The sequence below is a fragment of the Onychostruthus taczanowskii genome, unplaced genomic scaffold (genome assembly GCF_017590055.1).
Source record: "Onychostruthus taczanowskii isolate IOZ18803 unplaced genomic scaffold, ASM1759005v1 scaffold8, whole genome shotgun sequence".
Classification (NCBI taxonomy): Eukaryota; Metazoa; Chordata; class Aves; order Passeriformes; family Passeridae; genus Onychostruthus; species Onychostruthus taczanowskii.
The window spans coordinates 6206009-6278097 of NW_024505892.1; the positions used below are offsets into that span (position 1 = coordinate 6206009).

General features: G+C 41.7%; 1 protein-coding gene across 1 annotated transcript; it reads left to right on the forward strand.

Annotated features, from left to right (window-relative positions):
* Positions 1-1389: 1389 nt before the first annotated feature.
* On the forward strand, positions 1390-60002 carry RSPO3 (R-spondin 3). The gene is made up of 5 exons (XM_041423824.1): positions 1390-1930; positions 32926-33117; positions 34642-34788; positions 37089-37286; positions 58957-60002. Exons 1-5 carry the CDS (start codon positions 1834-1836, stop codon positions 59148-59150), a joined length of 828 nt encoding a protein of 275 aa, XP_041279758.1. The 5' UTR covers positions 1390-1833; the 3' UTR covers positions 59151-60002.
* The last annotated feature ends 12087 nt before the right edge of the window (positions 60003-72089 follow it).

Consider the following 72089-nt stretch of genomic DNA (forward strand, 5'->3'; position numbering starts at 1 on the left):
GTCAGGGTAGCCCCTAGTTTTGTCTGCGAAATGATTTTTATTTTATGCCTCTCTGGCAATCCCACCCCATCCGGCTCAAGTATCCTGGATTAGAAAGACTTTCCCCAGAGTCCTTTTCAAAGGGAGCCTCCCACAGACCTTTAAATCCCCCACATTTTATGGTGCCGATATTTAACAGCTCTGAGAGGGACAGCGGGGGGAGAGAGTGGGGAAAACAGTTACAAATAAGAGTGGCCGCTCCTCACACCATTGAGGTTCTTGATGAGATCAGCGCCGCTTTACACGGCTCACTCTCTCATCCCAGCGATAGGGACCCGAGATAAGAATGCAAGCGAGAGAGGGCTCAGTGAAGTCTCCAGTTTTACCTTGAATCAACCTCACCACCCCCTTTGTAGCCTTCCCCTTCACCCCAAAAGGAAACTCTTGCCCGAGAAAAGAAACGCGATACCCTTCTGTCAAACAGGCTGCGTCGCTTGGCCGAGGTGCAGCTGAGCCGTGCCCTTGCTGCGGGCGCTCTGCTGAGGGTCCCGGGAGACGGGCGAGAGGCTGCTGTGGTCACCCCCGGGCTCACGGCTCCGCTCGACCCCAGCCCGGGGCCAGCCCGTGTGTCGCCTGCAGCCAGCCGGCAGTGGGCACGGTCCCCGACCCCGGCAGGACACGCGGGTTTGCTCTGTTCCTTCCCACCGGAGAAGCCACCCCGGAAAACCCCTGCCCACTGGGGAAAGGCCACAAGGGAAAAAATCCCGAGAGGCTGGAGACCCCCCAGCGCCCCACTCCCATCTCCCCACCTCCACTGCAAGCCGGGATGCGAGGGGCAAATTCGGGGAAGAGAGGGTGCCGCGCTGCATCCCCCTCCGCAGGGAAGGGGCTGAGCACCCCGCCCCGTCCCACCGGCGAGTGGGGCGCCCCACCCCACGGAGGGGCCGGGGCGCGGGGGGCAGCGGCATCGCCGCCGTGACCCCGGCAAGGCCGGCGGCGGAGGGGAGGCGAGCGGAGACCTGCGGGAGGGGGCTGCCAGCGAGGCTGCAGAGCCTACCGCCGGCGGGCCCCGCTGCCGGAGGATGCTCGGGCGCCGATGCCCCGAGGGGGCTCGGCCGGGAGCGGGGAGCCTCCTCCCGCCGTGCCGGGGCGCTGGGGCTCGCCTCCTCCCGGCGCGCCCCGCCCCGGGGCCTCTCCCCCGGGGCCCCGCTCAGGCGCAACTCCCGCATGAAGCCCGGGGGCTCCTGGTCGGCGGGCGGGAGAGCCGGGGGGGGCCCGGCCCACCTGCGCCCGGCGGCTGGCGGTGCCCGCGGCGCAGAGCGCGGCTGCTCCGGATCGGCGGCGGCGGGGCTGGGTCCTCCCTCTGCCCCCCCGCCGCTCCCGCCCTCGCACACTCCTCTCCCACCGCCATCCATCCATCCGTCCTGTCGGCACCTCGCCCGCCCGGCGCACACACGGGCTCGCACAGCCGCACGCACCCCGGCACCCTCACAACATGCTGCCGGCCACCGGCCCGGCATGGACCCCGGCGGCGGCTGCTCGGCTCCTCTCCGCTGCTGACTGCCCTCTGAGGTTTGCGGCAGGTAGCGGGGCAGACTCCTGGAAAGTGCAATAGGAAAAGCGAAGGGGAAGGGAAAGAAGAAAAAAAAAAAAAAAAAAAAAAAAAAAAAAAAAAAAAGGAGGGAAAAAAAAGGCTAAAGACATCAAGCCGGCCAAACCCAGCTTTGGATCTCAGTGCAGGTATTTCTGCTGCTGTGTTCATCCCTTGCCGCCTACCGTCCCGGTTTATTATTTCTTTTTTTAAGGAAAGAAAACAAGGACGAAAAGGAGAAGTCGAACTCTCAAAGGGTTACTATGCAATTGCGACTGATTTCTTGGTTTTTTATCACTTTGAACTTTATGGAATACATTGGCAGCCAGCACGCCTCCAGGGTACGGCGACAGGGAAGAAGTAAGTGCGAAGAGATTTATACTTTGATAACTTCTGGTTCCTCTCGTTGTGCTGTTCACCTGTCCGGGGGGTTCCGTGCCCCCGGTGCCCGGGCGAGTGCGCTGGGAACCAAATCCCGCGTCAGCGGCGCGGCCGAGCGGATTTGCAGGCAGTTTCATTCAACTGGAGGGATGAAAGCGATTTTTGACCTCTCTCTGCTCTTTCTCACCTCACCGGGATGAGCGGCGCGGGCTCTGGGAGGACCTGCGTCGGGTGCTTTACATTTTAATGTCTGGTGAAAGGGAACGTCCTTTCTTAGGTTTTCCCTTTTCCTGAAGGGAAAGGGCGATGACACGACAGGTAACTTTTTGCCGGTATGCCCTAAGCACCCTTCTCCATTCCGGCCAAGAAGCCCCCTTCCCAAGAAGGGGCAGTACAGATTATCGCTATAGGTTAAGCCTGGCAATGCGGAGGGGGGCTGGGGGTGTCGCGGCTCTGTCCGGCGCTTTGGCTTTCAGCCTCCGCTGGCCACTAGTCACCCATTGCCACCGTCCTGGGACTGTGACCCCTGAATTTTTAAATTTTTTTAATTTTAAAATTTTAATCCCATGAGATGAGGGGAGTCCATCCCTCCTGATTTAACCGGCCCGGGTCCATCTCCGGCCGGGTCCGGGGCAGAAGGTGGAGTGCCCAGGGGGCTGGCAGAAGCTCCCTGTCCCCCGTGAGGGCAAGAGAGGAGAGCTCCCCGTCATCGGGGAAGAAATAACAGGGAGGCAGCAGCGAGTCGCCGTCCAGGTGGCAGGGCGCTGCCACGGCCAGGAGGTCTCTGGCTCAGGCGTGGGGGTGCGGAGTGGGCTCGAAACCGGGGTGACACCTCCTGCAGTGCCGCCGGACGGAGTTCTGTCATGACCCTGCCGCAAGGAGCCGTGGATGAGGCGGGATGCGGCAGCAGAGGCCGCCGGGACGTGCCCCCGACCCGGCCTCGCCACCCCGCCTCAATCGGACCCGCCGCTGTTCCAGGAGAGGAGGCATTTTCTGCGCACCTACCGCGGAGGGGCTGCTCATGCCTGTCCGCTCCCCCTGACAGCTGCAGACACCGAGGAAATGTCATAAAACACAGCTCCCTGCATTTCATCAGCAAGAAGTAACTGAGTTACTTCCTCAGGGAGGGGAGGTACTGTTGTTTTAATTTTCTCCTGCTCAGCCTTCGCTCCCTTGCCCTGCTTGGCACGGCTGGCCCTTGAAAGCCTCCTTTGTATGGTCTGCCTCCTGCAAACAAGTTTTGATTCACCTAAAGTGCCCCTAAAGCGGAGCTGAGCACGAGAGAGACCGGGGCTCCAGCCCTGCGATCCCCACGGCCTCACAGCGAGGGAGCACTCAGGGCTAAGTAAAACATGTCAGGGCATCCGGTTTATTATCCTTGGCAAGGGAGGGCTCCGCAGCCTCCATCACCTCCCACCCACTCCTTTAACCCCTGGCAACCGCGGGCCCGCAAGCTGCGGCTGCCCCCCACCCCCAGCCGCAGGGGTACCCCGACGGGCTCGGCAGAGGTTCTGAGAGGTTCAGCCCCGGGCTGGGGGCACGGCAGGGCTCGGGGGGCAGGACGGCCCCGCGGGTGGCGGAGCGGGGCCCCCTCGTCCCGGACTCGCCCCGGCACCTGGTGCGTGGCGCGCCGGGCCAGCGCCGGGCCGGCGGCGACCTCTGCTGTCCCTGCGGCTGCAGGTGCTCGGCTCCCGCGGCACGGCACGGCTCGGCACGGCCCCGAAGCTGCCCCGCTTTCGGCGGGAGAAGGCAGGTCTTCCTCCTGCCCCCGGCCGCTCGCAGCGCTGGGCGCAGCGCAGCCGCCGCTCCCGAGCGCGTCCCGCCGCTCTGCTCTTCCAGGAGAGCGCCGTCCCACCTCGCTCGTCCTCAGACACCCTGCATAGCGGGATAGCTTTCGGGAAATAGGGGCGGGAGTGTTGGCCGCCAATATTGAGCTGGTTGGTGCACCGTGGAGAAGGTACCGAGCACTTGATCAAAGTTTTATGGTTAAAATGCAGGAGTTAAGATAAATTCAGAGCAGAACAAGCGGCTGGAAAATCACAGCTAGAGGGTCAGAATGGGAATCTGCCTTGTTATTTTGGCAGTGAACGCAAAAAGCCTTTCAGAACACCTCACCTGGACGTGCCGTCGTCTACTGGCCGAGGTTTCAAATCCAGCTGGTTGTAAAACATGATTTGGTATAAATAGTGGTTATGTAGCTTGGAGCAAGGAATTAGAGAGTGAGTGTTTATGAAAGATTATAAAAGTGGTTATGATCACTTGCACTAATCACTTTGGCTTTAAAAGCCCATGAATCACTGTTAGGGAATAATGCTATTATAATTATCGTGTGCAGATAAAGACGGCACCTGTCAAATTAATCTACTGTGTGGAAGACTTTCCCTGGATTTCTGTTTCTTTTGCCCAGATAGTCTCCTTTAATCACAAATCATAAGGAGATTTCTAGGGAAATGTTTTAAAATTTCTCTTTAACCTACTTATTTTTAAATACAGTACAAATAACTTCCTATCAAGCAGTCAGTGAGCCCATGTTACTTTGTTTTGGTTATTATCAGAGTTCTCCATTCTATGTATTATATTGTAGACTCACGTATTTTAAAGTAAAGAAATTATAAAATCTGAGCTGGCTAATTCAGAATACACCATGCCAGAGTCCCAGCTGGTATACATTGAAGTTCATTTGTTAAATTACCCCATCAGAAGGATCTGGTCCTGAAGCATTATTTATTTTGTACCTATTGCCAAAATAATCCTTCCTATGAGAAATGTCTAGTTTGCAATCCTTTTAGTCTCCAAACTCCTACTGAATTTTCCAGTTGGGGAATCATGAATTTCTGTCCCATGATCAGTAGTAAAGATATAGTCGGCTGTGGAGAGATAAAACTCCTCTGAAGTCAACAACAAAGTGCAGACAGATGAGTGGGTCCAGAATTAGACATAGAACACACTCAATAAAAGTTTAAAAGCAAACATACCTCTAGCAGAGAAATTTGTGGTTTTATTCTGATAAGAGCAATCAAGATTAACAAAGTTGCTAGTCTGAGTCTTACAAGACAGAGTAATACGCAGCTGAGTATAGACTAGCGTACCAATAAATAAGAACGTCTGTGTATTGGCAAGTGATTGCAGTTTGCTTGGAAAAAAAAAAAAAAAGGAGGATCAAGTCAATAGCTCCAAAATATTTTCGTTCTGTAGACTACTACCAACCCCCAAAACTTAGTACTGACAGTTAAGTACATCTCTCACTGGCCTTCTAGTAGACAGAAATGAAGTATTATTTGCTACAGGTCTGTGAGTGACCAGCAGACCATTTGCTGTGACGCTGTGGACTAGCAGTGAGCCATGGACTAAATCTGGAAATCTAGAATAAGCAAAGTGATAGAAAATTCTGTATTTCTACTACACTTCTACATTTGTGAGTGTATATGACTTTATGGAAATGCAATTTGGATATAGAACTCCCATGATTATTGGTAGCCCATCCAACTGCCTTCTGCCTTTCACTACTGCAGCATGTCCAGGATGCCCAGTGCTTGCTCCTTCCTTCCTTCCTTCCTTCCTTCCTTCCATTGCTCGTCTGCGCATTCCTCTGCTGATGCGGGACTGCAGGTCTTCCAGCATCTGCTTCTGGTCACAGTTACTAGTGGAGGGCTCCAGTCTGCAAACCCTCTGTGTCTCTGACTTGGTTTGCATGCAGCTACTTACAAACTCAAAATTAGGGAGGTGTTTAACAGCCCATTTGCATAGATAGCTATATAAATTAAAACAAACTGGGAAAATACTGACAAAATTATTTCTTCAGTAGTAAAATTATTTCTTCAGTCTTTTTATACTCTTGAGCAGAGTGTAATTCACATGGAGGTAGAATGTCAGCAAAAAACCAAGGAATTACATTATTAGTTAAAATAATACTTTATTGCAGAAGCAATTCTTTTAATAGCTCACCACCTATATATATTATTGATATCTATATGTATCTTCAGGGTTGGCACATCACAGATGGCAGTACTACAGAGCTGGAATGTAATATAGATGTTATTACCAATTTTTAAAAATAGAAATAATTTTGTATCTCAGTGCAGCAGTTTTAAGCAAAAGTTAGCCAGGCAAGCAGCCATGAAGCAGACCCCCTTGGGCAGGATTGAATTACTGTTAGTTGTCTTTCAGAGTGTTTGTATGCTGCTGATAATTTTTTCTGTGATCTCTTCATATTAGCACTGTGAGGGTAAATACTTTGCTGGCAAAAAGTGTGTCCTTTTTTTTATTTTTTTCAATTAAACTATATTTCTCATTTTTTGCATGAGAATCTGTCCATTTAAAAACAGACAGTAAAATTCCTATTGCAATCATTGGAAGCAGAAGCTGTTCCATTGTGCTGTTGTAAACTGTGAACATATCTCACTGTAGAGATATCTTAAACAATTAAATATCAGAAAATCCCTACCAATTACTGAAAGCTTTAGAAGCATGATAGGGATAGGCTGCTTGTGTTATTTTTAAAACAAATTACTTGGTATGTATGTAAAATCTGTGCCTGATCATACCAGCATATGTGGAACGATAAGTGTTGTTATCCCCAGAGACCAAAGGGCATTACTGACCAGTTCCCATTTCATACCTGATATCTGAAAGGGTGATAATTTAAATTTTTTTAATTTGACCTGCTGAAGACATTTCTTATACTATATAAAATTTATGTTAGACTTTAAATACATGATACCACAACTTCTCAAAGACATTGATGTAGGATAGTATACCTGAAAATACATGAAAAGTCCTATTTCTCTCTGCGGACGGAATAAAATATTGCTATTATTAGTAAGAAGGTTTTAGAGTTTGAACCTGCCTCCTTTACTTTCAGTGGAGAAAGTCCTGTGCACTATGCTGGAGCTGGAGTGAGCTTTTTCTGCAGGATACATTTTGAGTTTGGAAGAAATCCCATACTAAAATACTTGCAAAATTGCATGATTCAAATATGTAAAGCCCCTAAAGAGGATAAAACAATGCCTCTTACCTTTCAAAACTATGATACTTAAGCTGCTTGGGAAGCAGTCTCATTCTTAATCATATGAAAAGTACCAGTATTTTACTACTTCCACCTATTGAGCCAACTGAAGCCAAACAAGTTAACTGAGACTAATTTCTTCTTTTGAGCTTTGCCCTTAACGTACCAAGCCTTTGCCAATCCCCATTCTGCTGTTTCCTCTTGCTATAAATTTTTCACTGGAGACTATGGAAGTGTTACACCTGATAAAATCTGAGCTAGAAGTCAAAAATCAGACTTACTCATTTTCTCTTGCTCAGCATGCTGATTTTGCTCTCTGCTTTGCAAAGCAAGTGTGCTGGCTGGACCACTGCACTTTATCGCTAACATTAACAAGCTGTCTGTCATTTCATACTCAATCATTTATAGACAGTGACTACTAGCAACACTCCTCCATTAAAACTATGGATGTTCTTAAGAATGATTTTTCCCCTGCAGTGAATTGTCCCTTTTGCTTGAAATTAAATTAGAAGTTGTGAAAACTCGGTGGAGGAGATATAAAAGCTAATAAAAAAAATTTTTTTGTCTCACTTCTAATTCTGGAGTCTGAACTACTCAAAATCACTTTGCCAATTTTTTTACCAAAATAATTCTGAACAAAGCAGTCTTATCAGATGACAAAAGGCAGCTGAAACCATGTACGTTTTTATACAAAAGTCTCTCTGTCTGCTATTACCACAAACAGTGCTTCAGGAAAAAGTACGCAGAGAACATTTATTCATGCAAAACATGCTATGGCTCTCAAAAAAAAAAAAAAAAAAAAAAAAAAAAAAAAAAAAAAAGACAACCCCAACTCTTTTATAACTAATTGAATAATTGAGTTTTTGGTGACAGCAGAATCATTAAAATTAGATGTTCTGTCATAATAAAATCTAACAGATTTTATTAATGAGTACTTTAACCTTATTTTTGTTGCTAGTGCAGAGCAGTGCAATGAGCAATGCTGCTTAAGGAATGATTGTGCTACGGTTGTACGACAGCTGACTAATAAACATTTCTGTGTGTTTCAGTTTCTAGATTATGAGCTATCCACCTTGCATTTTAAAATATGTTACTTCCTCCTGTAAACAAACATAACAGCCACTGAAGTAACGGAGCCACAAAACACATCTTGCTCCAGTGCTCCTAGGCAAGAACTCACCTATGGGGAACAGAGCTGAACTGGGAGAGCCTTAGGCTGTGGCAGTGCCATTGAGCTCCTGCCAGCTTGAAGCAGCACCCTGGCCTTGCACTGATATTTTGGCTCCACACGATAGAATAATTGGGAGGAAGAGCATAAAGGAATGCTTATAGTGGTACTTGTAAAGGAAAGTAAAAGCCCGAACTACAGGTTAACACCAAGTTCTCGTAGTGCTGATATAAACTTTCTCCTTTCACGCTTCTTAATGTGTGTCAGTATAACATCCTGATAGGCTTCGTGTTTAAAATTGCAAGGTCCTAGATGGGATTTCAGACATTTAATATATTCTACTGGGTAAAGAAGATTTTGGGGCACTGTAAAATGAAACAGGAGGTCATTGATAGATGTTGGGATAGTAACGATGTGTGATTCCTGTGGCTTCCTGTAAAGGCCAAGGGCAAACACAAAAAGGCTCACATCCAAGAACTGGACATAAGGTGCCTAAGGTGTGTCTGGGACAGGATTGAAATATGAGTACCTCACCTTCAAATAATGCTTAATTTCCACCTCACCCTCGACACATGGACATTTCTCAGATGCTCTGTCATTTCTAAAGTGTAACATTTCTCATCTTACTGTCACTGAACATCTGTCGGAGCTCAGGTCCTTTCATGCAGTGACTTTGAGACTTTCTCTTAGAGAAACCCTGTGTTTAAAAAATGCAATGAATAAATAGCAACAAATAATAAATATATCCATGCGAAGTTCCTCAACACGGAGCACACAATATTGCAGATGATTGCCTACTGACATTGGAATAAAGTCACATGCATTCCTGCTCCATACCCAGCCCTCAAGCCCTTGTCTTTCCTGTGCAAACTAAAATTGATGTGAGTGGAGACCTGAGATTACATGCAAATCCAGGTGAAAAAACATCACTTTATTAGAGCATATCAATACAGATAGGCTAGAGTCATGCTATATGGAAGAATTGATTTAGCTTAGGTTTTTCGTTCCTGGCCAAATGTTTTAGCAGCTAAGCTTGTGGATGCATTAAGGGGCAGCAAAGCTGCTGCTCCCTTCTTGGTGCATTTCAGAAGAAAAAAATGAATTCTCCTTTCTTTTGTTAAAGAATGTACTGGTTTGCAGTGCAGTGTAGTAGTGCCAGGGCACCTGAATTCCCTGGACATCCAGGATTTGATATAGTTTCTGACCTCATCTTTTCAGACAGGTTAAGACTCCTTTGTTCAGCATGCTGGATTTTTTCCCTTTTGTAAGCAGCCAAATCTTCTCACCTACTAAAAGGCAACTGACATATCTTGCTCAGAGCTCCAGCTGGACTTTAATGGAGGTGTCAGTGGAGTACACCATGACACAAGTAAGGATGTTTGGAACAGCATAAATCCTCTACCAAGCACCAGCTTATCCACTCCACTTCTCCCCAAATACATAGCTTCACTTCTCCCCTGGGTACACAGCTTCACTGGCAATAGTGTTTGCATGGGAAGTCACAGCAAAGGTAGGGATTGAGATATTTTAACTCAGCTTCCCTACAGAGTGAGGGAAGAGTGAGGCTGTGTTTCAAGGGGAAGGAAGACAAGGTCCTCGCATAAACCAGAACTGTAGGAGCAGCCAGCTGGTGGAACAAGATTTCCATTGCATTCCTTCAAAAACTTTTACGAACATCCACATGAACCAGAGCTACTAAAACCTGACACTTTAATATATTTACAAAGTTTATGTATGTTATCAGCACATGCAATACTCCCATTAGGATTTATTACAGGTTTCTTTAGTAACAACATTTTTTATCATAACAGCTCAACTGGTCAGAGAGAGGAAAACAGCCAGTTTCTCCAGAATGAGCCTCCCACACGCACTTGCCCAGCATTATTGAGTTGCTTATTCATGAAGATTACACAAACCAGTGTCAGCAAGTGTTTCATAACCTTGTTTCCTTTTCCTAGAATGTTCATTATTAATTTCACTTTTTCTATGCCACTGAATAATGAGTTGCTGGTGCTATATTACTTGATGTTACTGCCGAGGGAAGAGCTAGCCCTCCCAAAGAGAAAAGTGGGAGCAAAGGCTATTTATTCAACATGGGAGTCAGATGTTAAGTGCAAGTATTTCGCAAACACATGGGGATGGATGAAGATTCCAGAAACTTTTAGTATAACACAGAACTAAAAATAATCAGCTGAAATGAGACCTTCTTGTGCTGGGCATGCTGGCCGCAGATGTTTAATAGCAAGATCATGAAGGCCTTCACAAAATGACATGATTTTGTGTTTTGCAAAAGAAAAAAACAAGCCCCACAACAGTTTCTGTTTTGCAGTCCAAGATGAAATCACACATTTATCTCTTGTGTTTATGTTTTATGAAGAGTTGGGCAATTGACAAGTTTCAGAGTTGAGGGAGTATTAAAAGGGAAAGTAGAATTCTGTATGAGAGTGTAGAATTTATAACTTGTGCTATGTCCTAGACAAGTATTTTTAAGATGAAGACCCTGACTTTAGGAATTAAACTATTTAAATGTGCTTTTTAAGCTACCAATTGAGGAGAAGTTTCAGACGTGTAAAAATCTGTCAGTAGGATTCAGCTTCAAGTGAATGTCAGCAAAAGGGCATCCTTATTGCTGCTTAGGTCATACATTATTTCTGAAGAATAGACCAAAGTCATTTTGAAGAACAGATAAACATAAAAACTAGTTCGTCTAGGCAGGTTGTGGACAAAAATATTGCATTTTATCTCCATTGGCATAATTTATTTTTGCCACAAACCTACAAAATCAATATGATTTGAAAGTGCTTATTCTCTTCCATGACTGGGTTCTTTCATCTGAGTAATTAACTAAGATACTAATCCTGCTTTAAAGCCCTGGCTTCCTTTAAACATAGAACAAGTAAGCTGCCACATTACTAGCTCTAAGTTCAGTATATGTAAGAAGCAGTGACATATATTATGGTTGTGTGGTCTCAGTCACTCTGTGAACGTGAAAATTATGGATGAAATTTCAAACAGGCTTTCTTTAATGAGGTATTTACATATTGTACCTGGATACTCTGCTAAACACAGGTCTTCCCAAGCTTTATGAAGGTTAGAAGCACTGAGTGGGGGAGGATCTGGCTGGCCAAAAAGGAAACTGTGAACTGTACCAGTTCAAGATGAGGACAGGCTGCTATTCACCTCTTTCTGAAATCATATAATTTCCAGCTACCCAGTGAGCAGAGAAGTTAATTTCTCCCTCAGGATAAACCACACCTGAGTCCGGATAAAATAGATTAATCAAAAGAGTAGTCTTCTCTTGCATTTTCATACTTTCTTGATTATGTGAGAGAGGAGGATTCTAACCGTAGCTACCGCTAAAAGACCACCAAGCATTATGAAAGTCAATCTAAAATCCTTTTTGAAGCCTTACATAATTTCTTGAGAAGTAAGTTATTCATCTATGAAACTTGCTAGTTGAGCTTTCTAGTCTGGTTCCTTGACTGGCTGTGGTTACTTCTGGGAACAGGAAAAAGGGCCTGTGTTTTTCATGTGGAAGTATGCAGAGACCTTGGACACATCTTGTTCAAAAGAGATTAGTCACAGAAATTGCAGTACTGCATATAAGAGAGTTTATTCAGAAGCAGAATCTTTCATCCTGTCTTCCTTAACTCATACAGAAACATTCTCTGGCTTATATAGTTATTTCCCTGGAACCCCCTGACCCCGCAGCTGTTGTCCTAGAACTGGAAAAACTCATCCTTATGCATTGTCATCTCTCCCTTCTCCTCTACACATTAATATCTATATCTGTATATATGCATTCCCATACATACATCAAAGTTCACATCAACACAAGCAAGAATTAAAGCATTTTCACTTCACTTTCAGATTATCTTAAAACATAGGTGAAATCCATGCTGATAACCTCAGGCGGAAGTTTTTAACTCAAATGTGAAGTCCTTTGGTTTGTCTGAAAACTCCAACTCTTCTCCCGCTGTTCTTATCTGTTTGGTCATGGAAAACAAAATCATTAGTTTTATGTGGGTTAAACCAAATGCTAAATTCAAAAACAACAACAAAAAAAATGTCTGGGAAGCTTGGTAGGGGACCCTCTTTTTTTTTTTTTTCTGATGAGCTCGTCATGTCTAAAACTGTATCAGAAAGTTATATGGACCCTTCCTTTTTGATTATGTAACCTTTCTTGCTTTCCAAAAGACCTGTATCACTAGGTTGGGAATTTTACTTAGCCACTTGGAAGGAAGATGATGTTCCAGAGATTATGCTCTGGGCAGGGAAAATTGGTGGTTCCAGTGAAAAAGGTCTTTCCTTGCCACTGTGACAATGCAGCAGCACTGCTGCAGCTGTTCCCTGGAGTTGGCCGTGCATATGGGTGCACTTCTGTAACTGCATCTGTGCACATGCAAGGCAAGACAATATTCCTCTCTTTTATCAGCAAACAGAAATGTTCCAATCATAAGGCACATGCCATACTAACCCGAGGTTTTCAATTACAGCCTCTGCATTGTTTTTAATGGGAGATGGTTTAGGCAGAATAAACATGTCACGAAGGTTAAGGGACTGATTCTGCTTCTAGCTACAGCTCATGTCAGGAAGCAAGTATCTCACAGAGCCCTGCCAGCATAAAATTTGCATGTGCACTGAATCTAGCCTAAATGTTTATACTGGATACTAAAAAAACATGATAAGTGGGAGGTTTTTGTTGCCAATCACCAAGAAAAGGAGCAGAAATGCAGTCTGTAATTCACTTTCTGAGTTGCTGGTACAGGAAATGAGGGTATTCCACTGTCTTTTGTCAGAGAACCGATGTAATTTGGCAATTAAAAGTGTAGGAGAAATATTTTATGGCTTTCTTGATGTTGCACTTATTCACCCTGCCCAGCACTGTGTATTCCTGAACATTTCCCTCCTTTGCCTTCCCTCTGTTCCTACAGGTATTGAACCTGAGCACTATCTCTCAAAGTAGTGCCTGATGTAATTCACAAAATGAGAACATGCATCAGAAAAGACTAGCTAAGTAAGTGAGCACAGGAATGGACACAAAATGTTGCATTTTCTGAAGTGGCAAGTGGTAGAGGGAGTAATAAGTCTAGACCAGCTCCATTAGCCTGCCAGATTTAACACGTGTATGATCCATGTCCTTGTCATAATCCATTTAACACATGAGCCCAGCCCAAGCCTGCTGGAAATGAGAACTAGCAGGTGAATGCATTGAACCAGGACAGACACACCAGAATTCACACGAAGTCATACATCCAACATACAGGATGTGCAATAATGTGACTTTTGTCAAATCAATTTTTAAAATATTTATTTTCTCATAGCCTTAGAAACTTCTATTCTTTCTTAGTGTCACTCCAAAGAAACATGTTTTTACTGTTCTCTCATCCTCATTCCCTTGTTTATATCTACAAGGAAGTTTCTGCCTCAACATAGTTTTCCCTTTCAATTATAAATTATAGAAATTATTGCAATTTGCATCGCTGAGACCACAGTTTTGGGGAGAAATGGTGAAAAGAGAAAGGATGCCCTTGAGCTGTGGTGTGATGACTTGATGACAGCAGTGGGTTTTCTTGGTGAGAGAGAAGAAGCACTGAACAACTCCTTTGATTTACAGAGACAGATTGTAAAAAAAAAGGCCATGAATCTCTGCATATACAGAAAGATGCGATTCCTTGGAGACTATGTCAGATATAAGGAAGGATGGGAAGGTTTGCATAGAATAACAGAGAATGTAGCCCTAAGGTCTATCAAATGCAAGAACAGGAAGTGTGAAGTTTGTAAAGTGGTGAACTATTCTGAATGTGTCAGCTGACATCAAACATGTCCATGGCTGTTTGACCAAGCACAGATACCAAACTATCCATCCAGTTTGTCTACTGCTTTCCCCTTCTGGGACCAGCAGAAAAAATGCACTGTTTGCAAAAATACTGAGCAGGGAGGAAAGCCCCCTCCACAACATTGTGCTATTCCCCACCACTCCATCAGGGATGGTCAAGATGTGTGGCAGGGCAGTTGGCCTCGACTCAATACAACTTACAAATAGGAGTTTATTCAGAAGTAGAATCCTCCTCCTCAGCTGCATTGTTGCAGACAGGATGGGCAGCAGAGTTCCTCATCTGAACTGCAATGTGCAGCTCTGCTCACTACGCTCTTTAAGCAATTCCCAGCTCTTGTAATGCCAGATGATCCCAACTTTCTCTATGCCAAGCCCTTTCTCCAACACATTAAATTGCTCAAAGCTCTGCACATCTCTATTCTCTCTAGTGACAGAAGTTAAATAATGTCCACAAATGGAAATATCTACTCCTCCTCTTGGCTTGCTGTGTAGCCATAATCCCCCTCCCCCAAAAATATTCAGTCTAAGTGGATTTACAGAGTTAGTCTGAAAGTTTCTGGATTAGAAATCCTATGGTTCACAGCAGAAGTGTGAGCACTGCTGTCTCGACAGGCAGGCCAGTGCTTCTTGCTTCTCTTTAAGATGGACTCTGTCTGATGACGCAGGGGCAGAGGAGGTACCACACCCTGTCCGGCCATCAGCCTCGTGCTCAGACAGCTCTTTCAGCTGCCAGTTCTTCTTTAGGGTTTTACAATGAAAAAGTTTCAAACAAACATCAGATGAAAGCAATTTTGAGCCTAAACCAAGCATGGCCAGGTTTGCATTGGTGATTTATTGGTGCAAGTCATCAGCTCCTATTACCTTTTACTTGAGCCATGCAATTCTCTGGCTTTCAGACATTTCTAGGGCCTGATTCTTTTCCTATTGAAGTTAATGGGAGGTTTTGCCACTGATTTCAATAGGAGGCCTCTAACTTTCCAACCTTTCCAACCTGCCTATAGAGTCTTGAAGTACTTCCAGGTTTCCATCATAGTCTGTGGTTCCCCTCTTTAAGTCAATTGGACATTAACAGATTGCCTGGGTCCACACCTTTGGATAGAGAAAAGCTCCAGATCTGATTCAGCGCTCACTCACACACCAGCTTTATACCCCAGTGGAGTTCCTCCTGATTTATATTGGCAGGAGAGTGAGGTCCAATGTTACTTATGCCTGGGTCATTGCCAGCAGAACACGGAGAGAATTCAAGTCAATTGTTATCCCCTTCCCCACACCTCTCAATCACAGCATAAATGTATGTACATATATGTGGATATATTAGAATCATCTGGACTGTTTTAAGTTATTTGCCATTGAAACTGACTTCAAATTCAAGTTTTAAAGTTGAAATAACAAAGAAGGAAAAAAGAGTCAGAAGGGAGCCAGCTGCAAGGGTACTCACAATTTTCATCAGTCTACAGGACACTCCTAATAACATATTTTACTACTTTGTAGTGAACTTTCTTTGCTTCTGCCATAAATATATTCCCTATGCTGTAAATGAATAGCTTGCAAGCTCACTAAAGTTAATATAGAAGAATAAATCTTAACTACCTAATGTCAGGTCAGAAATATAAATCTTATCTAATATGCCAGGTCAGAAGGAAAGAATACTTTTTGCTGAAAATAGCAAATACTTTCCAGTGCAGAGTCGGAACTTATTTTTCTCTTTAAAAAAATGTGCTGCCCCTAATAAGATGGGTTGAACAGTCTCTTTTTAGAATCTCCAAAAGAAAAATAAACACACAGAGCAGAGTTAATTTATAAAATGCTCCAAAGTTTATCTTGGCAGAACAGTTGTAGGCAGTGAGAGTTCTCTCCCTCTCATACATGCATTCATACACACACACAGACACACACGTCTCAAAATTAAGACAGGACTTTACAATAGCAAATGCTACAGAAAACTTATATATCTGAGTAAATTCATAGATTCTTATTCATGCAAGGCTCTCATTTTCAAGTCAATGGAAATTTTTCCAAAGAGAGGCAACAATCCTTGGTGCCTTTTTGTGTAAGTACAGACCTGCTGTGTCACAGTAGGGGAAAGCGAGAGACACAAGTGCCTCGTGTCTCAGGTCCCCCTCCCATGTACCAGCACTTCTGCTAGCTGTAAAGCAGCGATGCAGCCACCGTCCCCTCCTCCTGCCTGCCCAAGACCCCACTTGTTAGACACAGCTGGACAGCCTGGTGGGTGATCTGCTAGCCAGCAGCTGCTGGCACAGAGGTCCTTCTCTGTAGCCCCAGGCTCCTACTGCTGCTCATCCTCTTGTTACTCCTCCACACCTGCTTCACACCCTGTTCTCACCAGAGCCAAGGTAACTTCAGAGCCTGAGGAGATGAGGCCCACCAAGGGCTTTCTTTCAGCCTCAGAGTATTAACTTTATTTATTTTAAAGTCCATATCAACCTGCGTCAGGGAGCCACAACAACAGGGAAATATTGCAGGTTCCAGATCTACCAGCCAAGAGATTGTCCAAGAGAACAGCAGGTGCTATGCTGACACGCCCAAACAATTTGGAACTCCTCCACCTCTTGTAGCAGCCACTGGCCTTTCACACAGTTTATTTACTTCAGTGTCTGCAAAGCAAACAGTCAAACAGTAATTTTCCCCAAGATAAACAAGAATAGCGGCAGTTTTACATGACTGAACCACAACTTGATGCTGGGGTTTGCACAATCCTCTGGACCATTTTGCTCGGTGCCACCAAGGTACTCAATGCAGAACCTGTCTCACTAAAGCCCCACAAAATAATGCAATAAGTAGTTTTCTCTTCTCTTCTCTTCTCTTCTCTTCTCTTCTCTTCTCTTCTCTTCTCTTCTCTTCTCTTCTCTTCTCTTCTCTTTCTCTTCTCTCTTCCCTCTTTTTCCTTTTTGCCTTCTGGGAAGTTGCCAGTTATGTCCAGCATTTGGTCTGACAACTGTTCTACTGTAAATATTTAGAAGAATCCATTAGAGATTAAACAAAGTGTAAGTAACTGCTCCTAAGTGATAGCTCTTATTAATGTTTGCAGCTATAGACTCTTAACAAATGCATATGAAAGTCCTACCTCTAGGCTGCTTGTGAGAAAGGGCAAGACAGAAAGCAGCAACCAGAACACAGTGTAATTTGAGCGTCAGTGTGTTATCATTACAAATATCAGCACAGAGACAGCATTCTGTAGAGTGTGTACCATGCTTGCAAATCTTCCAGACAGCAACGGGCAGAGTGTGTTACCCTGACCAATGTATTTTAAATGATCCGTATAAAGCCACAAGGGCGCTCAGAGTCTCTGTTAAGATGTTGACATCTTTGCTTTTCTCTGGTCTGCCCCAAAAATATAACATCCCCCCACCCCCCCAAAAAGAAACCCAAAAAAAAACCCCAAAAAAAACCCCAAAAAAAACAAAATCAAAAAAACCCCAAACCACCAAGTCCCCTTCCACCTCAAAGTGTATCAAGAATTCTCATGTATTACAGGGGAAAAGACAAGCACTGGTCTGGTGGATTTTTTTAAACTCTTATTGTATTCCAAAATTATCCTGTTTATACAGTATCTTAAACGTTCCCTGTGCAGTAGGATATCAGGGGCTGAGAAAGGATGAACACTCACACTGTTCTGGATCTTATTATGAAATGTTGCGATCAGCCACTGGTGTTCTAAAAGAGCTAGCTAAAGACTCCAGTGGCTAGCATCAATGAAATACTTAAGTAACTCTAGCAGAAGTCTCTTTCCAGTGGACATAATTTTGAGAATTATTAAAAAATGGTGCTTTTGCAAGCAACTGAGATGAACAAAGATGTATAAACACATCTACATATTAGCCTGTTTGTTTGCTTAAAAAAGTAACTGATGTTTCAGGAACACGATGAGCAGCAGGTATATGTCTATGCACAGACACACCATAGCAGACTTTTCTATCATAACAGAGGTTGGTGATACAGATTTTTAAAATTTTAATTACTTTATTTATTGGCAGTGATCAGTGAGTAGAGCGTGCTAGTTCCAATACAGAAGGGGTAAAAATTGGATACAACATTTGACTCCATTGTCCACCTTGAACAGGTGAAATCCTGCAAGAAAAAGGCCTGGAGCTTATCCAGACCACTTATGATGCTTTCCCAGGGTAGAAATGTCCGGTACTCACAAATAATGCATGTAAAGTGGACCTCTTAGCATCACGTCTAGTTTTCGAAGCTACCAGTCTCCTTCCCATGTCTTATCCACTTACCTTAAATAAAATGTCTGGATAATGTATCTAGGTTATCCTAGACATCAATCTGTGCTCATTCTTTCAACTCAGTTTCATAGTCATATCCAACCTTTCAAAATTAGTCACGATTTTCTATTAAGTGACTTTAGATCTTAGCTGGAGAAATAAGTAAAAGCAACCTGGACAACTTGGAGGGTTGGGCATAAGCTACTGAGCAGGAATGTGCTGACGTGGTGGATACTCCCATCTCTGATCATGGTGACTTACAGAGCTGGTGGCTTCTGTGTCACAGCAGGTAAGAAGGTAGCATGTAAGGCAATTTATCTTCTTCTGTACCTCTGTGTGTGCATATTATAAGAGTTTCAGAAGGCCAAGCAGAAAAGATGCTCATGCTCTAGAAAAGCTGTTGTGGTCTCTTCAAGAAAAAGGATTAGTAATTAGTCAATTAGACAAGTGTCTAAGACACAACAAGAGAAAATGATGTGAAATCAAAAGAATACTTTCTTGATATTCTCCCATTCTCCATTCTGCACAAATATATAATGGTAACATCAACAAGTCTCCTACAATCTCCTTGCTTACCCTGATGCCTCATTCAGCAGATATGCTACACTGAGACCTTACTAGACATAAAATTCCAATTTTCTTCATAAGGCAACAATGTGCAGTTTGTTATAAGGAAATTAAAGTTTATTTAATTTCTGAAATCTCCTGTGAAACAACTAGTTCTCAAATCACAAAGAAAATATTGGATCATCACCTTATATTAGAAATATGGCACTTTTATTTGCTTTTATCTATTATTATTTTGTTGTCTTTTTTTAAAAAAATTGTTAGAATTAGAGTGATAAGCATAACACAACCCACTGTGAGTAAGAAAACTGTGATATTGCTGATACTATCATAATGCAAAATGCTGACAAAAGGCTATCTTGCCAGCATGTGCCCCTAGACAGGGGCACAGCAGCAAGGGACATCAGAAGGTGCTCAGCATAAACTGTTCATCCACTCAATGGTTCCTTTCCCAGGCACAATAATTTATGGCTAAGCTACAGCATGCTTTTTAACAGATATCTCACCTCTGATTTGAAACATACATGTGACTGAGATTATACTGCCTCCCTGAGACTGCTGCAGTAAATTTATCTACCAAGGCTTTCTAAATTTTATCTTAACTAATGCAGTCTCGCTGATGCCTATTTCCAACCATTGATTGGTTATATCTTTACTTCCAGTGGTAGATATCATAATAGCAGAGGTATTTTAGGGGCAATGTTTTGTTGCAGATTGCATTTTTTTTTTTAACTGCCTAGACAAAGAACTGTTGTGAAGTGTGCTCAGACAAGGCTGGTTTTGGAGAAAACTATGCTTTTTTTATCTCTAAGAGCAGACTTGACTGAGGCCTCAGCATGCCTGAGCTCAGCCCTGTTCTATGCCACTGGAAGCCTTTTGGTGATAAATATTCATGTATCTGTTCTTTGCCTACAAAATTGTTATGGGAGAATTGGGGCAGGGTCTAACACAGCGCTGTCCCTATGTTGCGACCAAGAAACTGTTCCTGCTGGAAGCAAAGGCTTGAGGACATCCCAATTTCCCTCATTGCCATGCCCTGCCTGCCACCAGCAGCTCTCAAGCGCTATGAAGCAACAAGACCCTTCAAAGCTTAGAGATCTTCATAGGTGGAAAAGTGAGGTGATGAACTGTCCCTTCTTAATCCCTGGTACTGAACTATTGCTTCTGCCTGGGCTTTGGGATGGCTGTGCCTCCTCCTTGCAATACAAAGCAGAGTAAGACCCATATCAACCAATCTGGACTTGCTGGCAAGAATCACAGCTTCAGCCTGAGGAGTTCCCCAAATGTCTCAGTTCAGAGTGGTTATAGCAGCCAACAGACAGGCATTGCATTTCCCATCCTTCTCCAAACATGTGTTGTTAAAGGGAATATGGCCCCTAAAGCATTTACTTACATCATGGAGCTGCATCTCATTTGATTGCTGTAAAATGCTTTGAGGACCACAGGGTGAAAAGTCCTACAGAACTGCACGTATATTTGGAGTCTTACTGATGCTGTTGCTATGTGATTATATAATTTTCTCAGGGGTTTTAAGGATGGTTGAAATCACTGTAATTTGCATTAATTATACTTATCCTCTTTTTCCCATGTATGTGATAAACTTTGCAAATGTTTTCCCTGATCATTTGGCCTCCTTTTTATTTAGCTTGCCTTTGAACACCTCTTTCTAATTTTCTGTGAGAACACCTTTGTGGTACTGGCTTTTTTCCATATGGAGTGTTACATATGATGTTGGTATGGAAAGTATTATAAGGCAAACAGCAGATTTAAGCTGAAAAAGATACTTTAGAGATTAATGAACAGGCTTTGAGTCTCTCCTTTTATAGGACACTGGTTTGAGTCTTACTGAAATCAAAGCAATCTGTTTGCCTTCCTGTGAGGATATAGCTTAGTAGCCCCTTATAAAACTACTTAGTAATTTAAAAGTCAAACACTTTTATATTAAAAAAGCATTGAAATTATTATCTTTGTTGAGTCTCTTGCTAACACACAAAGGAACAGGGCTGCTGACTCCAAGCACTGTAGGAATCTTACTCCCAAATATAATGGCAATGATTTAAAATGCATGAACATTAATTTAAAAAAGTTAATAAAGTAGTGCTAGAAGCCTTACATAAGTCTTTTGTATTCACACAGCTATGCTTTTCTCTTCAGTATTAGGGAAGAGAATTTTTTCCAATCTTCCAAAAATAAGGAGAAAAGAATAATGGTTTTACTCTCTCAGACACCATGAAAACATGGTTATTATGTTGAAAACTTTTTTTTTTTTTTCTCCAATACAAAATTACCCAAAACTATTGGGTAAGAAGCTAAAAAATAGAAATGTTTAACTTTGAATTAGTTAATGACTGAGAAGTTCAAGGCGTTATTTTCAAAGTTAGTATGTTAGGAGTTAGGCTTTTGCCTTCTTCAGGGAGATAAGTGTCTGCTCCAAGCACAAGGGCCTCCATTCAAGAATGAGTCCTTAATTTTAATCAGGTATTCAAGTCTAATTGAAGTCAAGAGGTCTGTAACATATGCGTGTAGGTAACCATACGCTGATGTGCTTTTTGGAATGAGGAGGAATTTAATCATGGGCTTACATGGTATTGCATGGGGTTTCTTCCCAATTTGGTCTGGGTAGGCAGAAAGTAGCATAAAAAGGGATTAAGGAACATTAAAACTTGTTAACTTAGTGCTCAGTGTAGAGGAGAAAAAGAGCCTTTTATTTCCCTGAAATTTCTGACCTTTTTTGTTATTTTTCTTCTCCCTGTTGCTCTTTGCTCAACAACCACAGCTCTCGTTTGCTGTGGACAATTCCCAAAGGGAACATTCCTTGCTGGAGTAACTTACCCAGCTCTTTTCCTTAATTTACAGTGAGCACAGCACCCCTTGCAGAATCCATAGCAGACCCTTTGGCTGCAAGCCAGTGCTAATAGCATGTTTTCCAATAATCTAATCTCTTCAGTCACAGAGCAGAAATCAGAAAGTTAAAAGAACTGGCTTCTCAACTTGTCTCAGTCTGCCTTTGAAATCTGTGCATGGAAATGTTGTGTGAATAACTACAATAAATTGTTACCACACTTGCACCCATGACTCAATAGTTGTGCCCATAACAATCTGATGTATATGAGAGACCCCTCTATAAAGCAAGGTTTAATGTGGTGCCAGAAACAGACTTTCTCATGAAGGCTTGCTTGTGCAAAGAAGCCAGAAATTTCAGCCAAAGCTGAGGGCATATTGTAAATATCCATGAATTAAACACCTCACAATCCTAAGAGATAAGTATCATTTCTCCTTTGCAGATGAAAAAATTGAAGCTCAAAGATGATAGAGCCAAAATTTTAAAGTTTGGCTCTAGAAGTGAAATAGCAATTCTTTGATTGGACTCCTGAATAAATAGCTTCAATTTCAGACCTCTGACCACCTGCATCTTCTGCAGCCATTCTGAAAATGAGTGTTTGTACACAGGAATGAAGCAGGAGATTAGTTGTTTCACTGGAGGTCCTAGATTTGAAAATGTAGATTCTAGTACTTTACAATGCTAGAAAGGGACCTTAACCAGCCAACTTTATCAACCTTCAAACCCAAGAACCCCTAAATTTCTTCAAAGGCACATAGCTCAGTGGTTTTGTTAGCAAAAGACAAAGCAACTAGATGCTGAAAGTTAAGCTATACTTTTTACCTTTTCCCATGGGTTCTTTTTCATGTGTGTTGGACTGTGTACATTTTTGCTTTGGAGGTGCAGAACTGACACCATCATAATATTTTTTGCTGATTTCTAACATCATGCAGAACTCTGGTGCTCTTCTGATTACAAGCTGACAACTGGGTCCATCATTCTAACTCAGACCTGTATCCCTTCATGGATGATTTTGATTGCTGTGACCAGGAGCATATGCTTTTTGAGTACTTGGGGTAGCAGTTTGCTGCCTCTGTGAGACAAACAGCTTGATTTTCTTTGTGCAAGTCCAGGAGGCCAAGAAGCTACTCAAGGAAGGTATTTTCATTCTAGGGCACAGTTCAGTATTGCCTTTCACTTATTCCATTTTGGCATCTGCTTGTGACACTTTTTAGCACAATTTTTCTGCAGCAGCCCAGCATTTTGAGTGGTGTTGTTGCGGTCATCTCACATCCGAGCCCTGTCTCATGGCAGCCCAACGTGGTGGCAAGCCACTAGCCACCAGCTGAGCTGCCAAATATTCATCATATTGAATACTTATAAAATAACTGCTGTGATTTTATGTTTTTCTAATATCTAGGGGATGTTGCATTTTCACTGAAGCCTAATTGTTAGCATAACTTATATTAGGCAGTTCTATTTGCAATAATGGGTTCTATTTCTATCATTCTGCATCAGCTTAATTAAGTTACAGCGTGACAGGACAGAACAGAACAGTCCTTTCTTCCTCATTACTGGAGTTATTAGAAAAATGTTCTTCAACAGAGCATGTTGCAAAGTGCTAAGGATATTTTACAAGCTGGTTAAGGCATCTGGCACCGGAAAAAGCATCTCTCTTAGGCCACAGTAAATGGATAATTTTCTTGTATAAGAGCTTGGTTAGGAAGATGTGTCTTACAAATTTGTACTTGAATGTGCAGAGCAAGGTTAAACATGCACCCTCAGGATGCTGCTCTGACCCGGCCTAAATAGTGTGACTCCTACGATTGTTACCAATGAAATACTTCAACAAAAGTATGTTTTTATGACCACGTCTTCAATTGTGCATAAAAAGTGTCAGATGTCACTTTTGATGTGCGTCTCAGTGATATTACACAATATATTAGACAAATAAAAAAGTCATTCTTAAAATTTATAGTTCATAGTTTGCCCATTAATCTTTCCAAATGTGAGGAGTTTTTTCCATTTAGGCTACAGACAAATTTTAAAGACAAATCAGACTTTTTTTCGTATTTTTTGCCATTGTGCAGAAACATTAAAATGGCTTCAAAATCATTGACTTTTCAGCTCTTACTATAAAATGTTTAATAAGACTCATAACACTAACCCAAAGTTTCCTAGATATTTAATTCTTGATTTTATATATAATTATTGGGCTATGAGGTTTTGTTTTTCTTTACCTAATATTGTCAATAGGTGGCCTCAGTTTATTTTTTTTACTGTAGAACTTCTTTTTGCTTTTAAATTGAAATTCTGTATCTTATAATTGTTTATCACCTTTAAAATGTTGCTATTGCTATTTTAAATTAAAGCCACTCAAACAATTCTTAATGGAATAAAATTCCATTAGGATACAACGCTCTTCAAAAATAGAAATATTTTGTCAAATATTTTGACAAAGTTTGATGTATTGGTGTTATACTGTTAATTTGATTTGGGATAACAGACATACTGTTACAGATGTTACATCAACTAAAAAAAAACAACCCAAAAAACAAAATCAAAAACCAAACAGAAGTTTTAATTCATTTAAATTCATTTTCTCTTCCAATCAACTGCCCTGATTGGTGTGCAAGTCCTCAGGGAATTGGTGGCGTATCACCACAAAGAAAATGACCTGTTTCTCTTTGTGCTTTAGCACAAAACGGACAATAGCCTTGATTTCGTCACCAGCACCCCAATAATTCAGCTGAAATACTTTGCAGCACAGCTGTGGCTCAACAGCAAACTGCCTGCTGTGTGTCACTGCAGTGATGTCAGATGCATTACGGTTTTGGGGAAGTGAACGATGCTCTCTGTGAGCGCCAGCTTTCTTTCATGTGGGTCGGTGTGTGCGGCAGTGAAGCTGGTTGGGAGGGAAAGGCTCAGACTTCAAAGGGAGGGCAACACGCAGAAGGGGTGATAAAGCAAGCCCTAACTACGTGCCATTCATAGTTACTTCACTAGAAAATCCAGGCACACAGAGCTGTTGAACTGAGTCAGTTTCTCAGGATCCAAATGCCTACTTAAATCTCACTCATCCTATTACTTAATCCCAATGTAAACAGGCCATCCGATCACACTGCCTAAAAATCAGATAACTATGCTCCAAACCATGGACTGTGCTAATGCTTATTCACAAATTATTCTCACCCTGTTTTCTTCACAGGAGTTTTACCATTGACTTTAGGGCCTCAGGACTTTTGTCAATGAGTACAAGCTGACTGGTGATGATGACTCTTGTCTATTTTCCACCAGAGTTTAATCTGATTTCACATCACACTGTTCATGTTTTGCAGTCAGAAACTTTTGACTTCTTTCTCTTTTAGACAAGCATGAGTCCCAGTGACATGAGTGAAAGGTGAAAACAGTTGGATCATCATTTGCTGAGTGTCACTACACAGCACTATTTTAATCATTAATTTCAACTTGGAATTCTGGACAGTATTTTGTGTCACTGGCAGGTGGATGGTCCAGTCAGCCTGGAGAAGTTAGCCTTTTTCCTTCATGAAAATGTGAGATCAGAGTTTTTCCTGGTTACAAGTTGTAGAACATATTTTTTAGAGATTTTCTTGCATTGTGATACTCCTTAATACCTACACTATGACTTAAAATCTTGATGTGAGTCTTGAATTTAAAGAAACATGTTCCATTTCAATGTTTGCAGGCGTCAGTCCAGAACAGTTCCACTGCAAGCAACATATTTGGGGCTTCCAGTTAGCTTCAGTATGGTATGAATTTAATCATTACACAGAAAGAAATAATTTCATTCAGTACAAACTTTTGATCAGTTCCACTTAGGAAAATACATTAAATCGAGAGGATATTAAGTAATTGACCAAAGGCACATCTGAGCACCGCCAAGGCAGCGGGCTGGCCTGCTGTCTGGCTTATTAATTTTTTAATGCTGTAAACATGGTAGTAGAAGATCATAGTTTCGACATGGGATTACAGGCTTTTGCTGTCTAAACCCTTCTCCCTAGTCCCCAGCATGGAAAGTAAAATCTGTTACATCCTGCTGTTCTTTCTGTGGTTTCTGAAACAAAACTTTGAGAGAAAAACTCTGGTCTCAAAAGACCCTGTGGGAAATGAGAAACTTTCAAATGCTACTGTAGTTGTGTAATGTTGACAGTATGAGCTGAGTGATCCTTATACAGATTGGAAATACACGAGCATCTGCATAATATGCAACAATCAAAGTCTCCAGTATGTTAAGAGAGCAAAACAGGAGAAGCAAATGGGGTGTGGGAGGTACAGGCTCTGCTGCCACCAGGATAGCCTAAGCATTCACAACCTTTGTTAGAAACACAAAAATGCGAGATGGAAAGTTACAATCAAGCAGAAAGACTGCACATTTCAAAGAATGAGCCTGTACACTATACATTTTTGCTTTTTTACTCAGTAGAATCATGCATCTCTTGTAGGGCAGAGATTGGAGAGTCAAGGGAGTCACAGTGGTATTGGCAAATTTATTTTTAGAGCTCTGTGTCCATATGAACAGTATAAAATCAGCTGGGGATCTTCATGACAGCAACTTGCAGGACTAGATTATTAAAATACTGTCTATATGTGCATCAAATATAATCTCTTTCCAAAAGTCACACCTCCTTTTTTTGATATGAGCACAGATGCTTTATTTGCAAGTAGCTGAATCTGACAACTGTCATAACACAGCTGGTTATAGAATTATTAGGTTACTACAATTACTGGGTTACTACTTTTAATAGATCACATATTTACCCTTCTATAACAGCTTTTTTTTTTTAATCTAAGCAATAAGATAGAGATGATGTAATTGAGTTCACATTTTAGAAAAAATTTATAATGTATAGTCTTGAAGGCTGGTTATTTGGAAACAACTACAGCTGACTCTAAAAGGAATATCTGTAGTTGGTTACAGGATTTAGAACTTGATGTGAGAAAGTATGGCCTTCACCATCATCATCACTATCGGGTTGTTTAAGGCAATTTTCTCTGGGATCCTCTTTAGTTCCTATACTGGTTAAACTTCCTGGCTCTTTGAATGTTGGTGGTGCTCCATAGTATGTGATAAAAAAAAGTCAATTTCCCTTCTCTCTCCATGAAAGGAATTTTTCAGTTTATTTACAAAACTCTCTGGAATGACAAGGAGCCATTTGTGGTTGTTGTGGCTGATTTCTGTTGTGCTAAAGATGCTAGGAGACTGCATAAAACTCTGCACCCCTGGTGAGATTTTTCAGCCTGTTGATGCTCTTTCTAACCAAATTCAGGGGAAATGCATTCTGGCTGCCAGTATACTTAATTTTCAGGATCACTCTGCCAGACATGTGTTTAATAATGATGAGGCAATCCCCAGTGAGGTCTTGGCCATTTGGGCCAAGGGCCTCCTTGCTCATAGACACCACTACGAAACAGTTATGGATACTCCCTGAGAATGTGGAACGGTCCCACACTCACATTTGTGTTGCTCTTTAGAACTCTTGACATTTGGTGAGTAAAATAGGTTGGTTTCTTTTCCCTCAGATGCGAAGTGCCTCTTGAAGAGAAAAATATTGTCAAGCCAGGCAGATGTTTGGGGAAATTTTTTTTGTTTTGTATAAGATCTTTTCCTTTCAAAACATAGAAAGACACTTGGGAATCCTCTTTGCTACATGTTTTGTATCAGAATGCAGCAATACTCTGAAGTAAAATAGAAGTCAGGCAAATCTCTGGAGGAGTTACCACCCTCTCAGAGAGAAGTCCTAAAATATTTGTGAAGATCAAATCACAAAGAGAAGCAGAAGACATTAAGCCTTTAACAGTTGACTATTAGACTGATTTTTCCCTTTTGCCTCTTTTGCGGGTGCCTCAGATTCCTGTACATCCAGAGGAGGCAGAACAGAGAGTCCACATTCCTCAGCTATCACCACCGGTTCAGCTTCATCCCAGAAAACTTATTGCCAATCCAGCGTAGGAATTGCCATGCAGAGGTTTACCTTCCCCAGCTGATCCCCCATCACAGCACATCCAGTCCCTTGCCTCCCTGCAGGTGATTTCAGGACTAGTGATCAAGCAGAGCTTAGCCTGCAAGACTGAGCTGAGGTTTCGCCTTGGCCCAGGCTGGCAATCTATTTAGCGCTGATAATACAAATTTATCAAGCCCATGCATAGTGGCTCTCCCAGGGATGTCCTACGCTCCTGGGATTTGTCCCTGCTCTCCACTGCCTGTCGCCTGCACGACAATTCAGCTTTTTTCCCCACCATTGTGCATCCCACCTCTAGTGCTTTTCCACACAAAGAAACACTGTCCAAGAAAGAGTCTGAGGAAATACGCTGTGGTTTGCAAACTGAATTCCTTAATGACTTTCTCATTAGAAGAGCTGACTGCCAAATGCTCTTTGTGCTTGCCTAAAGGACGGTCTGCATGATTGAGAGTGGCTCTGCTTTAGATGAAGTATTGTTTTCAGGCCACCACCACAGGCAGCTGCTCCTCACTAGGCAAGGGAAAGAGAAAGGAACGTGAGTGAGCCAACAGAGCAATTGAATGACACGAGAACCCATGGGATTTCCCACCCCAAATCCCCACCACCACAAGGGCTAATGTCCATTTGGGTCCTGCGTGGTGGTATAAGCTGAGGTGGGGTCTGGCTCTCCCGGCAAAGAGCAGCCCAGCTGGGAAGGCCGAATTCCAGAGCAGCTCTGCTGTGAAAATATTTCCTGTGAGAACACGCAAGCCTGAGAAACCAGGAGCAGCAGCAGGGATGGATTCCATTTGCCTAGCACATCCATTTCAAGAGCAAACCTCTAAAAGGATATCTTGTTGTTGGAGTGGTGATGAGACAGGGCACCTCATCTGCAGCAAATGGGCAAAGAATATTCTTCTACCCCATGCTTTCCCCCAGGTGTCAGAACATATGCCCAGCCGGATTTCTCCTGCATTTTCTTATTTTCATGCTTTTTTGATCCCCTAAGTTTTAATCTAATCATGGAGTAAAATTGATTGAAAAATATAATCGCAAAGGTTTAGAATTTATTTGCTACACACGGTCAAAATCTAGCTTCTTGTCCATGACAGTTCAGATTCAAACTCAGCTCCTTATCCTTAACTTTCTATTTTTAACAGAGACTATAACTCATTGTTTCCAGAGTAGGGCTTTGGAAAATATTCTGATATTTCATTTGCTAATGAGAATTAAAACTAATATCTGGACAAATGACTTGCACAAAAAGAGGCCTCTGGGAATAAAAGAGCTTAAAGTCAGAGAGGAGAAGGAGACAGGAGGTAGTTCAACATCCATTTAGGGTCTTCTCTAATCTCCACTATTTAGGTTTTACAAAAAGAAAAAAGAAAGTATAGATTTTGGACCTATAGCCAGCCATGAGTCTGCAAATGAGTAGTTGGTATCACTTCTGGCTGATGTTTGTGTAAGAGCTGAAAAAGAACTTGTCTTTGGGTCTCTGTGCTCCCACCACTTGCTTTGCCCACTGCTATGCTGCATTTTCCATCCCTGAGAGTCTACGATTTCACTGTGCTCAAAAAGTGTTTGGATACAAGAGGGCAGAGCATTCAATGGTTAGTAGGGTCATGCACGGAATATTTCATCCCCATTGATTCAGTTCTGAAAGTTGTTGAGAATTTTTTATGTTTCTCTTTTTTTTTGGTCTTTGTAACGGAGCAGGCTGCCCCAAAGACCAAGTGGTTTCAAGCAAGTGTATTTAGCAAGTGCAAGTCTTGGACATATTTGCTATGCTACACTCCATACCTCCTGGTTCTGCAGCCACTGTCTAACCTGCAAGGCCACAGTGCCCAACCCTCTGCCAAGGCACTGAATCTCTCTTCATCCCTTATACCACATCTCTTATTTGTGGCTAACAGGAGTGGTCTGTGCTCTCCTAGTGCTTTATCACCTGCTTTTTCACTTCAAAGTGTTTCTTAATGTGGATATACATTACTTACCCATTTCTACTGTTTACATTAGTATAGAAATTTGAAGCAATGCTTATACCTAGTGTACCGTGACTAGATTTCACTAGGTGGGTTTAGGTTTCCAGCTTCCTGTGGCACACCACTTAAACTCTGAGCTCTGTGTCTGATACAGGTTAAAAAAGAGGTAAAACTTCTGGTTGCTTCCTTGGGTTTATGGTTGCAGTTGCTGAAGCACTTGAGATCTGCAGGTACTGACAATTTGATTCAATGAGAGAGGAAGGGTAAGGGCCAGTTCTGTACCCAGAAGATTGAATGGCTTCTGGAATCCCTTCAATCCCACCCAGCCTTTGTAGCAGGGGAAGGACTGGCCCATACATTGCAAGAGTATGGCAAGCATCTAGATCTGAACCAGGGAGGGAGGAGGCTGAGAGGTAACAAGAATGAGATCTTCATTGCTTGGAGATGCCTAATTTCAAACACGTTATTGCATTCTCTAGGCACAAATATTTTTGCTCCACATTTTTTTCTTCCAGGTTCAATGACAAAGCCCGGTGCTTTCAAATAATGCCAGTTTCTGGAGCATCCAGCTTGTCCCTCCCTGCTGTGATTCCTGCCTAGGCCAGAATAAGGTTCTGCCCTTACTGCAAGACAAATGAGAAACTATTTTATTACACAGATACAAGACTGAAAGAAATGCCAAATGCAGTAAGAGAATCAAAAAAGTGCATCTCTTTAATACTTTTTAAGAGAAAAAAAACCTGTGCTTCATGTAAAATGTTAATTCTGACTTTTCAGTGATATTTTTCTTTAAGAATTTCCAAGAACTGGAGCTTATTTTGCTTCACACATTTAGTTATAACATGACATGAAATCAGTGGAGCTTGACTTGCATATTTTATCCTATTCCTTGCTCCATAGCACTAACAATAACATTCTCCATTTGGAGCTATGCTTTCCTTTTTTGCTGTGTTATTTGTACGAAATGTATCCGGAATGCATGAAAAGAGGCAGAAATTATGAAAATGGCAAGGAGTGCATTTTATTTTATACTTAGTACTTCTGGATTTAAAGGGGGAACAGAAATTGGCCATGTAATGGATCTTAGCTATAGAGAATTATCATATTTCAATAGTAAAGTATTGCCTGTCTCAGCTCACACACACATCTTGACCTCAGAGCAGTTGCACACAATGTTTTCCCTGTCAAGAGAATCTATTCATAATGATGTGTCACAGGTGCTCACACATAATATGTTTCCCGTCAAAAGTGATCATCCATATTTTATACAGCAGCTTTGATGACAAATATTTTGTACTTCAGCTGCTTTTTCATCCAACTGTCAGACCTAGTGAAGGAAAGTCACAGATAGTTTTTAAATAATGTCAGCTTCTTAGATCAGATTACTGTGTCTGCCTTTTAAAGCTGTTTCATACAAGGACCACAAGACAGAGGAGAGAGAGATAAGGATGTTTTCATTTACTTAACTTTAGAAAGAAAGAAATTTCCAGGCTCTTAATTTCAAAATCAATAAGCTCTGTGCCTTTGGAATATTTTCAGGGGAAAAAAAGAATGTTATATTTATTAAGTACTCAGTATTTTGAGAGTCTAGTGAAAGCAAGTATGATAATTGAATTTAGGTTGCAACTTCTCACTGCTGAATGTCATTTATTTTCATAGTGGTGTCATGTCCTCATTGTCAACACATTTCCTTTAAGTTATGCTACAAAATGCTTGTCTCGGTACACACAGAGAATTGAGTTCTTGTATTCTTACTGAAATTGCTTGTGCACAGCAAGGCCAAAGTGTGTATATCTCATGTATGTGCAGCCCTACTGAGAGTAATAACTCTCAGTCCTCATTTCATTAATGAAAGAGGAAGAGTGAACTTGAATTCCTTTTGAGGTTCTTCAGATCGCAGGACTTGTCATTGAAACTTCAGAGCCCAGCCAAGTGCTTTTCCCATTCATGGGACATGACTTTTCTGCTGAGAGTGTAAGTGAACAAAGTACAGAGGTGTTCCTGAACTTCCCTGCCAGGCAACCCTGCCCTGAGCAGCGGGCAGTGGTGCCTCTCAACATGTAAGCCATGGATTCTTATGGACTCCTGGTCTGACTCCAAGGGCTCCACAGAAAGGAGTTGAAAAAGACAAGATAATCATGTGTGCAAGCTATTTAGCAGTGTCTGCAGATCAAAATAAAATCAAAGCACTAAAATAGGCAATCACACCATGCATGTTCATATCTATAAAATTATCACTGGCCTGAGGAGAAGGCAGAACAGGAAGCCAATAGTATTTAGAAATACAAGTTACAAATGAGGACTGTATTTCTTCTATATATGAAATATAACCAGATGTGTTAGGCTGAGACATTAAAGCTTGCACTTAAAAAAAAGACTATTTTTCATGCAAGACAGGGCCAAAAAAAGAGTGGACACAGGGTCTGGAGTTACTTGACGCTCCATTATTTCTTAGTGTCAATTTAATTAAGAAAGCAAGCAAGAAAGAATTAAAAGTAAGTAACAACTTCTAAAGTACAGGAGGATGCAAAACTTTATTCTTTACCACTGAGAAGTAATACACTTCACTATATCACACAGCAGATTAATGTCTGCTACTGAAAAGATAGTCTGCAACAGCATCCTCTTTCCTGCTATCCCCAAGCCCCTAAAGAAGTTAGGCAGTGTGTGTAATAAATTTCACTTTCCTTGTCTGAAGAATTAGAACAATTCAATTGAAAGGCAAATATAATCCTGCCTATGCTACATGCTGAGACTGGAGCAGGGTAAATGCCACAGTTAAGTCTAAACATCAGGTTGTAATTGTTAGAGATTAAAAACATGCCAGAGAGAACATTCCAGGGAAAGAAGGAGGGTGAGAAGGATGGCTCTCCTGCATCTTTTTTTTTAGGGCAAAGTATCATCAGATCTTACAAGGGCATATTCCTGCACAGCAGAATTCAAGTAAAATGGCATTTAGTCAACGAAGGAAAATATACACTAGATCGATTTTTAATCATCCAACTAGGAAAAGGAAAAATAAACAAACATGAATTTATCTGCCGAAACAAGTGCACACAAGGTAGAAAAGCCCCTGAAAATAAGGAAAACAAAAACGAATGTTCTCTAGAATGCTGCTGTTCCATACCATCTATTTCAAAGATTATTTAGTGTTGGTTATTTCTGCAACTATTTCTGCGGAGATGTCAGCTGAGTTTCTCATTTTTATGCAGATGAAATAATTTCTGAATGACAAGTCAGGTCATAAGAGGCACAAGAAAAAATGAAGCAATCTTTAAGAGCTGTCAGAGAGATGGATGGTTCACCATTCCAAGTGCAGAGGAACCATTATTTCATGGTGTTGTTTAATGTATTTTTTTCTCACAGTTTGTTATTTTTTTTTTAATTCTTTTCTTAGTGCATCCTAACGTGAGCCAGGGTTGCCAAGGAGGGTGTGCTACATGCTCTGACTACAACGGATGCCTGTCATGTAAGCCCAGGCTCTTTTTTGTTCTGGAGAGGATTGGCATGAAACAGATTGGAGTATGTCTTTCCTCGTGTCCAAGTGGATACTATGGGACACGGTATCCCGACATTAATAAGTGTGCAAGTAAGTGCTGGGGAAAGGGGAAGCACGTGGATTTGTTTGTTCTCTCTTGAATGCTGTGTCTCCTTAGGAGTCAAGTCAACAGAGAAGGAGACTGACAGGCTCTGTCCTTATTTGCTCAGTTCTTTGTAGTAGTGCAGTAAATATTAACCCAAGCAAGAAGTTAAAGACCACAAAATGGTCTTTAAAGCTCAGGGATCCTGGTTCTGCATGAATGACCTGCCTAGAACCCAGGTGATTGCCTCCTCCTCCTCTACATCCCCATGTGAAGGGGAAGCACTGGTGAGCACCAGGCACTGCCCTCTAGAAGAAAGAGAACGCCGGCAGCTCTGAAGAGAGAGAGGGGACTGAGGAATGCTGAATCTTGGTGGCTGGAGCTGTTTAACCCACTGCCCTTACTTGCCTGACCCCTGTGACAAGGAAATAAGGTGGCAGGTGGCATGCTTTGGAGATATGGTTGGCCCTGGTCTCTTTATAGCTTGTCTCATGCTCACTGTAGTTCTCTGAATGCCTGTAGAAGCTGACCAGGTTTCAGCCTGATTTGGGGAAATTTACTGGTTTGTGTTGTCTCCGGGCTGGGGTACAGAGAAGCCAACCGTATTCTTTACTGCTCAGGCAACATTATGACCCCACTATGGATTTTTGAACCATAAATGAGCTGGAAAAGATCACAATGTCCTCCCCACTCCTCTTTTTGTTGTTGAATTCACTGTTTTTAATCCCACAGGTGATATAAAAACATAAGAGCGATGGCCAAGAAACTTTCTCAGTTTTTACCTGGTAATAAAAGTTATTTAATGAATGGACCCCAGAGTAAAGTCTTACAGAGTAATTTGACACTGCAAAGTATTTGCTCACTTTTTAGCAGTGTGTGGCCTTGCATATCAAACGTGAGCTGTGCCATACATAAGGTTTTATGCATTCCTCTTAAAAATTTCTGAGAACTGGGAAATGTAGCAGCAATGCCAATTTGGGCAGTCATATAGAGAATACATTAAATACTACAGAACATCTGCTTGAACATCAGGGAACCATTTAAAAAAAAAGAAAGATATGTTGATCAAAACCACTCCTAAGTAGATTCTAAATTCTGGCTTTTTTTTTTTTTTTCTCTCCTGGAAGACTATTTTTTATCTCCTGGAGACAGGAGATAGGAGTGTGAAGCTGACCCAGCACTTGTGTCCCATGGGGTTAATTAGTACCTATGTGGTGCCAGGGTAGGACAGAAGCAGCACAGTGTTATTCTCTTGTGCTCTGCTCTGAGTGCCATTTGCATAGGTCTCCAAGGAGATTAGGAGTGTGAGGCTGTTCAGCATCAGGCCATCCTATCTCAATTCTCATCCATGCCAGGGTCACTTGTGGCTGGCCTCACCATGTGTACTGGCTAGGAAGAAGACCTAACGTAATTTGCTTCCTTTGAGGATTGTCTGACATTGCTAGAATTGTGTGACTCTGGTATATGTGAGAGAGCCCAAGGCAGATCATGGCAAAGGGCAACAACGCTGCTGTTTACTGTTTGCGTTTCAGAATGCAAAGCTGACTGTGATACCTGCTTCACCAGAAACTTCTGCACAAAGTGTAAAAGTGGGTTTTACTTATACAGTGGAAAGTGCCTTGAAAAGTGCCCTGATGGGCTGGAAGCCAACAACCACACGATGGAGTGCACCAGCATCGGTGAGTCTGCTGCTCCCCAAGTCCTGCCTTGTTTTCTCAGAGGGGGTGTGGGATCTAAGGAAGGCATGATCAGTTGCAACACCAGGGAAATTAAAATGTTCTTCATGACAAAATGTATTCCCCAGCACAAAACACTCAAGGTATTTCCCAAGTCTGCTACTTCACAAGAAGCACAAACTTGGTTGTGTCCCACAAAAAGAGCCTTGATGCTAAGAGCAATTCTGCCAGAGGAAGGACAGCCTGTTTGGTCTGCCCTGAGGTAGCAAGACACACATCTCTTGCTTGGTTGCTGTGTTATGCATCACCACTAACATCAAAGTTTAAAAAACCCTGAGTCAGATCCCATATGTAGTTTAAAAAAGATTAAAATACGAATGGCTTTACTTTAGCTCCCTTGTACCACCTGAGCCTTCAAAGCATGTATGCAACAATATTTTGAAGCTTACCTTTTCAAAGGTTAAGGCTAAAAACTAATATATTAAGGAAACATCCCCCCAGAAAACCTCCAATCTCCAAAATGGTACAATAATCACCTGACTTCAGAAAATGAGGATTACAAATAGGGTGTCACTGACACTGAAGGAGTAAGATTGATGTCATTGTGACTCACTGGCTGTGGAGAAGAGACTTGCTTTTGTATCTTGAGTCTCTGACTCAAAAGCTCCAATTATTCACACAAGGGCAATTTTGTGGACATCACCACACCTAACTGTCTGCTCCATCCCTTGGCCATCCCTCCAAATGAAAGAACAAGTGATATGTTTGCCTGTGAACAGCTGCAGTTAGCATCCCCCACCACAGGCACACTGAAGCTGTGGCAGGGTTCAGCTTATTTCAGTGTGTTGGCTGTGAATTGTGGTGGCTGAGGGATGTGAGCTGCACTGCAAGCTGTAACCTCTTCAGCCACCAGCAATCAGGGAGTACTCAGGCACAGTCTGGCCCAAGTGATGGAAATCTTCTCCACAGTATCATGCACACAGCTCTCTCTGGCATCAAGTGTTTTGGAGGGGAAGTAACGCAGGAATAAAAATAATGTGCAGTAGTTTGGCATTTTCCTTCTCAAATATATATTAGTTCAGGTGGTAGTGTAGGCTTTTATGGTTTTATTTTCAAGCAAAGACTTTCACCTTTGAAAGAAATTTAAGGGATCATTTTTGTTTCTTTATGGCTGTTTCGAACTGCTGTAGACTCAGCTGCTTTAACAGTGAGTCAGTATCAGAGAGGAAAAGCCATTTAAAGCTATGGAGTAAAACCAGAACATTTTTGTGCATGTGAAAGCCAATTATTTTAGCAGAAGAGCTCCAGTGTAACATGAAAAAAGTGACCCATATGACAATCCAGTGGAGGAAGGTTCAGAGATTGCCTAAAGTCTGTTATATTCCTAGTTTCAGAAAATTTAGAAGTAAATTCTGGATCTGGAAAAATGTTGACTTGCTAATGCCTCCTTATAGAGGAGCCGGAAGTCTTTCCTTCTTCAGTGGTGACTTATAACCTTAAGCATACAGTTGAACTTAAAGCAAATGTATACATTTACTATCTTTTTTCAAGAGAAAGATAGTGAGATGGCATAAGAGAAGGACAGCTAGCCTTCCAAGTTTACTCCAATTTTTTGTTCACACTCTTTGGATAAGCATGAAATGACACACCTTCTGACTTCCAAACAGTACAGGATGCACATTCACATCACTCTGGTTTAGAATGGATAACCTGCACCATTCTGAAAAGCTTGAAGCCTCACAATGACCCAAATTCTCCTCTGCTTTGCCTGTTTCCAGCTTGTGTATGCTACAGATGATGGGTCTTTAGATGGCCAAAGACACTTGACTTCCAATGTAACATTTTTTTGATATCAGTTGGTCCTTTATAACTACCAATTTCTAAATTTCCACCTTTGAGACAAGCTGCAGCATCTTGACCCAATGGCTTCACTCACCTTTCACACAGGCATGACCAAAGTTTATTCCACCGAAGCTGAAAGGATTTACACCTCCATCAAACCAAAGTCAGAACAAACCCCAGTAACTGATTCCATTAAGACCAATTGTGCTGTTACTGCCTTGTTTCAGGAATGTACAAAACAGCGAGTAGAAAATAGTAACTGTCATCATTACTTGACAGTATTTTCTGCTGCATATCCTTAACAGTCCAATTTCTATCAATTTATTGCTGCAACTCACTACTGATTAATTCCATTAGTTTTTGCCTCCTTTTGGCTGATGCGGAATGAAAATAATGTACCATATGTATTCTGTATACAAAAATATATTTTTCAGGCTAAATTTGTTCTGTGTTTATTGCAGTGCACTGTGAAACTAGTGAGTGGAGTCCATGGAGCCCTTGCATGAAGAAAGGAAAAACTTGTGGTTTCAAAAGAGGAAATGAAGTAAGAGTCAAAGAGATCATACAGCATCCGTCAGCAAGGGGAAATCCTTGCCCAGCTACAACCGAGAGCAGAAAATGTATTGTACAAAGAAAGAGATGTCAGAAGGAAGGAAAAGGTACCAAGTTATCATCATAATAATATGAGATTGATACTGTGTTTTTTTAAATAATTCACACCTGAATTCTTAGGGCTCAATTTCAGGCTTCACCAAAGATGCCGTTGATGTGGTGGTTTTTGGGCTGGAGAGAATTGTGCCGTTGCCTGCAGAAAATAAAATCCTAACACTGCTCAAAAAATGTGCTTTGTGTGATCCAGAGAGGACAGGGTGGGCTGGAAGGGAAGGCATTTTGTCTCCCAATTCTGTCTGCTGAAAGAGTTGCCAAGATGAAAAGTTGCATTGTAGTGCTCAGAACAAACAGATCCATCATAAAACATGTCATGGTGGGTGTTGTCTGTTGGACATCAGGCAGCCAAGTTTTGTGCTTCAACAGAGGGATTCCTCCAAACCAATTCTTATTTCATGCTTCCCTACAAGATTTTAACTCTTGTATATGCAGTGCTGGGGCCTCTCTCCCAGCCTGAACTATTTTCACTAGCTCTGGCTGAACAACACAACCTGATCCTGCCATCTGCATCTGGGTCATGAAAGGCAGCTTGTGGGACTTACTCCCCAGCATGGCAGTGAGGGAGTGGCATCACATCTATTAAGACTGGGAGATGCTTAAAAAGTCTATGAAATAATAATTTACACAAATTCCACTCAGTAGATACTGTTTGATTATTCTTCCCTTCTTGAAGAGGGGAAGGTACTTGATCTGTCCTCAGTGAAGTTACTCTGGTTGACAGAGGAGGAACTATGGACTATTTCCTTTTCTCCATTCCTCCCATTTTCTCTGTCCCTCCAATTTCCACATCTCATTTATTTCTCTTTTTCCTCCCACCCCTTCGGAAGGTGAGTGGAAGAGGTGGAGCAGCTGCCCCTCCGTGTGAACATCTGTAAGGCAGCAGCTGCTGCTGGCACCAAGCAACAACCCCCTGTTCCACTGTAAAATGATGGCCAGGTTGCTGCAGTTGCTGCAGTTGACTTAGGGAAACACTCAAGGGGCTTGGATCTTGTAACCCTTTTGAAGGTTAGCTCATTCCCTGGGGATGTACCTCATGAGAAGGGCAATAATGTTATTAGAGAGAGTCCAAATGAGGGCCACAAAGATGTTGAAGGGCCTTGAGGGGAAGCCATATGGGGAGCAGCTGAGGTCACTTGATCTTCAGCCTGGAAAGGAGGAGATTGAGGGGAGATCCCCTTGCTGTCTACAACTTCCTCATGAAGGGAAGAGAAGGGGCAGACACTGATCTCTTCTCTGTGCTGACCAGTGACAGAACCAAAGGGAATGGCCTGAAGTTATATCAGGGGAGGTTTAGATTGGATATCAGGAAAAAGTTCTTCACCCAGAGGGTGACTGGGCACTGGAACAGGCTCCCCAGAGAAGTGGTCACATCACCAAGAGCTCAAGAAGCATTTGGGCAATGTTCTTAAGCACATGGTGTGACTGTTGGGGTGTCCTGCTCAAGGCCAGGTGTTGGACTTGATGATCCTTGAGAGTCCCTTCCAATATAGATTCCGTGATTCTATAGTTGGAAGGAGGATCTTATGGACCAGATGGCTACAGGTGATTCCTCCTCACCCAAGAACTGGGTAGATTTACTGATCTATAGGGCATAGATGTCACCTCCTCCTCCTTGTGTCAGGCAGTATCCTGAAGAGGTAGAGAGCTGTACCTGTGTCAAGGTCACAGTCAAGACAACCCATTTACTGATTCCCTTTAGAAATCCTACAGATTTCTACTTTCAAAATGTCTATGCTTGCTTCTGTTTCTACACAGTGGCACAAGATGAAACAGCCTCTCATTAGCCCACTGTAACGGGGGAAAGAGTCCATTTTTTTCCCTACCAAAGCCTAATCTTGACAGAGATGAAAATATAGAACTGAACTGTAATTTTGGACTATGAATCTGGGGTTTTTGTGTGGTTTTTTTTTTTTTTTTTTTTTTTTTTTTTTTTTTTTTTTTGAGGTGATGATATTATGTGTTTGCTTATAGCAATTTGGCAAACACTTCAGATTGGACAAGACATTTCTGTTTGAGAAATGCCTGCTGTTCCTGTTAGAAGAAACTACTCACGTATTTTGCTATCCATTCTTATTTTATGGGATTTGAGCCAAACCATACTTGAAAAATACTGTGCACCACAAGAATTTGTTCACAATCATGAATCTTTTTCTTTCCTTCTTTTCTGCAATATGCATAAAGGTGGGTTTTTTCCATCTTTCGTGCAAATCACAGTCTATATTCTAGCCTGTTTTGTACTCAGTAGATTATTCCTTCAAATGAGGAACCTGTGTTCCCACTCTGTCTGTGCCCTTGGGATTTGTATGCCTGTGTCTGAGATGCTCCCTTTTTTTTTTTTTCTTTTTTCTGACATTTGCATTCTCAGTATTCACAGAAGTCTTTTCCATTCACATTCATCACTTCAGGGAGATGATTTTTTTTTCTTTTTTAAAGAAAGATAATTTGTAATAAAACTGAGGAAAATCACATATGAAACATCAGGATAAAAGAGCTTCAAGGGTTGAATTATGGTGACAGGCTAGGAAGGTAAGAATTAAGCTATAAATTGTCCTTCTATTCCTACTGAAACGGGGAAACAAAGCTTTCCAACTTAATCTCCAGGCAACATATCTTCCCTACTGCTACTGTCCCTTATTACACAAAAAGAAATTTCTATTCCCTTTGAACAATAGAATAATTGCCCAAGAAAGCAAGCCAGGCTGTATTCTTAAGGGTAGCTGTGCCCTGTCAGTGAGTGCAGAAGGAGGTGACAACAGAAACACTTGAAAGGAAAGGGAAAGTCGATAAGTTTGTATTTACTATTGAGAAATATAGAAAAGGCTCTTTTGTATTGTACAACTCCCTGTGGCCACTCAGGCATTGCTTTAGAGTTGAACTTCCATGGCATTGGCTTTTGAAGTGTTGCAGCAGAGCCGGCAGTGACCAGCAGTGCTGCTAATCTTTTCTCCATGACCATGAAGAGAGGGTCAGCTCGGTCACTCTTGGCTGTTTCCATGTTGGATAGATGTCTGTGGCTGAGGGATTTAGGTCAAAGACCACATGATGACGGGGTGTGCTCGTCACAGATGCCTCAATGACTTTGCTCGAGACGTTGAGGTCAGCGACAGGATGTTGCTCAGTGGAGGCGCTGCTATCGCACAGCAGCAAGGACATGTCTCTGGAACAGCTACGCAGAACAAGATAAAGCAGATGAAGGCGGCTTTTTTTCTTTGTTTCCATCTGCTGCTGCGTCATTGAAGCTGATGGTGATGATGTCTTGCAACCCTTTATTTCTCCTTCAATGGCTATGCAATGATGTTTTACTGTGAGAAGATGATAATATTTTCAGAATGGATGCAAACAAATGGGAATAATGAGGATTCAAATAGCTCAATTAGCCTAAAACGTTCTTTTTACTTATTTTAGCACTAAATTAGTTGATCCCAGTGTGATCTGACATGGTAATTCCCATGTATTTCACATACAGGCTTCTTTTGTATTTCAGTCCCATCCAAACCTCACTGTAATTTATTTCATCATTCTCCTCTTTTGAACCCATGATGCTGTGTTCTTTTTAGTCTGCATTACTATATGATATTAAGTTCCAGTTTTTTCTTTCCAGTTACTTCTTCGAGTTCTTTCTTTTCTTCTTTCTTTTTTCACACTTTTTGTTTTGTTCACTCAGTGCAGTGTACTGTAACTTTTACCTTCCCACACATAACACGTTCTTGGCTTCTACCCTTCATTGACAGATAAAAATTAAGACACGTGTTTCCTGTAGGCATGTCTGTTAATGGCAAATAGATGTCCTGGAAAAGTAAAACTTCCAGAGCTTCTCAACCACTGCAAATTATCCATCAATATTATTTCTTTGTCTTAATAAATGTGCTCTGGCCTAACAAAAGTCCCTTTGGACTACTGTTTGCAAATGTATGAGATTGACTTTATTGGACGAAATACAAATATTCTGAAATTCCAATATTCTGCATACAAAAGTATTTGTGGGGAAAGAATTGCATGTTTTCATGCAAGGGGGAGGAGGGAGGGTTCTTGAGGGTTCTTGACTAATTCTGCCAAGAAGAGAATATTCACCATATGACTTTCTGTTGAGTCCCAACTAAACCCTCCATCGATCAGACAATTTCACATACTTTCAGAGAATATATTTTAATCAGTTTGAAGATAATAAAAGAACTCACCAAAATTAGTATTCATTATGAACAAGGAAGACACCTTAGAAATCTGGGTATTACGCAAGCCAATAGATAGATGACATCGGTTACACAGCTACATTATTGTAAGCAAATAAATCCATTTCAATTGTTTCTCATTCTTATATTGAATTTTTGCACACTGGTGGTGTTTCGATGTTCAGAGGACAGAAGCAATATTAACTTAACTGTGTCCCATTCTGTGCCAATACAAACCAAAGAAAGTTCCCATTCCTGACAGGCAAAATTTGAAGCATTGGACATGAAGACATGGGTGGGTGAATGCAGAATAGCATGCTTCCTTTTCACTGTGGAATGTAGCAGCTGTTACCTTGTACAGTCTGAAAGCAAGATACTGTTATGAGAGGAAGAGGGATAATTTTAGTTAAAATTCAAAAGACTACAATCCCCTGGAGGTGAGGTATCTTGTCAGCTAATTGTTTAAGCTCTACAGAATAGAGACACTATGCTGTGATTCTTTTTAAGTTTGCAGCAGGAATAAGAGAGAGAGAAATGCCTTTGAAGTGAGGAGCTGAATTCTAGATGCAGACTGGTGAACAGAAGGGAACTAAGGGAACAAGATTTGTTGCTAAGGAATTTTAAGGAGGAAGTGCATAAATTTTTGGTAAATAAATTAAAATAATAACTTCTATGCTGTATGACATAACATGTGAATATAAAACTGCAGGTTCATAAAATAGCCTAGAGAACTGAGACTCAGCTCATTTCTGTTGTTTCTTTGTGCTAGTTCTTCCACCTCTTATGTGTCCACATAATGCTTCCAAACATATTAATCAGATAATGTCTGAAGAAGTCTTCAATTGGCTGTGGTGTGATGGCATTTCAGGGGAACCACAGTAAAACAAAAATTGGATTTGAAAAATAATCATGTTCAGTACTAATTTTACCTAGTCTTGGCAAAATCAGGTCAGAGCAGCATTTTGTTGTGTTGATAAATGTGTAGTAATGGCTGTACATCTACTTTTTCAAATGAATAGTCTATCCCTATACACTCCATACTCCAAAGATAAAAGTCTCTTCCCAAGGCAATGGAGGCCCATACTGCTTCAGTAATTCCTCAGAATACTATTTTTAAGCAAATATTTTTTCTGATTAAAAGAAAAAAAAATTGATTACAATTCTAGATATTTCTGGTATTGACTACTTTTACTTAATCACATTTAAGTCCTAAGCATGGCTATGCGGGAACGCAAGATATTCCTATCACAGTGCACAAGTCACATCCTCTCACTCATATATAGCTCAGTGGCATTTAAAACAAGAGGGCTGGAGCATGTGAGCCAGGGAGACGTCCCAGCACACAGTTCACTCGTGTAACTGTGAGAGACGGGGTGTCCTGTGTGAAGGCCACTAGTGTGGTTATGGTTAATGACCTTACTCCATGGCAGGTCACAGGACTTCTGAAACCTCAAAATGAACACGAAGCTAATTACTGCATCCCTGTGTTTACATATTGCATATGCCAATGGGCCCTAACTCTGGCCTTTGCGAGCCTGAGTTACTATAATTGAGGAATCTGTCTTGTGAAGAGTTTGGTTGTTTATTTTCCATTTGTTGCTGCCAAGAGGGCTTCTCATTTCCTTTCCTTGCAAGGGTTTTGACTCTTTAACTTTAACACATTTCCAGCTTCCAATAGTAGGGCTGCTGAGACTGGGAATCCACTAGCTGCAACACGAAGGGAAATGGCATCCTGGGGATACCCCAAACCAGGCAGAGCACGGCCAGCACCCAGCTGCCAGTGCCTCTGGCCAGCAAATATGGGCACAACCTAGAGAAGAGAAGAGATCTGGGTGAACAGGCTTCAGAGGGAAAAACAAGGCCAAAATGAGTAAAAATGATTTGTGAATCCAAAATAGCTAATAGTAGAGGATATACTGACTAGAAATCAAGGGCTGAAAAGGTTGGGAAAAAACCTATTTTTAACCTTGTAGCATTTCCAAGACTTGATCATAGGCAGTTTTGAAAGTTTTACTAAGTTTACTAAGTTACTACCTGCAAACAGAGACATCAAAACTGAACTAATTACTAGTAATGTTCAATTTCACTACAAGCTATTTTGTTTGTGCTACTGTGAACATTAACTTCTCATCAAACCTCAGTTCTGACAGACCCACGTGAACCACACAAGCAGGTAGTACATCCATGCTGTGTGCCTCTGTATATATGGTACTGCACGTGAATGCACACCTCCTGTACATGTGCACCATGCCAAGGTGCACGTGTACAGAATAATATGCATCTTGATGAACAGTTAGGTGAAAATGGTTGTGCCCTCAGATATCAAAATTAGGTTAAGCCCTGCAGGGTGCTGGCCTGACACTGTCTCTGTGCTCCTTGGAAGATGCTCTCCTTTCCTGCTACTAGCTCATCTCTTGCCACCTTCTGTCTCCTCCCTTTCCTGGGAGCCTGGGAGCAGTGAGGAGGTGACTCAGATGCCCTGAGCTCCTCTGGAGCGTCCTACAAAAAGGGTGCTGGGCATGCTGTTGATAAAAAGCATCAAGCCCACATTAATAGGAATAGTGTCAAAGCTGAGACAGAAGTATGTGGTCAATTGTTCTTGTAAGGGAAGTGAATCAGAAAAAAGCTGATTGCATTCTTTTATTAAAATGTGAACAATGTGAGAGCTGTCTTCAGATCACTAAACCAAATAAGGGATAGAAATCAGCTCTTTTTCTCTTCTGATCTTCCCTTTTGGTGCCTCCTTGTGCTCCAGAATTGGCTAGCTGACTATATTTTAGATGCCTGATCTTTGTAGGAAAATCTGAAGGGAATACAAGCCCCTCAAGAACCCTCCCTCCTCCCCCTTGCAAAGTATCCATCAGGTATTCATTCAGCACTAAATTTCTAGCACCTGCCTAAACTCTTCCCTCTTGAATAAAAATGTTTGGTATTGAAAGCTCCAGCAAGAAAGTGAAACCCGCATCTGTGTCTATTCCATGAAAGAAAAGAAAGCAGAGGTCTGCTCCTTGCCCACAAAGTCCAGATCCACCTTCTGGCTTGCCACCAAACCAGCTGGGGCTATTCCCTCCATAGCAGATATGACTGGGGAAGGGCAGGTCGAACAGAGTCCTTAAACAAACTCCCAGTTATGTTATGCAGACATGCAAGAGTCTGCCTAGTCTCTGATCTTACTCCCCGGCACAGCTGGGAACAACTGTGGCACAACTTATTCATGGCACCTTCACCTTCAGCGACTTTCCATCATTTCAGGGAGAGGCACACGGGAAACTGCAACCACTCTCCCCTCTCAGTGCTGCAGGGCAGAGACAATGTGCAGAAGAGCAGCGTGCCATTCTCTCCTATGCCTCATCCCTTCCTTCCTCGCATACCCACGCTAGCCTTCTATCACAGCTCACAGTTAATGCTTCCAAAGCCCTTCCCCTAACTCCTAGTGATGTAAGGAGCTCTTTCTGAGGAAGGGACACGTTTGTCACTGCTGGAAGAGGAAATGAGGCTCTTCCACGATGTGTGCCTCAGTGGGATACCATCACACCTTCTTTCTGTTGATGCTCCAGCAGACCCCACATCAAGCTGTTTTCTCACTTTTGAGCAATATTGCTACAATGTAAATGTGAAGGGACGTGGCTGCTGGGAGCAGGGCCCGCCTGGCTCTCACCACCTGGAGACCTAAACCCTTCACTGTTTTGACCTGAGTGTCCTGGAAAGAGGAATAAATGCAAGAGAGGAGTTTGATAGGGCATCTATCAAATTTAGTCCAAGAATGCAAAACATTTGGGGTATGTGAGCTACAGAGTAAATCAGGCTGTGGATGTTTCAAGCCTAATGGCGACACATCCAGCACTGTTTAATCAGCTAAATCCTGGGCTATGGAACACTTCCATGTATAGCAATGCTGTTATAACACTGCAGTCATGGGCAGCATGGCACTCATTCATTACTGTGTTACAGCTGCCCTCATTTTAAAGGGCCTGATCCAAGACCCACTGAAATCCCATTGACTTCAGAGTATTGTGGATCTAACCATAAAGCAGGGATTTTCAGCATTCCTTTGTAACAAAGTGAAAACAAAGGAGCACTTTTTTGGCTGCTGCTTCTCCTCATCTCTCTGGATATTTGCCTTTTCTTCCCCACCCAGGGAGCTCTGTTTGTTTTTCCCCACCCAGATCTCTGCATCTCCATGCAGCCTTTGCTCTGCTTCTGCTGCCACCTCCCTTTCACCTTCATGACTTTGGAAAGGGTATGAAGTTAAGTTTTGAAAAGGGTATGGAGTTAAGTTATGAAGTAAAGCACTTGCTGCCATAACCTTGTGTTATAAAGGACCAGGGAAGCTTCAAAACATTCTCAATGAGATGACAACATCCAGTGTTATTCTCAGAGATCCTAAAGATCGAGAGAGAGGTTGTGGGAATCTCTATGGAAGATTTTTAGGGAGGTTAGACAAACAATTATCAGAGCCAGCCTAAGTATAGTAGCTCAGATTCATAGACTAGTAAGGGACTAGATAATTCTTTGAGAAGCATTTATAAAATGGCAACAAAATTTCCACAAAAATTTTTCTTGCCTGTTGCTTTGTGGAAAACTCCCACAAAAAGACAGTGTACTGCCTATTTACAGAGCACAAATCCAAGTATCTCTGTCCACTGACATCAGTATAAGGCCTCCTGCTGTCATTTACCAAGCTCAGACTTTTATTTGGGCCTGGGTCAAAGAACTGAAATCAACTTTTCATTATTTTTGTCTAGTTTAGTCATTTGCATTGCAGAGATATATGTTCATGTTTCTCTTTGCATTCACCAGATTTGAACAATTGTTACAGGAAGAGTGGAGGGCTGGATTTTCTTGCTAATTTATGAGAGATACAAGGTAGCAACTCTCTGCCACGGAAAATGTGTCTATTTTAAGAGCAGATGCAGATACGTTCCATGAGGGGCATATTGCTGCCTGTTTAGGCCTGAAAAAGAAATAAGGACAGATGCAAACAAATAGTATTTTTCAGTAATTTTTGTTGAAGCAATTTTGCAGTGACAAAAAATTATTGGAAGAAAAAATCCAACATTCTTCATTTAAAAATGTGGTGGCCATTCAAGATTCTGAAAAAGCATTTTCTAAATGTTCTATTTTTAGTTCCTTGAAATTCAAAATGGTAGCAAAAAAAACATAACTGGTGTTGCATGAGAGAAATATATACAGCTAACATTAAGGTCAGAATTTGACAATTAACTGTGGGGATTTTCTATTGTTGTTTTGTTTTACTAACAAAATGACCCAGTAATTGAGAAATTTCTCAATTCTAATCTAATCCTCCCCAATATCTACAGCAAACAGTAGCCTCAGTGTAAAGATTTACAGCTACAGTTATGTCTCTGCTTTGTTCTTGAGCGTGTATTTACTTCTGCCCATTTGCTTTCTGAAATTCTCTTCATTTGTCATCTGAAGAACCCCATTTAAAAGGAAAACAGGCTTCAGACATGAAACACAGCTACATTCCTGAAACATGAGATGAACAACCTTTAATTCATGCAACCTTTCATTTACAGTAATGTTTAATGGATGGGCTGGTTTCATTATGGACAATGCCTCTCCCTGTCATTAGCCTGCAGAACGGGCTAAAACTCTTAAGCATTTAAAGGAGCTCCATTTCAGTTTCTGTATTCCCTCCTCCCCTCCCTCCCCCACTCCCCATCACCCCTTGTGACTGCCCTTTTTCTAAGTGCACAATCTAAATGCTACACTCTGCAAATTGCACTTATTGCTGGCTTCGAGCATCGAAGAGCCCTTCTCAGCACTTTTTATACAAACCCTCACAAGGTCAGAGTTGGAAAAATCTCAGCTGGTGGACTTGGATCCCATGAGCTAGTGACCATTTATAATTAATATTAATGAATGGCAGATGACAGATGTTTATTGCCTAAGCAGAAACGTGCATTGCTAAACTAGAAGTATTTAGTTTAAATCCAGAGGAACTGACTTTATTTCTTGTATGGATGTGGGGTGGTGGTGGGGAATTCCAGTGGGTGATCCAGCCCTTGCTACCTTTAAGCAGGAGCATGGAAACAATAATTCTTTAAAGAAGAATCCTGAGCCCTCTATTTGAAGGATGACATTTGGTCCTTCAAAACATTAACTGAAGTAAGGGGAACCCTCTGCACACTTTGGCAGCTCTGATTTGCAGCAGTAGTGGTTTCTATCCATAGAGTATAAAGCACCAAAATTAAGGAACTCTGACCTCTGTTTTATGCTTGTGGAACCCGAGAAAGTAATTTAAATACAGTATTATAAAGAAAAAAAGTCTTTGTCACTGAGAAAAAAGATTGCAGTTCCAGACAAAGTATGCTTTTTTGTTACTGGATTTTTTTCCATAGAGAACTTAAATTAAACTAAAGCTATGATGCATAAATCTTTCAAGTTTAAATGTGACACAGTGGAAGATGTAATATGGAGATGGAAGAGTCTTGTCTCTTGTGAATAATTAAGGCTGATGGAATCTCTGGTTTTCATCTGAAACAAACTCTTTTACTGTACATAAATTATCTTCCTGGACATAGAGATATCTTGGGTAACATTTTCAAAAGTACAACAACAATTTCAAGTAACTTCTTAGAGTCTCTGGTTGAGGTTGGAGTAAGAGACTATTTGTTCTGAATCCCTTGGACAAAACATCCTCCTCCTTATAGTATCTTGCTACAGTATGTGTGCACCAATTATTTGGTGTTTTCTTGCTCCTGAGGTTTTTACACTGTCTGTAAACTGTTTCTGAGCATGCCATTCCAGACCCTACCCTTTAGTGGCTACAGGGGTTGGTCTCAGGTCTTATGAAAGAGTGCCAAAGGAGTTGCAAAAGCAGGTGGTGCTTAAATCTGTAGAAATAGTGAGCAATTTCTGAAGCAGAAATTGCTGATTTTTTTGGCTGAAGCAGAAGTTCTTGGAGCAGGCAAGAAAATGATTAGTTACTCAGTTTGAAAGAGAAGCATGAACATATTTGGTGACTACTGTACACTGGGCTTCTTCACCTGGAGGCAGGAGGCAGCTGGAGAGAGAGACTGCTGATCCCCACAGTCCAAATTTTTCCCAGAGAGGCTAGAGAGGATCCTGACTTTGTGCAATACATCATTGTACTGAAAATATCACTTGCCGAACTTTTGCGTCAGGTTCCTTAGGATCTTTCTGGCATTCCAGCAGCTCAGCTCCTGTAACCAGCCATGCTGTACAGGCTGCACACACACCACAGGAACACCTAGGGGTGTTACCACTTTACCAGCACTGCTGTAGCCCTCTTAAGGCACCCTCCAAGCCAAAACATAAAACATGCAAGTTGTGCAGAATGGCCGTTGTGCACTGCTGGCAGGATCTGTGTGAGACAGGACATGGAGCAGATCTCCTGGTGAAGGTGGATCAGGGATTCCAGACCTTTCTTAGCACTTGGGGGTGCTCTCTCATGAGAGGCTGCATTCTCATCTCAGTGGGAGCTGTATCTCCTCCAGCCTTTGGGCCACACAAGCTTGCCTGCATCCATCTCAAAAGCATGGCAGTCAATTTGTGAAGTATCCCGAGTGAAGTGGGCTCCAGTGATGCACTGTCACATGGCAAAATCATTCTTCACATTCCACTTCCAGCTACTCATAAAGCTGGCTGCTCACTTTAGTGTGCAAAGCTGTGTTACTACAAAAAGCTCTAAATGCAAAGTTCATCCTCAGAGGAATTTGAAAAGAATAAACTTATTACATTCTTGGGGAAGAAAAGAAAAATAAAAGAAGGAAAGACAGCCTGGATAAAATTCACATGGACAACTCCTATCTGTGATTCATGTTAAATTGAAGAGTTATGAGAAATGCTAAAATATTTGCATTCAAGTTCCTTTTGTGCACATCCACCATAAACCCCACCCAGAAACACTTTTAAAAAATATTTTATAGGCTTTGATTTTCCAAAGAAATTGAAAATACCAGATTACAGTCATCACATTTCCCAGAAACTTGCTGATTTCAATGAACTCCCACTTTCAAGTAGGCAGGTTTTTGAAAAAACCTTGCATTTGTTGAGGTTTCTGCCTAGTATCCTTCCAGCTTGTCCATTGCGTTGGCCTCTGGCAGCCCATCTGGCAGACTGACAAAGATTCAACAGCCTGAAAACCTGAGATCCCTTTGGCAACTTGGTCCAAGATTCCTAGGCTTCACTGGGCTAAATTCTGAACCCTTCTGGCATATAAATTCCCTGAAGCCCTTTTCAGAGGCAACCCATGAGTCTTGGTGATCCCAATGTCCTTTTCCTTAAGCTTCTCTCTACCCAATAAACTGCCAGGTATGCTCTCAATAGGTAAGAAAAATCCTTCAGAAACACATAGAGATGGCCAAAGTTAAATCTCATGTCACTCTTAGAGAGGGAACATTTGGAGTCTCTGATCCATATGAAATTTAGAAGCCTGACCTGTCACTTTAATCAATGTGAAAGTGTATTTGGAAATATTGGCATTACTTAGAGAGGGGAGGATCAATGCTTTGGCCAGCTGAAATAGTACACACACACTGGAGGCACAAAACAGAAAGAGACAGTCAATTTTCAACACCTCACTTGAAAAGTATCCTTGAAAGCAAATTCTCCCTTCAATTACACCAAACACCAACATTGGTGACCTCCGTGTGTGTAAGCAAGTACAACACAGAGGTCAGAATTGGGCCCCCGGTGAATTTTGGTAAAAACAGCCTGCTTCTGTGCTGATGGTTTTGCTGAGAGGATCCATCAGGAGCTGCTGTCTCCCTGTATGTTACCTGCTGCTGACAGGCTGATCCAGCTGTTCAGCTGGCCTGGGGTGCACAGGGGCACCTGTCTACCTGTCAGCACAGGTGTCACCCCAGGCAGAAATGCAAACAAACGATGCTCAGAGTGCAAGCGACAAGTGAACCATGCCGAGAGGGGCCAGAGGGGCATCCTGTTGACTCCTCATCTTCCTTTACCTTCCTGGCATATCAGAAAACTTAAGAAAATGTAAGGAGGGGATTCCAGGGGGAGGGTATAGGTGCACCTATACCAGCAAATGAAATGGGGGAAGATGCCCAGGCAGCTGGTCCTGGTGTATAGTACCAGGGCAGGAACTGCTGGCCTGATTCAAATGTTGGAGTCAGCACTTGCAAAATGCCTCCAGGATCTGTACCCAATCACCAGTATAGCCCAGCTCTGAGCCATGGTCAATAATGAAAAAAGGCATTCCTTGGGATGCACCCAGATATTGGGGTCATATAAGTATCATCTGAATTACCAGGTTCCATTGAGACAATCAGTTTAAGTAAAGCCAAGGAAAACATCTTTTCTCACTCATCCCTCCCTTCAGAGCACACTGAGCACAAATTTGAGAAACCTGAAAACAAGTTTCTTAGGGGGTTTTCTCCATTTTACTCTTGTACTAGAAAGAGTTTAAATGTCTGCTGAGGCACCAGCATCTGTCTCTTATCTTGTATAACTTTTCTTGATTATTTCTAGAGCAGCAGACTAAACATGAAGCTCTGACATAATGCAGCATCACATTTTTATTTCTGGTTTGTTCAAAAGACTGCACCAGCTGAAATAAGTCTCTAAAAAGGACTATATTTATGACCTCAATCCAAGCTAATGGGATTGGATTGTTGGTGACTAAAAGGAAAACAGGCTATTAGAGATTTTTCTCAATATCCCGATGCCCTAACAACAGAGTAAGGGCTTTTGGTACCAATCACTATTATTCCCAATATTTGTACTGGTCTTAAAAGAGGCCCATTAAGTGCATTTGGACACTCATGGACCTTTTTCCCTCCTTTAGGAAAGCTGTAAAAACCCAATCCCATTCAGAAGTCACCATTAAAAGTCTCAAAAGAAGAAAATGCCAGTTTCCTAAATACCAGCATGGTCTAGGTAATTTCCTGTCCTAAGGAATGGGGAGTGATTTTCTGGTCTGCTAAATTGCCATTACTTTCCTGTCTTTGGAAGCTGTGTTCAGGCTTTATAAGCTGCGGGTTCTTATAAGATGAAAACTGTTATGTAATTACAAAATTGGTGTTGTTAGCACATTAATCCTGATTAAAACAAGGCTGCTAGCAAATTCCCCTAGTCCCAACAGACAAGCATGAAGGGAATAAATCCCCACAAGCACTTGTTTGAAGAGGCAGCAGCAAATATCTCCACAAACAGCAAACAGAACTCTTTGTAGGAATCCTCCTTCTCTGGCTGCTGTTTTGACTGAAGGATATTCTATTTTCAGGCACTGGCAATATCTTTTCTATGGCACAGGAAAGGCACATCCAACCAGTTTCTATTGCAAGAGGTCATCACAAGCCAGGGACTTTCCATAAACCTTGTTTATGAGCTCATGAGTGTAGAAGTGTCATTTCCCAACCATCCACAGAAGAAATTATATCTCCTGATCTCCCATACACCTAACAGGATACGACTTTCTCCTTATCTCCTACAGCAGTGAAAAAAGCGACACCTCCTGTCTTGGCGTAACTAATCTGGTCAGCCTCCTCCCATTCCTCTCTGCCTGCTTTATGCCAATAGCTGTGGTGCAGGCCCCAGCTATTTCTGTATTTGGAAACAACATTCTCATTTCTGCTAATGTGCCTCTTTCAGCACTGTTCTTGCAAGGACAAGCTAGCACACACAATGTAAATAAGAATATTTTTCAAGTGAATGCAATCTAGTGGTCCAGATCCTATTTTCAGAGGCAAACAAACCTTAAGGATCCTCATACAAAGACATCTAAAGTCTACATCTAGAGAAGTATTTCCACTCTTAAGAGGAGATAGGACATGTAAGAACAAGTTAGTCACCAAATCTAATAATACAGTTGCTCAACCATAAGTATCAATAGCTTTTGAGGTATAGCATCACCACAGAATCACAGGATGGTTGGAATTAGAATGGGCCTTAAAGATAACCTAATTCCAATCCCCTGCCATGGGCAGGGACACCTTCCACTAGACCAAGTTTTTTGAAGCTCTACCCAAACTTGTCTTGAACATTTCCAGGAATGGGCCAGCTACAGCTTCTCTGGGCAACAGTTCTAGAATTTCTTCTTCAGATCTAATGTAAACCTGTTGTCTTTCATTTTAAAGACATTCTTCCTTGTTCTGTCACTACCTGCCTTGGTCAAAAGCCCCTTTCCATTTTTCTTGTAGGCTCCCTTTAGGTACTATAAGGCCACAATTAGGTCACACCAAAGCTGTCTCTTTTCCAGGCTGAACAATCCAAATTCTCTCAGTCTTTCCTCATAGGAGAGGGGCTTCATCCCTCTAATCATCCTGGTGTCCCTCCCCTGGACTTGCTCTAAAAAGTCAGTGTCCTTCCTGTGCCTGGGACCCCAGAGCTGGATGCAGTGTTCCAGGTGGGGTCTTACAAGAGAGGAGGGGCAGAATCCCCTCCCTTGGCCTGCTGGCCACGTTGCTTTGGATGCAATCCAGGATACCACTGGCTTTCTGAGCTGCAGGAGCATATTGCTGGGTTATGTCCAGCTTCATCCACCAGCATTCCCAAGTCCTTCTCGGCAGGGCTGCTCTCTATCTGTTCACTGCCCAGCTTGTACTGGCACTGCGAGTTGTCCCAACATGGGTGCAGCACCTTGAACTTGGTCTTGTTAAACCTCATGAGATTCGCAAGGGCCCACTTTTTGAGCTTGCCCAGGTATCTTGGATTATCTAAGATCACTACACAGAACTCTGGATATGTCACATGCCTGAAATCTGTATCCATCTGGACTGGTATGGAAACCAGGTAGGCTACCATCATGCACCTCAAGAGCAGGAGAACATAGGTTTGGCCAAGTTACTTGCTCCTTGAATGTCTTTGGACCTTAGCTCTATTAAAATTTTTACCTATATTGTCTTTAGCATTTGGAACATCTTCAGCAGTAAGGCAGGCCAGGAACTGCACTAAGTTTTGTAGCATCTAGATTGATCTGAAGTTGTTGACCCTCACACTCTGGTTACCTGGAAATCTAGTGATTATAAAATAGGGCCACAATAGCTAAGGGAAAAAAAGAAAAAAAAAAAAAAAGAAAAAAAAAAGACTGCTGTGAAAAAAGTTATGCAGTTATGCTGTTTAAACTTCAAAAAGACATACCAGATGAATCAGCCACTTGTGGCTTGGGAATGAAAGGAGAAAGTCCATTGCATCACTGGGAGCCGGGGGTTTGGAGGGATGTTATCTTGGCAAGTAGTGTGAGTACATTCTACAGGCTATGTTCCAGAAAAAAAAATGTGTCACTTTTCTTGAAAATGAGAATGATCTGCTCATTTGCATAATATGGCATGACTGTATTGTTGACAGAGCTAGACTAAGGGAGTTCAGGGCCTGGGGCATGCTTCTCTTCCTGGTTTCTTTGCTCAGCATGGTTTCTTTGCGTCATGCTGATGTTGTCCAGGCCACACAATGAGGAAAGCATGACAGACTTTTCGTCTAAGAGGACTAAAAATGCCTCTGAGAAGGGTGTGGACAGGTGGGAAGGAGAGCAACACAGTGTAGTGGCACTTAACCTTTGGGTGCCTCATGAGGTACAGAGGGATTGGGGCACTGCTACTGCAGCACCAGTGCTGACAGTGCTCCAGTGGCCAGGAAAGGGCTGAGAGGTCAGACAAGGCTTTGAGGAGTGTGAAAGAACACTGTGGCATGTTACAGCAGTGGCTTGTGGTCTTTTATTGCAGCTCTTCAGATTATTACATTGTAGTGGGGAGGATTTGTGGTCCGTGGTGACAGTCACAGCAGAAGCAGTGGGACCTTTCCAAAGAGGGGCCTGTGACATCAGTGCCTGCAATCCCAAAAGGAGCAGTTCCATGACCCTCTTGCTCCTTTTGCTTTCCCATGGTAAATGTCTTCATGGGAGTGATGAAAGAAATACAATCATCACAAACGTCTGAAGCCAGATTCTCATCCCTCTGGGATTTCCATGAAGCCTACCCTGTAATACTTCCCCCCCGTCAAAGTGAAGCAGTTTGCACAATCAGATTTTATGTCTTTCTATGGTGCTTTGGGATTTCAGCACCCAAGTCTCCTGTAATAATTTCAGCTGAATATAATAGTGGGACTAAGTGACAATGCTTAAAGCATAAGAAATCTGTCACCTGTGGTAGTTGATCCATGTCAGCCATGATTTGCCAAGCAACTGTCTGTCATAAGTGCTTTTGAGCACCAAGGCCTCCCAAGTCATGGCCAACGCGTCCTCCCACTAACCCATAAAATACAGCTACAGATCTAGTGGAAACACCACATCTGAGGAGATAATGCACAGGCTTCTCTGAAATACCCTGGCTTGTTTAAATAGATGTATTCAGACACGGATTGCGTAAATACAGACTCAGGAATTTCTTTGACCCGGGGCTATAAAATATATTAACAAGAACTCAGCACCTTGAATCTGATTAGACATGTAATTATATTGTTATCCATACTAATTTCATGTTTGCATTTAATTTGAACTACTGTATTTCTCAAAATTACAGCAAGTCACTAGATTTTCATCAATATAGGAATTTGCTATTATTAGAAGCTGCAAGATATCTCCTGCGTACCAGAAAATTCACAGTGCCTGCAGATCAGTTCTTCCAGTACAGTTGTCTGTAAAGCTTTAGTTCCAACATAAAAGCTATTTTAACACCCATTAATTACTTTATTGTAATATATATTCATAGCACTATATATTCATAGCACTATACATTCATAATACAATAGCTGTAATATATATGACATAATATATAATTTATTTCAAAATTATAAACACATAAATAATAAATATATTAAATAATATATAGATAATATAGACAAATTATTATATAGAAATAATATAGATAAATTATTATATATAAATAATATATCAAAATTTTATATGTAAATAATATATATAAATCTAATATATAATTAGATTCTCATGAATACTTCTCTGATATTACATATAGTCTCTTCATAAGCAAAACACTCTATTGGAAAATATTTAATCTCCTGTCTAAAAATACGCAGCCTATTTTTTCTTTTTTTAAAATTTTGAACGGCTGTATTGAATCCATAAGAAATAAACGTTAGCAACGTTAGTGCATCACAGCAAGAATTCCGTGACTCATGGGGAAAGTTCAGCCGCAGGCAAAATAAAGCACAGACAGCCGGTGCAGCGGCAGGAAGGGCACGGGCGGGAATTCGGGACGCGGCCGAGGGGACGGGGATGGGACCCTGCGGCTGCGGGAGCCGCCCCCGCCCCGCCTGGCGCGGAGCCGCGGCGCCCCCGCGCGGGCGGCGCGGGCACTGCAGCGCAGCGCGGGGAGCGGGCCGCGACGCGCAGCGAGAGAGGGAGAGGGACACAGGCGTGTGCACGAAGTGTTACAGGCTTCAGCCCGGGAGAAGGGTCTAGCGGGAACATTCTTGGTAAATTCAGTTGAAATTCCAGGAGAATGTATTCCTCCAGGTCACGTTATTGCATCGTTTATTTCTTTGCTGAGTTCCAGATTTAATAATGGCCTTGTCTGTCATCTTCTTCAAAGGCAAAGTAGGTCATAGAAATATAGGATGGTTTGGATTGGAAGGGGCCTTAAACGTCATCTAGTTCCAGCACCCCTGCTGTGGGCAGGAACATCTTCTATAAGACCAGGTTGCTCCAAACCCCATGCAAACTGGCCACGAACACTTCCAGGGATGGGGCGTCCACAGCTTCTCTGGACAACTTGTTTCAATGTCTCACCACCCTCACAATAAAGAATTTCCTCCTAACACCTAACTTAAATGTCTTCTTTTTTAGTTTGAAATCTCTCCCCCTTGTCTTATCACTATCTTTTCATATAAAGACTCATTCTTCATCTTTTTTTATAAGCTCTCTTTAAGCACTGAAAGGCCAACTCTTATTCAGAGATGAACTTGTAAACATAATGGCCCATGTAATTTTTGCACTTTTCATTTCACAGATAGCGAAATGCCCAAATTTTCAGTGAATTTCCATACCTGGTACCCAGGTCAATGGGCTGCTATGAAGTCAGTTTCAGCAAGTAGAAGAAAGAAGAAAAAATATTCAGGAACAACTCTCTGGGAAGAAGATAGAAAGGAAATGAGCAGGGAGGGTGATGTACACAAAAATATATCCCAGTACTAGCAGAGAACTGCTGCTAGAATCTTCTCTTGGGTCTAAACTGAAACACAGACTGACTAGGAGTAACATTACACTGTCACACAAAAAATTTAATTTTTAAAAGTAGTAGTGAAAGGAACTAAAGAGCCAGCAAAGGTGACCCTTCTATGCTATATTGCTTTACCACAACATTATAGGTTTAGATGTTAGATCTTTTCACAAATGGCAGCAGAATGGAGGGGGTAATATTAAACCATGTACAAAACTGCACAGAGGACTCCAAATTAGCTGTTCTCAGAGTAGAAGAGAATTGCGATTCAGTTTTAAGTATTTTCCAGAGATCAGTTTTCCTTGTCATTTTTAAAGACACCAGTTTGATTAAAACAGAAACAGTGAAGCTGTGCCTAGATAAGTCTCTGGCTAGACAAAGATATCTCATTCTTAGTATATCCACACACGTTTAAATACATATATCCTGGTCCATGACTGAATGGGAAACCATTACACATCATTCCAACACACTTAAAGAACTGTGGCTGGGAAGTCACAGCTGAATGATTTTGGCTAATCACCAAGTGAGTAATGTCAAACACTGGATGTCTGGACAGTTTCCATTCAAATAACATTTCATCTTGGGCCAATAGTATTTACAAACCACTGGAATGAAATCCCATACTGTCATTTACCCATTAGTAAGAGACAGCATTACAGCTGGGTAAGATGCAGCCTTACTTCTGCATGGAGATCTCCCAGCTCTCCCAGTGGTAGCAGCTCTTTCTGAGCCTCCCACACCAGTTCTGCAGGTCTCCCCTGCTCACCTCTGGGCATCTTAGATGGCATTTACAAATTCAGAGAGGGATTCTGCAGGTATGTGGGTGTACACTCAGGTAATCTCTAAGTGGTTCCCTAAAATTTAAGGTGTCGTTTTATATTTAAAGTTTTACTGTTTCAGAAACAACAAATGATAAAGGCAGATATTAGTCACTGTTTGACTTAATGTGTGTATCTAAACTTCCCTTACTCTCCAATCCCAGGCAGTGGTAGTAAAGAATGGAGAAGCCATAAAATATTCCCATAGAGCTACACAACAAGAAGAAGATAGAGCATATTCTCACATCTTGATCTTGCTCCTTGCTTTCTGCATTCTCTTCACCTCCTCTGAATCTCTCTTCCTTTATCTGACCTGCACCCTGAACCTCCTTGGATGGCTATCTGTTCTCAGAACAAAGTCACTTACCCTGCAGCTACTCTCTCATGGTGACATACTCCCACAGAGCTCAGTGAGGCATGAAAAACCACTGTCTTTGGTTTTGAGGCAGGAATGGGCAAAATTGATAAAAATTTAGCACCCTCAACAGCAAGAACTACTGCCAGGTTTGTGTAACTCCCTCTACACAAGTGCAGGAAAGCCTGGATTATCTCTGTTAAAATTTAAAAACAAAAGTATTCTCTCTGTAACAAAGAAGGATAGATTACTTTCATTAGTATCATTATTGAGATATCATAAAAGAGAGTTTAGCCAGATGTTTTTCAATACTTGTCCAGAAACTTCTCCATGCAAGAAGGCATAGGGGTCAGTATGACATTCTATAGGAAAGTCTCCAGAGAGATTGCCTTTGAAGATATCATTGGGATTCATCTAACTGCAGGTGAATTTCAGCTGCATAGCTCAGTAGTTCCAGACAGACAAAAAATCTAATCTGTTTTAGGCTCGTGTGTACTTACAAGTTCAAGCCAATATCATTCCTGCACTGGTTTGTAAAGCTAAGAAACAGAATCATAGAATCACAGAAATGTTTTGGTTGGAAGGGATCTTTGAAGATCACCTCTGCCATGGGCAGTGGCATCTTTCACTAGATCAGGTTCCTCAGAGCCCCATCCAGCCTGACCTTGAACAATTCCAGTGATGAGGTATCCACAGCTTCTGTGGGCAGCCTGTTCGAGTGCTGCACCACACTCAGCATAAAAAATTTCTTCCTCACGTGCAAGCATAAATGCACTCTATTACATAATCTCCACAGCCAATATACAAAGTTTTAATGTTGCTAAGGGGACAGGATGCTTTATTGGAGAGGTCTGTAGCAGAAACAAATTCCTCTCCATCTTACCTTATTTAAAGCAATAAAGTAGTTGAATACCTAATTTTGTGACAATGGTCTAGAGTTTGATTTGAGACATATTTTAGCCTGAAGACCATCACACACCTGTGCTGGAGCAGACACTTTGCCATGGGATTCATGTTGCAATACCAAGAATCCCCTGGGATGTGGGTGTGGTGATTGGACATTTCCAAATATTAGTGTCTAGCTCCTAATGGGAGGTGCTAAACCAGGGCTGGTTTCACGGGTTATGGCAAAGCGAGGGACTCAGAAATTTCAATAGTCTGAGCAAATCTTCTAACGTGCCATCATTTCTTTTCAGGGAAAAAAAATAGGGAGGAGAAAAGGAAAAAATCGAACAAAGATGAAAGCAAGGAGACAAGACAGGAAAGCAAAGGGCGAGCAGCCCGAAGACAAAACCGAGAACAGAGGGAAAACAACAATAAAACGCAGCTGAAGAAAAGGAAAACCCCAAACAAAGAACAGGACCTGGCACCCGTTGACACTGCACATTAGTGACCCTCCATGATTGTTTAAGTTTTATGATGCTGCTATCTCTACCAGATCGCCCTGACAGGTGTTCCAACCATTCAGGCCGCAAATGGACAATGCTACCAGTTATTATTAAACTTTAAACAACATTCCAAATACTTCCTATATTCTCCAAGCAACCATAGTTTATTAAAGAGATTGACATGAGCCAAGGAAAAAAGAATCTAAAGATGGGATCCTTTAAAACTGTTATATTATATGCTTCCATGCATCTGTAAAAGGCAATTAAGAAATTTTGTATATAATAATAATAGGGTATAAAATATAGCAATATAATAATGAATGACTTTCAGATGAACAATGTTCTTTTTCTTTGTAAAATATTTTTCAAGTTATTGTTTAAGTATGAGGCAAGAGATATGTCTAAATCAAAGATGAAAATGGTATCCCTTCATATATTGTACATAATTAAGAGAAGGAGGAAAACATTTCTGAAGAGCCAGTAGAAGCCCAAGGTTTTACAATCTCTGGTGGAGCAGGATGGGATTGCCCTGTGTTTTCCTGGTCCATGTTCCAGACAGGGGTGAGAAACATCAGGAGAAAGCCAGCAGGGCTTCAGCTGCTGAGGAGTAAGAAGCAGAAGCATATGCAGCTTTGAGGACTGAATCCCTGAGGCAGAAGGAAACTGAGCTGAGCTCAAATAACGCTCTTATCTGTGGACAACACAATGTTTTCTGGTCTAAACAGTGGTACCGTGTGCTGTTTTATGCTTTTTATACCTATGTGTAACTTAAGTCTACATTTCAAATCTTCTGGTGAATGACAAATCGTATTTGTAGGAGACAACGTTGAGTTAATAAAAACCAGAAAAATAGATCATGTAAGTATGTGTTTTTCACAGTGATGGTGTCACTTTTTCTGCTGGGGAAGGGAATAATTTCATAGCTTCACAGACAGAAGAGGACAAAACTTACACCCACACTGTGCATCTAGCAAAAGAGTATCCACGAAAAGAAATTACAAACATATACTAATTACAAACTTCTGTCCAATTTTACTTAAATTCCTATTCTGGTTCTTCTCTCTGACACAGCAGAAGTGAAAATCTCCACTGCTCAGAGGACAAACCAAATCCTGTGGTATGTTAGAGGCTAGAGCAGCCCATTAGTGAAACACAGGTTGTGCTACACACTGAGTTGCTGCTCAGAAATGGAATTACTCTTTCCAGAAACATGTCGAGGAACCAACATACCTCACAATTTGTGCTCTGTTGCCATGTTTTGCCCAATGACAGCTGTCACGGGGGCAGCAGCCCACCCACTGTGGAGCGTGGACTAGAACAGGTGGCAGGAGTCAGTTCCCCTCCCTGTCACTATTTCTGTTTCTCACAGTGAGTTTGACTTCAAAAAAGACCTGTCCAATGCTGAAGCCTGTTTCTCAGGCTAAAGACACCTGAGTGACAGGTGCCAGTTACTTTCCAACTCATATATAAATCACCTAGACAGCAATGTAGGATGGTCTCCTGCAGTTTGCTTTGTAAGAGCGTTGTCTCTAATGATACTTGTAGTTGCAGTAGTCTAACCACACAGTGTTTAAGACTTCCACAGTTTGCCTCCTACATTCATGAGAATTAATTAAAACTCTCTGTAACCAGTCCCAGATTTTATGCATTTACTATATTTTTGCAGTTGAGAAGAACAAAAGGCTGAATTTTACAGAGATGAGAATCATACACATGTAACACACCTCACACACAATGGAGTCTGAATGGGTGAGAGAGCAAAGCAGGGTGTGCTGAATGCCTGTGAGGAGCACCTAGCAGTGGAAGGCTGGAGCAGGGGTGACTATTTGTGAGCTCCCAGCTCCATTGCATAACTTGTTTATACCCTCCTCCAGAGTGGTCTGGTCTCAGTCTCCCCCTACTGATTCAAGCAGCAGCAGTCAAATCCCTCCACCACCTTGTTGGCAGCAGCAGCTGAGGAGAAGTTGGTCTTAGAGTAGTGGAAGGTGCAGAACCTGTGTGGACCACTGAGGCTCTGGGTGATGCTGATGTAGAGAGAGGAAAGGAGAAATCCTCACTCTGCCAGACTCCTGGCACCAGAGGAGGTGCAAGTAGCAGTTCTGGGATGAGAGGTGTTGGTATCACAAGAGAAAGGGGAAGCCAGTGCTTCAAACCCTCTCCTACAGCTGCAGTCATTCATCTGTCTGCAGTGCTGGTGGGCAAACAGGGATGTTCAGCTGCTCGGAAAGAATTTACTGTTCAATTTACTTCCTCCAAAGACAGGTTTTTGGCCAGATGAAGCATCCCTACTTGGATCTAGCAAACTAGGTCAGCAGCTGGACCACAAGAATAGTTGCACTCAGGGAAGATTTGTCTGCAACTCTTAAAACTAACCAGTAGGATTGTTTTTTCCCTGCCTTGATTAAATATAGGAGCTAAATGGCAAGGGGGTTTGGTATGGAAGAATTGCTTTTGATAGAAGCACAAACAAAATCTATAAAAATAAACAAGAGTGTTCAGAGAGGAATTTTTTTAAAAAAAAGGAAAAAGCAAAACTAGATGCTATACTCAGAATGTCCCTGATCTCAGTTATTCTCCACTACAACACTTAGAGGAGTCAAAGGAATGCCATTTATCTGGCAAAGATAAACAGGAGACTGGAAAAGCAGTATCAAGTAGTTCAAGAATTACAGACTGAGGGAAAAGAAAGAGGGAGAAAGGAAAAGAAAGTAATTTAGGATACAAATGTGATCTCTGTTATACACTGTCACAAAAACCTTTATTACAAATCCCCTGCTTATACAAGAGGAGAACTTGGAATGCTGTTGCCTTTCAGCAAGGAATAAAAATGTAAACAGAATTTGGCCCATGGCAGTAATAATTTATAGTATAACTACCTGAAAAAACATGCTACCTCTTTCCTGGAAGTGAACAAGGAAGTTGCTGTCATGTTGCTTCCTCCCACTCAGAAAAATGTTCAATAATATTGCCTATAGCCATGGTGAAGCACTAAGAAGTATATCCAAGTCACTTGGGCAAGTAAAATTTTCCCAAGTCCTTGCAACCTGCTGGTAGGTGAACAACTCAATTGGCACTCCCAAGAAACTGAAGGAGAATATGGACCTTTGTAGGCCAAATGTATTGCAATAACACCTTTTGCCCATCCAGTAACAAATGTGTAAAATGAGGAATCAATGGTCTTACATGCTAGTAAGAGCTAGTGAGAACTCATAGGACCTTACTGGAGAAGATGTGATTAGGTGATAGGAGTAGCTGTGACTTGATCTGTGCAAAACTTCCCTGACAATTGCTTCCAAGTTCAAAAATATCTCAAAATCTTAAGGGGCGATTTGAAGTGATTCCCAGAGAATTATGAACAGCTTTTCTTAAAATGGAAATTGAATGGACATTAATTATAAGCCAAATTCATAGTGTACTAACTATGAAAGACTATATCTGAAATAAAATACTAAATACCAGTTAAGGCCAGTAGATGAACACATATTGAGTGCTATTTCTGACAGTTAAGCTGCTCAAGGAATTGTCATCAGTAACAAAGAGACAGAGAAAACCAAACAACTGTTATGTCCCAGGCTTCAGACCTGTCTGTAGCTTGTTCTTTCACCTGAAGATCCGAATAAAGGAATCCAATGTTAAAGAGTTTAAGTGCTGAACTGCTGAACCCTTCACTGAATTTGTCCCAGCAGCTTTATTCTGAGCCACCACAGCAGAGTTGTCAGGCTGACCAATGCACTAATAAATGACAGGTTTTGCTGTACCCTGTAGCAAAGTGGCAGCAGAAGAACCCATCAGCAGAATGGGACCATCATCATCACCCTCATCCCCCACAATGAAAGTCTTGTGCCTTATACTTGTGGTTGATGTGCTGATGGGAAAGCAGCACATGAATATTGTTATTAATTTGGAAGAATCCCTCTGTAGTCTTCATGAGTCACTATAATTATTTTTTGTTTCTGTGGTTTTAGGATCTGAAACTTATTGAAAGCTTAACTTTCTGATGCAGCATGAATTTACCATGACACTTGTACTTACTTGCTATGCATTGTTATTTGCAGAGACAGCACTGGGTTTAGTTTGCATGGTTCACATGAAGTTGCACAAATTAAAAAAAAACTCTGCATAGGATGACATAACAGCTGATCATGGGAGCTACTCTTCAAAGTGACATTCTGCAAGCATCAGCTGCAGTTTCAGTCTTTCCTAAGTCCATCAGCAAGGGCTTGGTCACATTTGCAGGCTCAGATCTCCTACTCCATTGCTGTTATTTAGCACAAAACTTACTCATTAAAGACCTTGCACTCTTGCAAGCAAGTACACTCTGTTGTTACACATCCACAAATAATTTTCTCATGTGGTCTCTTGTTAATGGGGGGTTGGATTTTTCCCAGTATTTTGCAATAATTTGGCATAATTTAAAGAGAAGTGAAGTCAGCATGTTTGTTCACCATTTTAATAATTACCTCTTCCTCTCCTAACCTCACTGTGATACTCCTAGTTAGGCCTGCCCTTTCAGATCTGGAATGCTAATTGCATTTAAAAAGTAAGAGTACCCATTGACTGGTTTGACACAGAAATTTCTGTGTTTTCATGTGCAAATTCTTGTTGATAATGTTCTATACAGTGTTTCAGAGTGCTAACAATATCCATATAAAATAAAGTGAAACCAAACAGTCTTACTAGCAGACTCACCTGGAATCTCAGCCATGGGAGAGAAGGGTAAGGAAAGCAGCCTCTCTTGGATAAAATTGGCAGCACAACTTCTGTAGTCACTACTGTGGAAGCAGAAGAAATTCTGCAGATGCCACAAAAATATGAGGCCATATAGCAAGGACAGGAGAGAAAAAAGTTGGTCTGCCACCTTTAAAAGGATGATGTGAACACAATTAAACTAGTAACAGAAACCACATTTTCTTGTATAAAAGGAATAAAGCACTAGGATAAATGATCCCAGAAGGAAACCAATGGGATTCAATTAATTTGGTTCTTAATGTGCATTTAGAAGGAAACCAGAGATGAGACAAATTAATGCACAGAAGGGAACAGAGTGCTGGCTGGCTGCAGATAAGCAAGAAGCTGAAAAACATGTTGACACCATTATTTAATCTATGCATTAAATAATCTCTGCTCATTTATAGTCTACTCCAGTACTCCTGTGTCTAAACAGGTTATTAAAGTTCTATGGATGTTCACACAGACATTGTCCAGGGGGAAGCAGAAAAACTAGTAAAACTCCAGTGTTTTCCCAGAACATGATATTAAGGAACTGCTTTTGTGATTTTGAGGTAATTTTTGTGACTGAAAAACAGGAGGGAAGTTCCTTCCTACTTTAGGCTATAGCACAAAATACCTGGTTTTACAAATGATTCAATCCTTACTACATCATCCATGTACTGTTTAAATACATAGCAGTTCATAAAGGAATCTGCCATGAGAAGGGAAAATGTGGGTAATATTTCTTATGGAAATCAGCATAATCTGCTCAGGGCTGTGTTCCTTTTTCATTAGAAATGATGTATTGGTTTAGTCTGCTGTCAAAGTTGAACAATGGTAGAAACTGAAAAACATCTCCCAGCAAAAGCACAATTCCAAAGGGTAAAGGAGGTTATTTTTCACAGTGACGCTTTGTTCATAAAATAAACCTCCAGTGAGTAAATTACAACAGAATCTGTCCTATAGCTACTTTAATAATTCTGTTCTCTGACAGTTTCAGACAGCAGGAGGGAACCAAAAATGAGTAAGCCATGTCCACAAGACACTGATGGATAACCGCGTATTCCTGCTAGTTACTGGAAAAGCAATATCCAAAATAATAAACTCATGGTCATCCTTTTATCAGCCCTTTACCCCCTGTTACTCCTAAACTAGCTGATAAAAAAGCATCTGGTTTTGCAAGCCAGAGACCAAATAATCAGCCTGTTTTTAAACCAGGAGACTTTTTGAACAGTGGCTGAAAAGCACAATTCTGTCATGTTTGGTGATAATGTCTCCCATGTCAGAGGTTTATGTCCTGCTGTCGCTGTTCAGTAATAATACCTGAGATATTACTTTCTTCTACTGTGTTACTTCCATTAAAGAGTGACTTTGACCATTCACAGAGTGTGAGGAGTTTCTATTTTTTCCAGATGTTAGTTATTTCTTTCTAAAACATTTTTCTACTACCTACCAGCCCCTGCCTTCTGTTATGTAGATGTGCCTCATGTAGGATAACTAACCCAGTTCTGCTGAGAACAAGACTGCGTGGTTTGGATGTCTCACGTGCCTGCGTGTGTGACTGGAGTCAAGGGCGGAAGGACTGGTGGAGACTGCACTTTGGATTAGACACCTCTAAAAAAGGGGGGACATTAGATGAGCCAAAATTATACTTTAAAACACCTTGAAAGCCTGTGGGAGACCATTCACGTATTTTAGTCTCTTGTAGTCATCTTTGAGGTGAATCCCAAGAGTAGAGCTGGACCTTGTGGGCTACAGCTTTGGCCCATTTCTACACCTTTGTAGAAATAGTACCTGCTGTGCTATTTCTGTATTATTCTCCTCACTATGGATGCTCAGCTCACTTTCTAATGGGATTTGTAACAAATGAACAGTCTTCTTGAATGTTAATTAAGTTGTTTACATTATAGTTAATGAATAGTGAGGGCTGAGCCACCTGCTACTCTCCATCCTGACAAATCCTCTCTGGAGTACCTTTTGGTGATAGCTTTCCAGATAATCTTGAACAAGAGCACATATTCTACTCCTTATGAATCCTTTTACCTTTCTGGCATTATCTGAGCTCCAGTAGTGCATCAAACGATGTAATTAGCATCCCTCATCTGTGGTTTCTTTTCACAGCCTGTTTCCTACAACCTTACATTTGCTGTGCCAAATGCATTACTGAAGTCTAGACATATTGTACTTGCTGCTTAGAGGAAAATAAAAAGAAAACCAAGTATTCTCATGGCAGTAGAAATCTTGCTTGAGATATCAAATTCTTGTTTTGGTTTGTTTTCCTTTTTTATACAAGAGAGAAATGCCAACACAATAAAATTTCTTAAGCCCATGCACCCAGAGACTTACATTTTCAAAATTAATCCCAGGGGAAAGAAAAGAATGATAATTAAAAGTAACAATTTGAAAGTCAGCTGGGCACCTTAAGCTGAAATTCTGGTGCACCGTTAGGGGGCCATCTCAATATAAGTTCTTAAGAATTAAGGTTTTAGAAAGACTTAGAAGTTTTATTCAGCTGAGACAGACTTGCTCAGGGATAAGTAAGAATTCTTTGCAATTTTCTCATGGGTCCTGCAGGATCCTAGGAGCAATTTCTTACATTAGGAAATGCAGGTTCACTGCACTTTAGTGTCTGTCAGTGGGTGGTTAAGAAGCACAATGTGCACATTGTACCTAGGCTGTAATTAAAGAGGTATCAGCTATTTTTCAATATAGAAAGCTTTGTCTTCTGACTACAAGAATAAATAATCCATCACTCAGGAATGCTGGATAGTTATCATTTCAGGCCTATAAATCATACTTAGCTTGTTTTATAACCAATTTTACTGAAATGTTACTTCATAAAAAATCACAGTAGCAGCACCATGCATTGTATTATTTATTGCTATAAGGGGGAGCTGCAGAAGCATCCTCCTCATGGTTCAGCCATGTCCCCCTGTGGGACAGCAATAACTGCCCTGTTTTGAAGAACAGTTGACAGTATCAAAAGGCATTTCTGTATTAATTTGAAAAGTGGACATTCTGTGCTTGCTATAAGGCAACAGGCGATGCAAAGCGTTCAAAGGATTACTTAAAGCATGCATTGACAGCACTGTGTATTGTTTTAAACAGCTTTTACCTTGATTTTTTAATACAGTGACACAGATCAGTAGTCAAGGTGTCTTTGCACATGATTTGTGTAAGCAGTAACAGTGACTTACAATTCTGTATAAAGCTGTCTATACAAACAGGAGTCCCCTTGCACAAGCTCTGCTGAAGCTGGTCTGAAGCTCCCACAATCTCTTTCCTCAATCAAGAACAAGAACAAATCTCTCAGAAGGTTGAGAGATTCCTGAGAAGGTTCCTGTGGGCTTCTGTAAAGCAGCAAGATGAAAATCAAAGGGGAGAATGCAGAGCACAACATGAAGGTAGGAACACACAAATTCAGAGAGTAAGAAGAAAAGGCCCCTTAGGCAGCAGTGGTAATTCACAGCTGAATGTAAATAGTGTCATATCACAAAGAAAGCAAACATCATACTGGGACACACATGCAGAAATATAGCCTGAAATATATATGAAACAATTCTTCTGTTCTACTCAGTATTGCCAGAAGTATCAGCTGAACTACAATGTCCCCTTAAGGTACCACAGTTGAAGAAAGAAGTGGTATAGCTAGAAATTGTTCAGGCAAAAGCATTGAGAATGATCAAAGCTTAAAAAAGAAAATGTTCCCACACCTACCTACCTATTAAGGAGATAATAGCCATACAGCAGCACTGCCAAGGATGAAAGGGATATGGCCACAAATGGGAATCAGCTGAAGGAAACAGAAATAAATAATTCTTTATCTGTACAAATTTCTCCCTTTCTGGATATACTAAACAATATAACTCACTGAGAGCATTTAGCAAAAGAGAAAACAAAGCACAAGACTCCCAGCACTGAAATTAACGTATCTCTTCCATCCCATCTGTAGCCAATACCTAATTTTACCCTTTCTCAGGATGTGCGTGTTTGCATTCCTAGCTTCCTCATTCATTATTTTAGAAAAGAATAACACCTTTCCTACTCTTTTCCAAATAAAATTTACTGTCCTTGTTTCCCAATGATTCAAAGAAATACTGGAGCCTCCTAATTTGGAAGAAAAATGCAAAACATTAATGCTATCATCTTTCTTAGTGGAAAAAATAGTGCTACCATGCTGGAAAACTGGTAGTGAACTGGCCTAGCAAATTTCCACCTTGATGGCCAGTTTCACCCTAATTTGGGGAGAAAAAAAAAGTTAAGTGTGTGCAAAGCAGGCGTTCAACAGACAGATCCTGAGCTACCAGTCAGCATGTACAGACTTCCCAATATTGAAATAGTCCTCCCACTCCAAGTGTAACCTGAAAACAAGGATCCAATACCGCTTTCATCAGAAAGCAGAGCAAAGAGCTATCTAATGTAGTCAGAATCAAAAAGTGAATTCTTGGACTGAATCTCCAGGTGTGTGCATCAATGCCTATGTCTACCCAAGCAAGTGATTTATTTCATGCACATGCTGTGATCTGCAAGGAAAACAAACATATGCAAGGGGACAGGGAGAGTCCTATACTCCAAATACCCAGATCCAAGACAGTGACATTTCACTGGACAGGTGGGCTCTCAGCTGAGTGTCCCAGTTTGGAGCAGTCATCTGAGCAGAGCAGCATTCCTACTGTGTGACTGTTCCAATTCAGACCATGCACGCTAAGGCAGCTAGGATCACATGGCCAGGAAGCAAAGCAACATCTACTAAAAGAAAACCTGTTTTGAGATCTCTGACACCAGCCTCAGTGGCTGAGCAGAGTTACATCTGCTCACCAGCAAAACATGGGTGTGCAGGGCAGAAAGTGATGTGGCAGCTGAAGTGATGTGAGCACAAGGAAGGATCCATTTGAGGAAAGCAGTGGTTTAAGGAGTCCCTCCAAAGGCACTACAGGAGGCAGAAAACCATAAGTGTAGAAGAAGAATGAAGTCACATGAACAACTGATGGGATAGGAAATCTGGCCATAACATTAAGTCAGTAAAACCTATATTGCCTGGACCTTCTTGATTTCTAGCTCTGGATCATGTTTTTTTCCTCAAAGTTTTCATTACAAAAAGAAAAGACCTGGTCATCTGGCTTTACTTTTGACCCTACTTGCAGGGTATTCCAGACTGCACAGCTGGTTGCAGCCTTAAACCTGGAGATAGGATGTGAGTGGGTGAGTCACATTAAAATTGTTCTCTTTCTTTTCTGACTCACTGCAGTTTTGTATTTCAAAATTTGAAGTCGCTTTTGCACTGTCAGCCAGTTTAAATAATGTAGCAAACTCTTTAGCTCCAATGCTCTCACTCATTTTCCACAGAAGCTTAGGTGATACTGAAGATCTACCCGGAGACTTTTTACTGACTTTTACTATTTGCCACTGTGTTCAGATGACCTGAACAATGTCTTCCTTTTAAATTCAATGACACATTAACAACACATATGAAACGTAAGACTTTTGAAGATCTTGGCCTTAACATCTGACGGTAATAAGGATGTGAACAAATACTTACGTACACACACGTCAGTAAATTCTCAGCTGTAATTTAGAGAGCTTGTTTTGGTAGAAATCTTGAAATGCTACCTTTGTAATTTTTTTTACTCTATTTTCCACAATTCTATTAAGACAGAATGATCAAGAGCAAGACTCCCAGCAATACCCAAAGGAAAGTGAAACGCAGGCCTGAAAAAGGGCATAAGAAGGGATTTCAGCTTATTTTCATTAGCTAAAAAACATTTCTGTGACAACTGTTTACCAGTGAGAGGCCTCCTGTATAACTTTCTGGTTTCCAGTAACTAACAGGGCCTAAGTTGCTTCCTAAGGTATTTGACGTACATCCATATGAGACTTTGCCTTTCTTGGCAATGTCCTGCATAGCAGGTAGGTAATGAGAGAAGCATTTCAATGACTCAGAGCAGGGGATGATGCCTCCATAACCAACAGAGAGTCAGGCATGAAGCAATCTTCATGTGGGAAAAATCTGAACCACTGATTCAGGGGTTGCTAATTGGGGATGTGAGACTCAGAGGGGCCTAACACTATCATTTTCTTCATTCTTGTGTTGTGGACTCATAATAATAGGTTAATTATGGTTTTAATTTTGGAAATAGAGATCATTGTTCTTCAACACACAGGCCAGACATATAATGATTTCTTTGTTGCAAGTCTGGCAGAACATAATGCTTCTTGTTTATAACAGCAACTGGACAATTTATTTGCATGCAGGAGGTAGTTTGTTCCACTGGATACCCTTTAGCCTTTACTTTTCCATTGTTCAGAAATAATACAGTGCACTACAATTACAATTATACAATGACCCTTCAATTATTGGGTAAACAAATTTAATCAACCAAGAGCATGGCTCATACATAACTGCAATCACCTGTAAAGTTATGGATACTGACAGACAACGATACTGCCTTTGACTGCGTCATGAGAAATGACATAAATATGCTCAGCTATCTATGAGACTACCATTGTAAAAGAATATTATGGTAATTATTCTATTATGGCATTACTCCATCTTGCTACTCACAGATGGGCAATGGAAAGATGAAAACTTTGGTGCCCCTTGAATACGTTGTCTCTTTGCTGCCATCACACAGTGGGAATTTCTACGTACGTCTCATTTTAAAAAGAACACAAGTGCAAGCTCTTGGGATCCAATTCTTCATCATCTGCCATCAGGACACAAAAGCCTTTGCAGCTCTGACCAGTGCAACAGCCTCTCTTTTGCTCACAGCTGCCCTTAAAACCCTTGGCTTCTACCAACACATGGATGCTTGGGTACAGGAAAGAGTGATCCCCAGCAAGAAAGAGCAGCTTTTGGTGAAGGAGTCAGTGACCTGCTGGAGCATAAATCATTGGCCAAATCAGCCTCTCTCACCTCTCTGTTTCAGGGCTGAGGCAAAGGACAAGGTTCACACTGAGATTACCATGCCAAATTTTCACTGTTTCCGTGGAGGTGTCTGCACAGACAAGATGTCTAAAATCCTGTTTTTGTCAACATTAAATTGGTGAACAGAGTAGTGGAGGCTGGAGGGTAATGCAGTTGTCCAAAGGTAGGTGCCCAGGGCGATTTTACATTCCCTATCAAGCTTGTGCTGACTTCCAAACACAATGCCAAAAAGGGCACATCTCCTGTAAAGCTTGTGTCATATCTGAAATGAAGCATGGCTGTCACCTGCCTTTTAAGTCACTTTGGGGCAAACTGAGTTGATCCAGTGGCTCTTCTGACTCTACATCCCAGGAGCTCAGTGCAGCTTCCTGAACAGCTCATGGATTGCCATCTGAGATGCTCTGGGACAGCCTGCCTGGAGTTCAGATACCACTGCAGACCTGCGTGTCCCAAAGGTACTGTGTTAGTTGTACCAGCCCCCAGTGGGTTTCTCAGAAATTCTACAGCATCTCACAAGGCCCAAGACACATGCACATAGACACCTGAAGCCTACATACACTTCCACAAATTTAAACGTGTGGCACAGCTATAGACACTTAGAGAGGCTGAAGTGTATTAAATACTCATATTGAATCTCCCAATGTGACCCAGATTTGACCTGCTCCTTTTGGATGAAAAGTTTATATAAAGACAGTTACGGGCACTCAACTAAGAGCATCAGCTCTTAAGCTGTCATAACCGGACCATTTGTCTATTCTAAACAAAGTTAACAATTTTAAATGAGTTTAAAATATGAGTCCTCTGTTCTTTGCCCTTTTCAGTCTACTATCACCCCAAGGCGCCTCTCCAGTATGGGCTTTCATTTTTTTCCTGAGAGATCTTGACTGCTACTGCATTTTAGCTGGGTGATCAGTCAAAGAATGTTCCTTTATAAGTTCTTGTTCCATGTAAAGCTGTAAGTTTTCTCCCAGTCTTATTTTAGTTACAAGAGCTTTCTATCCCATTGTTGGAGATAATGAAAAAACAATGCCACAGAATCTGGGCTCCTGAAGAAGATTCAGCAGCTCTTCAGCTAACCGAAGACAAACAATGATAGATACTATGGGCCTCACTCAAGAATGAAGCCTGATAAAATCAGAGACTAGAACTATGGAATGAGTAATCATACCACTGCTAATCTTTTCAGCAGAAATATCCAGCTTCTGCACATACTCAGCAATCACTAACTGTCCACCACATCTATCCAGATACCCTAAGTCCTGAATATTCCTCTGCAGATCTTGAAAAGCCTTCTGCTTCTCCTGTA

Excerpts from the sequence above, each read along its gene's own strand:
- RSPO3 (XM_041423824.1), top strand. The coding sequence starts at position 1,834 with ATGCAATTGCGACTGATTTCTTGGTTTTTTATCACTTTGAACTTTATG. Across the intron at positions 33,118-34,641 it reads CGACATTAATAAGTGTGCAA|AATGCAAAGCTGACTGTGAT; the intron begins GTAAGTGCTGGG and ends TTTGCGTTTCAG. Across the intron at positions 37,287-58,956 it reads ATGTCAGAAGGAAGGAAAAG|GGAAAAAAAATAGGGAGGAG; the intron begins GTACCAAGTTAT and ends ATTTCTTTTCAG.